The sequence below is a fragment of the Myotis daubentonii genome, chromosome 18 (assembly GCF_963259705.1).
Source record: "Myotis daubentonii chromosome 18, mMyoDau2.1, whole genome shotgun sequence".
Classification (NCBI taxonomy): Eukaryota; Metazoa; Chordata; class Mammalia; order Chiroptera; family Vespertilionidae; genus Myotis; species Myotis daubentonii.
In genome coordinates, this window is record NC_081857.1 from 9,797,342 (window position 1) to 9,855,792 (window position 58,451).

At 49.1% G+C, this 58,451-nt stretch overlaps 2 protein-coding genes and 1 long non-coding RNA gene across 7 annotated transcripts; all 3 read right to left on the reverse strand.

The window, feature by feature from the left end:
• Positions 1 to 2,977: 2,977 nt before the first annotated feature.
• On the reverse strand, positions 2,978 to 9,392 carry RAB29 (RAB29, member RAS oncogene family). 3 transcript variants are annotated; one of them, XM_059675704.1, is made up of 6 exons: positions 9,373 to 9,392; positions 8,811 to 9,052; positions 6,201 to 6,272; positions 5,337 to 5,518; positions 4,188 to 4,309; positions 2,978 to 3,407 (listed from the first exon to the last, which is right to left on the reverse strand). In XM_059675704.1, exons 2-6 carry the CDS (start codon positions 8,932 to 8,934, stop codon positions 3,296 to 3,298), a joined length of 612 nt encoding a protein of 203 aa, XP_059531687.1. In that variant the 5' UTR covers positions 8,935 to 9,052; positions 9,373 to 9,392; the 3' UTR covers positions 2,978 to 3,295. The 3 variants fall into 3 exon arrangements, with proteins under 3 accessions (XP_059531687.1, XP_059531686.1, XP_059531685.1); XM_059675703.1 differs by lacking the exon at positions 9,373 to 9,392 and adding an exon at positions 9,347 to 9,366; XM_059675702.1 differs by lacking the exon at positions 9,373 to 9,392 and adding an exon at positions 9,186 to 9,315.
• An 11,441-nt stretch (positions 9,393 to 20,833) lies between these two features.
• SLC41A1 (solute carrier family 41 member 1) lies at positions 20,834 to 45,812 on the reverse strand. 3 transcript variants are annotated; one of them, XM_059674338.1, is made up of 11 exons: positions 45,475 to 45,812; positions 41,968 to 42,997; positions 33,481 to 33,588; positions 32,312 to 32,383; positions 31,586 to 31,730; positions 31,283 to 31,429; positions 30,312 to 30,459; positions 28,936 to 29,015; positions 27,708 to 27,842; positions 27,267 to 27,415; positions 20,834 to 23,391 (listed from the first exon to the last, which is right to left on the reverse strand). In XM_059674338.1, the coding sequence occupies exons 2-11, from the start codon at positions 42,340 to 42,342 to the stop codon at positions 23,206 to 23,208; spliced, it is 1,545 nt and encodes a 514-aa protein (XP_059530321.1). In that variant the 5' UTR covers positions 42,343 to 42,997; positions 45,475 to 45,812; the 3' UTR covers positions 20,834 to 23,205. The 3 variants fall into 3 exon arrangements, with proteins under 3 accessions (XP_059530321.1, XP_059530319.1, XP_059530322.1); XM_059674336.1 differs by lacking the exon at positions 45,475 to 45,812 and adding an exon at positions 44,646 to 45,065; XM_059674339.1 differs by lacking the exon at positions 45,475 to 45,812 and adding an exon at positions 44,369 to 44,500.
• Positions 23,399 to 26,018, reverse strand: LOC132220786 (uncharacterized). The gene is made up of 3 exons (XR_009449864.1): positions 24,409 to 26,018; positions 24,068 to 24,147; positions 23,399 to 23,837 (listed from the first exon to the last, which is right to left on the reverse strand). It is a non-coding gene; the product is annotated as an uncharacterized LOC132220786 (long non-coding RNA).
• Positions 45,813 to 58,451: the final 12,639 nt, after the last annotated feature.

The window sequence follows — 58,451 nt, forward strand, 5'->3', positions numbered from 1 at the left end:
GAGAAATTAGTTGTATTTCAATTTCTTCTTTAATTAGTTTCAGGCCTATAATTTTCACCAATTAGGAGAGAAAATCCATAAGGGCTGGCAGGCCAGCTTCTAGCAATGCTTGAAAGGTAGGTAGATTTTGAGTCAGCAAATGGAAAAAGAAAGGATATTCTATTTTTTAAAATGGTCACATTTCTGAGCAGCATTTGGGATGTTACATCAAGTACTGAATTGGTATTAGGCGACTGGTACCAATAAATTAACAGATAAACAGGAAAACATTTACCTTTGTTTTTAAAGAAGGTATTTAAAAAATAAAGTCTCTACTTCCACAATACTCTTGATTAATCAGCATAGACTAACTTTTTGTTTTGTTTTGTTAATCCTTCCTGGAGGATTATCGGAGGATATTTTTCCATTGATTTTTAGAGAGAGTGGAAGGGAGAGGGAGAGACAGAGAGAAACATCGATGTGAGAGACACATTGGTTGCCTCCCGCACATGTACATGCCCTTGACCAGAATTGAACCTGGGCCAAATCTCAAGGCCAATGCACTATCCATTGAACCAAACCAGTTAGGGTGAGATAGACTAACATTTTAACAAACTCACATTAAAGGCCAATAACTATCATGAATACAAGACTTATTTCCCACTTATTTGATATTGCTGGGGTTGAAACCAGTGCCTACAAATCAATGTTCTCCTCAAATAAAAAGAATTTGTTAACCCACTATTACCTTCAGAATCATTGTAATAAAAACCCTACCTGAAAAGGGTGATAGAAAAGAGATCTTCAAGGTCTCCAAACTTTGTGCAGAAGTTATAATTGGTATTAAAAACAAACAGACTGAGTTCTGTCAGTCTGTTCCATGCCTCTGGATCTATTTTGTTGGTCAGTTTATTTTGTTCATTCGATTCCACATATAAGTTACATCTGACCAGTCAGACTTGGGAACCACTGACTTAGGATGCATTTAGACAAGTATCTCTCAAAGAACTGTGGGCCTCTGGGCTCACTAAGAATATTCATAATTCTGGGTAGGTTATAAATCACTATCCTGTGAGAATTTAACAAATTATACTGCTTAGAAGTGATTTGATACTAAAAACTCTCCCTGATTTAGCACTTAAATTAGCTAATGATTTCCTGTCTATCTACTCCCACTCCCAGGCAAAGGTCTGTACATAATATTTAGTTCCTGTGGCTGTTAAGTGCTAGCCACTCAGATTGCTCATAAGCAAGTTGCTCACAGGGTTTTGTTCTATTAACCTCTCCCTCTTCTTTCATTCAGATTCCCAGAGCTTCGAGGAACAGACAACTGGGCACCACATGAAGCATTATGCATCAAGACATCAACCCAGAAACCCACAGAAACTACAAACCCCTCCCTTACCCTACTGGTAGGGAGACAATTAGACCAAACCCTAATGTGAGAAGTAATTTCTTTTCAGAAAGAAATGTTGGCATCACACAAGATAGATAATTTGAAAGCTTGACCTTTTTTTTTTAGAGGAAGGAGGAGAGAGAGAAAAGCGTCTATATGGGAGAGACATATCACATCAATTGGTTGCCTCCTGCTTCTGCCCTGAGCAGGGACTGAACTCACAACCTAGGCATGTGCTCTGACCTGGAATTGAACCTGCAACCTTTCCATGCAGGAGATGATGTTCTAACCAACTGAGCCACACTGGTCAGGGCAAGTTTGATTGTTCTTGAAGCCAAGACAAGAGAAAGCTAATTATGACTTTAGAAGCTTCAAAAATAGTGACTTTTGGGTCACTCCCAGTAGCCCCAAACCCAAAGATATCAAGCCCCACTCTTACTGTATCTCTGAATCAGATCTTTAAATTAAAAGTCCAAGACAGAAAGTATCTGAAAGTCATGACCTTTGATTTCATTTTCTTCTCAATCTGAAGTCCTATCAGATTGATACCTCAACATACATCAGATGGAAAAATAAGCTCAAAAGCAGCTGAGAATTGTGATCCTTAAAATACAGACACTGATTTCTTGTGTTTTTCATTTAACAGCATTTATTGAACAAACTATGTAGCTTTTTCCCTCTTGAATTGCTTTTTATTTTTTTAAATTTATTGTTTAAGGTATTACAAATAGAAGTACATATGTCTCCTCGCACCCCCCATTGACCTCACCCTGGCCTCCCCTACCCCCCAGTACTTGCCCTCACCCCCTGCCCCCCAATGTCTTGCATCTATTGGTTGTGCTTATATGCATGCATACAAGTCCTTTGGTTGATCTCTTACCCTCCCTCCCCCTGCCCTGAACCCTCCCCTACCTTCCTCCTGTAGTTTGACAGTCTGTTCGATGCTTCTTTGCCTCTATTTTTGTTCAACAGTTTCTAAAGCTCTTTATATTCCATAAATGAGATCATGTGGTATTTATCTTTCACTGACTGGCTTATTTCACTTAGCATAATGCTCTCCAGTTCTACCTATGCTGTTGCAAATGGTAAGAATTCCTTCTTTTTTTACAGCAGCGTAGTATTCCATTGTGTAGATGTACCACAGTTTTCTAATCCATTCTTCTGCTGATGGGCATTTAGGCTGTTTCCAGATCTTAGCTATGGTAAATTGTGCTGCTATGAACATAGGGGTGCATATATCCTTTCTGATTGGTGTTTCTATTTTCTTGGGGTATATTCCTAGAAGTGGTACTGGGTCAAATGGCAGTTCCACTTTTAGTTTTCTGAGGAAACGCCATGCTGTTTTCCACAGGGGCTGCACCAGTCTGCATTCCCACCAGCAGGAGGAGGGTTCCTTTTTCTCCACATCCTCTCCAGCACTTGTCGTTTGTTGATTTGTTGATGATAGCCATTCTGACAGATGTGGGATGGCTTTGATTTGCATCTGTCGGATGACTAGTCCTTTGAGCATGTTTTCATATGTCCAGACACTGATTTCTAATCCTACCCACAAAATCCCAGATCACAAATTGAGTGATGAGATTTTTCTTATACAAAAGGCACTAACTGTACAGATGACGTATTGTAGAATTGTACACATGATACCTATATAATTTTGATAACCAGTGTCACCCCAATAAATTCAATATAAAGGGGAAGAGTAGGAAGGTACTAACTGGACCACAGGAGTCAGCAGCAAGTGGGAACTAAATTTCAGGAGATGCAGAAATGCACATGGGTCCCAGGTGTCTTTTCTTAGTGATGATGGCCCTCCTTACTGGACAGTCAGCAGGAGACAGTTCAAATGTACTTAATAAAACTGCTGGGTGGGCCACCAAAGGGGAGGAATTAGAGCCCGGAGGGAAATCAGGCGTAACACGACTAGCAGCAGCCCCAAGTATAGGAAGGCTTGGCTTGTAGGTTGATGTAGTCCCCTTGGGTGGACAAAGACATATCTTCTTTGGAATTGCTCATCATCTTTTCAACGAGGACTCTAAAAAACAAATAAAAAATAAGCCTGAAAAGCTGAACGGAGGGAAGGGAGAAACAGCAGACATTGTCTTAATGCCAGATGGCGTTCAATAAAGCCACCAGGTTTGTCCCCAGTAATCTCAGGAGAGAGGACAGCATCTCTGACTTCAGAAGCTGGCATTCAACTGGCCCAGTCTGTTCTTATTTGCTCAGAAACAAGAAAAAAGGTACAATGGGCTGCAGTGGAAGATGAGTACATCTATTAAATCTATTTACTTTCATCAGAAATCTGTGCAGAGTGGATAGATTAAATAAACAAGAGCTACATGTTTCTTGTTGGCCATCCACCCGGTATTTGTAGTTGATACCATAACATAGTAAATTTAATGTGGTTAATTTGTCTGAAAAGGAAGAGCTTATCCTTTGTTTGGAACACAGAAGCAAGCTGAATCCTGATCTGTGTTATTTCAGTGTCTAGTTGATTTGTACTTGAGGTTTCTGGAACAAAACTTCGTTTCTAAGTACCTGCCAGAATCCCACTGTGAGGTTTAGTGATCAAAAGATGGAGTAAGATCTCCAGTTTGGTATTTCAGAAGATGAACCCAGAATTACTTTTGCTGTCAAGAAACAGAATTCTGTTCAAGAAACATTTATTAAGACTTGCTGTTTGTCAGGCACTGTTCGAGGTTCTGAGAGTATAAATATAAATCAAGAATATGCTCTTGATTTTAAAAAAAAGAAAAGAAGGTATAATGGGCTGCAGTAGAAGATAGGTACATCTGTGTGCCCATAAGCTACTCACCTCATGGCCTCATTAACATTTTTGTTCTCCTTGACGGATGTTTCTGTCCAACCCGTGAAACCGTTCTCCTTACTGAAACGGTCAACCTGGTCTCGGCTCACTGCCCAAGGGGACAGATCACACTGGCAAAGAGAATAAATAAAAGGCAACACCATAAACTTCCTGGGATTAGGGACACAGCTCAAATACCTGTGGATTTAAAACCTTTCCCCCAATGGCGAAGAACAGCAGCATCTAAAATCTACATTCAACGTTCTTCCCCGAGAAAGTCTCAATATCCCTTGAAAGGAGGTAGAGATGATTTTGCCAAATTGAGAAGGGAAAGTGGATCACAAGAATGGAAGAGCATTTTATTTTATTTTATTTTTTAAAATATATTTTATTGATTACTTTTTTATAGAGAGGAAGGGAGAGATAGAGGGATAGAGAGTTAGAAACACTGCTGAGAGAGAAACATCAATCAGTTGCCTCCTGCACACTCCCTACTGGGGATGTGCCCGCAACCAAGGTACATGCCCTTGACCAGAATCAAACCTGGGACCCTTCAGTCCACAGGCCAATGCTCTATCCACTGAGCCAAACCAGCCAGGGCATATTTTATTAAAAAAAATTTTTTTTTATTGATTTCAAAGTTGAAGGGAGGGGGAGAGAGAGACAGAAACATCAATGATGAGAATCATTGATTGGCTGCCTCCTGCATGCCCCCACTGGGGACCGAGCCCACATTCCCGGCATGTACCCTTGACAGGAATCGAACCCGGGACCCTTCAGTCTATAGGCCGATGCTCTATCCACTGAGCCAAACCAGCTGGGGCTGGAAGAACATTTTATTTTATTTTTTATTTTTATTTTTTTTTAAAATATATATTTTATTCATTCTCTACAGAGAGGAAGGGAGAGAGACAGAGAGTTAGAAACATCGATGAGAGAGAAACATCGATCAGCTGCCTCCCGCACATCTCCCACTGGGGATGCGCCCGCAACCCGGGTACATGCCCTTGACCGGAATCGAACCCGGGACCCCCCAGTCCACAGGCCGACGCTCCATCCACTGAGCCAAACCGGCCTCGGCTGGAAGAACATTTTAGATAGCTTGCCCTCTCACCACCGATTGAGGCCAGGAACCATTTTCCTAGATTGACCATGTACCTTATTGGCCAAGAGCAGGCAGGGCACAGGCTCTCCATTGGGCAGTGTGAGCTTGCTGTCCAGGTCCTGTTTCCATCTCTGGCTGTTGCTGAAGGTAGTGGCATTGGTAACATCAAACATAATAACACAGGCAGAGGCATCTCGATAGTACAGTCGTGTCATAGATGTGAAGCGCTCCTGCCCTGGGAGGAGAGGAGAGGCCTCTAGAAGGTGATCCTGAGAACCAGTCCCAGAACCCCCTCTTACATCCTATCCTTTCTGCCTTCGTTGTGGGAGAGAAGGCAGTAGGCATGGTGGTTGAGTCCAGATTCTGTACCCAGATCGCCCAAGTCCAAATCCCTGCTCTGTCATTGACTATCTATGTGACTTTGGACAAGTCAAGCTTTCAAGGCTAAGTATTTCCCATCTGAAAAGTGGGGACAGAAGCAGAGCAGTAGCTTTATCATAGGGTCATTGCCAGGATTCATGAGTCAGAGAATAAAAAAATGTTTAGAAAAGTGCTTGACACATAACAAGGGTTAGCTATCATTATTGTCTCTGTTTTTTCGAGCATCTTGTTTCTCACCAAGATCAGCTGGAACGAGCACCCTCCCCCTGCTGTGGGAGCATCCACCTGTGGCCTGGACCATCCACCGCCTTGCCAGCCCCTCCCCACAGAGGCTGCTTGACATTTACAGGGCAGGACATCGGCAGAAACATCTACCAAAGTCCTGTGTCTATTCAGCGCGTGCATCCTCCGCGCAGCTCCATCGTCCCAGCTTCGGGAACACACTCCTGGTTTTCCTGTCCCCCCCTTTTTCTCTGGGAGCTGGCTGGTTACCCCAAAACTTCTCCCTCTGTTCCTATTCAGTCTTCTCAGCCTACCTGCAATGTCCCACAGCTGCAGCCTCACCATCTCGGAGTCAGACCACTGGAGAACCTTCAGAGCGAAATCCACTGAAAATATACGTGTAATGGAGTTGAATAAAATGTACCTTTAAACAATCCACAGAAAACCTCAGATCAAATCTGCAGTTTCAACACTAGGGAGACACAACTCCTATTTATTTACTTACTTATTCATTCATGTAATTTTTAAGCCCTCAGTGAGCTGAGATGAGCCCACACTCAGGTATTACGTATGGAACAGCTCATGCATACTCTTAGAAGGGAGTCTTTAGCTTTTACTCTCTTGTCAAACCAATTCATTTGATACTATTTGTCTCCAAGGCTGGAACTAGGAGGGTGGGAGTAATTATGAAAACAATTACTAATCTCAGGTTAAACAGCTTCTGGGAGACTTAGGGAGTTTTCTCAGAGAAGGGATGATAGGGGGCAAAGGGGAAATGAAGTAAGTGTGGTGGCTTTTGCCTCTTTCACATTCAATTTCACTCTTGGCTCCTCATCCAATCGTATTATGATACAAACACACTCTGGGGAATTCTACATCTTCCATAAGGCTGTAGGAATTATCTTGGGCAGGAATGGGAAAGAGTGACAAGGTCCCAGAGGATTCCTAGAAAGAAGACAATGCGTAGCTCCGACAGTGTGGTGCAGTGGTTGAGCATCCACCCATGAACCAGAAGGTCAGGTTTAGATTCCCCGTCAAGGCACATGCCTGGGTTGCTAGCTTGATCCCCAGTAGGGGGCGTGCAGAAGGCAGCCCATCAATGATTCTCTCTCATTGCAACCATATTCTTTCTAGTAATCTTCTGGGACCTTGTCACTCTAACCCATTCCTGCCCAAGATAATTTCTAATTCTGTCTCATCATTGATGTTTCTATCCCTCTCCTCCTCTCTCTGAAATCAATAAAAACATATTTAAATGCTTGTTAACGTTTTAAAATTCCATAATGAATACCAGCACACATTTTCAAAATTTACATTGGTGTAAATTTTTTTTCCTTTAAAAAATGTGTTTTTTTTCTTCCACCCCAACCTCCCCATCTCGGAACCCTCTCCAGCCCAAGATCCAGGTCCCCAAACCACTTGAGAGAAAATTCACATCCTTCAATCCCTTCCCAGGCGTGTCTCAAGGAGGCGCTGGGTGGGGTGTGAGTAGGGAAGGGGCAGGGTTTCCCCAGGTTCCCTTCGCACCCCCCTCCCCCAGATGTGCAGCGGGAGGGGAGCGTGGGTGGGTGGGATAGGGCGTGTTGGGGAGGGGATGAGGGCGCCCAGCGGGAGAAGCAGCAGGAAGGGTGTGTGCCAAAAACGTGTGTAGTTTTTTTTTAAATGGAGATAAATGTTTGTTCCTCTCCACTTCACCAGCTCTGCCCAGCTAAGCACCTTCTATTTAACAAAAAGGCATTTCTACTCCTGAAAAACCAGTCCAAAGATCACACCTAGAAAGAAATGAATTAACTCTTAAGGTGTTCTCTTCCTTCCTCCATAACCCAGGTTGAGAGTAAAAGGGGTGGGAAAATAGGCCAAGGAGTGGTATATTTTAGATCCTTGAAGAATTCCTAAGTTGCCTTTCTTTTTAAATATATTTTATTGATTTTTTACAGAGAGGAAGGGAGAGGGGTAGAGAGTTAGAAACATCAATGATCAGCTGCCTCCTGCACACCCCCTACTGGGGATGTGCCCACAATCAAGGTACATGCCCTTGACCGGAATCGAACCTGGGACCTTTCAGTCCACAGGCCGACACTCTATCCACTGAGCCAAACCAGTTAGGGCTAGGTTGCCTTTCTTTAAGCAATCAATGGATAACAAACACATAGCTCATCTGCCCTGATAAGTGTCTGACTGCGTGGCCTCCGGACTCTCCCCCCCGCAGGCATCCCGCAAACAAAGCTAGGCTGGGGTCAATGCCTTTCTGCTCCTGCAATAGCTGCCTGGACCGCCCGTGAGAGGCAGGACCCCTCACAGGCCCCGCGCGGGGTCTCAGCTGCCTCTGCTGGGCTCGGAGACCTGCCCCTGACCGCTTGGCCGGCTGCCCGCAGGAAGAGACCTGAGCACAGAGTTCTCTCGCGGACGCAGCAATTGCTCATTTTCTCCCCTCCCCTCCCCACGTCTCATCTTCACACCTTCGCCCCATTTCTTTCCAGGCAGTCGGCTCAGGTGAGAAAACCTGGCGGGGGGGGGGGGGGGGGGCGACCCCAAACAGGCATGCTAATCAAACACCCAGCCCTTATTCCCTCTAACAGTGGTTCTCAACCTTCTGGCCCTTTACAGTTCCTCATGTTGTGACCCAACCATCAAATTATTTTCGTTGCTACTTCATCACTGTAATGTGGCTACTGTTATGAATCGTCATGTAAATATCTGATATGCAGGATGGTCTTAGGAGACCCCTGTGAAAGGGTCGTGCGACCGCCAAAGGGGTCGCGACCCACAGGTTGAGAACCGCTGCAGGATCCCAGACACCTACTTCCTGACCCGAGGAAGGACCCAACGACACGAGATCCCCAGCTCCCACCCCGCTGGAGGCCCCAGCGGGAGCCCGCGGTCCCGGCCCCGGGTCGGCCCGCCCCGCCCCCTGGACGGCTCACCTCCCACCGTGGACTTGTAGTGTTTGCTGAAGCTGTCCTGGGAGTACCTCTGCACCAGCGACGTCTTGCCCACCGCGGCGTCCCCCACCACCAGCACTTTGAACAGGTGATCGCGGCTGCCCATGGCGAGCGCGGTGGACGTTTCAGGGAGCCGGGAAGCCGGGGAACCGCTGGTTTTAACCTCTGTGGCTCCCGGCCACCTTCGAACTGAGGTTCGGCATTCCGCCCACCGCCTGTTGGGGCTGCACTGACGAGAAAGCAAAAAGGGAAACTACACTTAACCTTTGCGCGCTTCCTCCGCGCGCGGCCGCAGCTTGGGTGGAGCGCGGGGCGCCGGGCGCCGGGCGCGACCTCCGAGCCCCCGGCTGATCGCACCTTCTCCCCGTGCCCGCCCCGCTGCCGAGAAACGGAATGAAGCTGGGCGGTGCCGCACCCGCCCGGACTTCCCCCGAGCGGCTCCAGCGAGCGACTAAACCGGGCCAGCTCACTTCCCGGGTTGGACCAGCAGATGGGCGCCCTCCCTCCACTGAACAAACCAAACTCTGCGGAAGGAGCGGCTCACTCCTCTGCTCCCCGGACTCGGCAGGCGCGGTTCCTCGGGTCTACTCCGCACGCGTCACGTGCTGGTTGTTTGGAGAACTACATTTCCCAGCTTCTCTCGCGGTGAAAATAGTAGTGGAGTGCGGAGACACGCCCGCGAGGCCTCCTGGGAAGTGTAGTTTACGCAGTATTGGTTTTTTAAAAACTTAACAAGTTCCAAGGCTTGCGAACTCCTCCAACTTTCGGAATGCTATTTTAAAAATCATTCTGGAATAGAAAAGATTCTTAAGAGGGATTTGTTCGGCGTGATCTCATCTGCCTGAATCAGTCCTCAGGTTCCTCATTATCTTGAAAGGTTTTATGCAGCAAAGATTAAAAAGTATTCCATAGAGTTCATAAAATTTTCCACTAATAAAAGCTCAAGTGAAATCCATTTCCTGTTCTTTCACTTAGGTAGACAAACCCAGAATCTTGTGAACATGATAAAAGCCAATTCCTACATTTCCCTCTGGATCCCAATATCATATCATTCAAGTTCAGGGACACTTGATCAAGAGACTGACCCTTACAAAAACCCATGCTGTTAGTGTAAGTTATTAACATTTAATTAGTCAGAACAGTAAAGATAGATAGAAACCAAGAGGCAGTTCGTCATTCTCACTTCCACAATCCCTAGTCTAGCTACACTACTTGTATAACTTTTGAGCTGGAAGCTAATTGGAGTACACTGTGAATCTTCCTTTTGTTGCCTCTGTTGCTCAGGGATAATAATTTTTTTTTTTTTTTTTTTTTTTAGGGATAATAATTAAACTAAAGTTTTGCAAACAATTTTAGTTTTTCAACCTGTAACTTTTTTGGTAAGAGTTAAGGGGATAATGAGTTTCATGACAAGCAAAATAAGCCCCTTTCCTGTGCTTTTCTCAGGAATGTTAGAGAAAACAGCAGGGCCATGGGAAAACAGGCCTGCCAGGGAGGCCACCACTTACTTTCTACGAAGAAGGAACATCAGTGTAGTTCACAACTTATTTAGCCCCAAATGTTTGTTACCTAGGTAGGGGAGGTCGGGCTGGGCTACTCATATTCCAGGATATCTCAGACCTCTTAATGGTCTTTTCTCAATTCTCATTGGCTTTTCCATAGTTAACCAATTTCTTTTCTTAAATGTTTTTATTTGAATATGTTTTTTAAAAGTATGTTTTTATTGAAACGTAGTTGAGAGGAAGGAAGAGGGAGAGAGACAGAAACATCAATGATGAGAGAGAATCATTGACCAGCTGCCTCTTGCACACCTCCTTGGGATAAAGCTTGAAACCTGGGCATGTGCCTTGACCTGAATCGAACCATGACCTCCTGGTTCATGATTGATGCTCAACCACTGAGCCACACTGGCTGGGTGCCCACTCTCTTAAATTTGTTTCTCACATGGCTTCGTGACACTATTCTTTCTCGTTTACCCTCTATTTTTCTGATCATCGTTTTTTCCTTCATGGTTTCTTCTCATCCCATTGTTGTAATGTACCCTGCGAATCACAGAAGGACGCCTCAAGAAGTCGAATTAAAGAGTCACATTTATTGCAATTCGGGACTATGAGGGGCCATTCCCCAAATCTCATAGCAACAAGATGGTCGCAGCTCCAAGGTTATATAGGCAAAAAATCACAAAGGTATTGATTACATCCCAGGGTTTGAAATGAGGAACCTGGTTCGCAAAAAAGCAGTTTACAGAAGCAGAATTAAGCATGTTATCTAAATTACAGTTTTGGGTCTAGAGCCCTTGGGTAACCTGAGTTAAACTTAGGCATGTTATCTAAATTACAGTTTTGGGTCTAGAGCCCTCTGACCTTGGGATAACTGTGCTGTCCTTCCCAGGTAACGGAAAATGTGCTTTCTAAGACCAGTATGACCACAACCCATGGGATATTCACATTACAATCAATAAGGCATTTAATCGAATGGGATGATTTATACAATTCAGAAAATCAAGGTAACTTTTCTATTGTTAAGCCAAACAACAGGATTAGAATTAAACTACAGTTTCTACCTGAGATGGTTGCTACCATACTTCACCATCACCCCCTAAATATGTATTCCTTAGGCTCAATTCTATGTCCCTGAGCTGATTGTCCTTTAAACTCTTATTTAGTAATTTGCAGTTGGCCTCAAACATCTCTCGGAGTCTTGACTTTATATCTTTATTGCCAATTAATGATGTTCAACTGCCATAAAGGTACATCCACTTAGAAGTCCTCCCTCTCACTACATCACCACAAAAACAGCTCCTTTTCTCAGCTTCCCTATTTCTGTTCTCATTATTTCTTTCCTCTACTCAGACTTCAGACCTCAAACATTTTTTAAAAATTATTTTATTGTAGGAGACACAACATAAGATCTACATTCTTAACAAAATTTAAAGTGTGCAATATAAATACAGAAAGATACAAATTTTAAAATGTGCAATATGAGTATAATGTTGTACAACAGTTCTCCAGACTTGATTCATCTTGCTTAACTGAAGCTTATGCCTCTTTTATTTTTATTTTTTTAAATATATTTTATTGATTGTTTACAGAGAGGAAGGGAGAGAGATAGAGAGTCAGAAACATCGATGAGAGAAACATTGACCAGGTGCCTCCTGCACATCTCCTACTGGAGATGTGCCCACAACCCAGGTATATGCCCTTGACCGGAATCGAACCTGGGACCCCTCAGTCCGCAGACCGACGCTCTATCCACTGAGCCAAACTGGTTTCGGCAGCTTATGCCTCTTGATGAGGAACTCTATTTCTCCCTCCCCAGCTCTTAACAACCACTGTTCCACTCTTTGATTCTATAAATTTGACTATTTTATTATTTTATTTGTTTCAAATGTGGACGAAAGGGGCCACATGCTAACCTGACAAGCTCAGGGAAGGCCTGCATGGCAGTCTTGCAAACTGAAAGACCTAAAGTAACCACAAAAAATGGTCTGAAATTAAATTTTAACTAAAAGCAGTTATGGTGGGTAGTCACCTCCTAGGCTGATATCTTCATTGACAAGGTCAGCCTTTACTTTCACTGAGCCTATCTGTCTTTTTGCATCTATAATAATATACCCTTGAAATATCTGGGTAACTTGTAACTTCCCTTCTTCCAAACCCTTTGGGGCATAACCTAATGTGCCTGGGTACCAGGACAGATACCACAAATTCCTTCATTGTTATTGTTATCATGTTAATTGTTGACTGTTATGTGTCTATCATTTTACTCTTCATCCAATCCCAGAGGTTTCCCCACTTTGCTTTGTCCAGCCTCTCTAATCTATCACCAATGGATTTTATGTAACCCACCTACGTCCCCTTCTTTTTTAAAAAAAGAAATATTTTTTTTATTGCTTTCAGAGAGGAAGAGAGCAGAAGAGAGATAGAAACATCAATAATGAGAGAATCATGGATTGGCTGCCTCCTGCACGCCCCACACTGGGGATCCAGCCCGCAGCATGGGCATGTGCCCTAACCGGGAATCGAATCGTGACCTCCTAGTTCATAGGTCGACATTCAAACACTGAACCACGTCGGCCAGGCAACGTCCCCTCCTTTGATTGCAATGTATAAAAATAGATGAAAAACCACCACTCGCTGGAGCATTATCCCAACCTGCTTGAGATTCTGCTACCCGGCAATTGTCCACTGTTTGGCTCAGATAAACTCACAATTCTTTACAGGTTTGAATGTTTTTACGTTAACACAAATGATTAGAGAAAGTTTATTTAGGAAGTTACAGAGGTAGTAAAAGTGAGCCATAGAAGAAATGGGCTAAGGAAACAAGTTACAGAGGCACAGAAGGGCCTTTCGAGCTTAGGAGTGAGGCAAAGGTGACTCACCTGGGAGAGATCAAAGGGGGCAGGGAAATGTAACCAGACAATCAATGGGTCCGGGCTGCCTGTCACTACTGAGCCAATTCAGCAGAGACAGAGTTGAATCATATGGGAGCCTTTATTCCAATATTGCCGGCAGCACGGGAGAGCAGCCGGCATCCACAGAAATCTGCTCTGCAGCCCCCCGTAAGCCAGCTGCTTATATAGAGTAGGACAAAGATTACGTGGGGAAGTAGTAGGCCGAGGTGGGACTCGGTTGTTTGGGCAACAAGGTTGTTCATCTTTCCATGATAATAGGCAGTTCTTAAATGAGAATGGTTCCAAGGTTGAGTGAGTCCCAGGTCCAAGGTTGACTCCCAGGTCCTGGGGGCATACAACTCCCAGCCAGGTCAGAATGTCCTTTCTTTAACCAACACAAGGCATCATGGTTAACTGAGCATGATTAATATTTCCCGTAACCATAGCTAGCCCCCATATTCTATTTTTGCCCCTAACAGAAAGGCACCCCACCGCTACGGAGAGAGAGGGTAGCCCTCGAGGGTAGGATTAATTTTTTTTAAATCCTCGCCCGAGGATATTTTTCCCATTGATTTTTAGAGTGAGTGGGAGATGAGGGCTGAGTGGGGGAGGGAGAGGGAGAGAGAGAGAGAAAGAGAGAGAGAGAGAGAGAGAGAGAGAGAGAGAGAGAGAGAGAGAGAGACATCGATGTGAGAGAGACACATCGATTGGTTGCCTCCCTAACATGCCCCGACCGGGGCTGAGGGTTGAACCCACAACCCATATACGTGCTGTTTGTGATGCTACAGTATGAATTCAATACATAATTTCTGAAGGAGTGACCCAGCACCAGCAGTCTTCGAAGGACTTGGGAGCTTGACTTCAAATAGAAGAGAAAGAGCATCTACAATCTGCAGAGGGTCCACCCCTGTCTGCTAACTGAGCAGAAAATGCTTTGTAGCGTGAAACGAGACTGAAGTGACACAGGAAGTGGCCTGGCAGCCTGAAGAAGGATGAAGCCAGACAAGGTGGAGACCATGGGGCTCCAGCTGTCTCTCGGCCCCAAACTCCAGGCTCATTTAAATAATCTCAACTTTCTGGTGATTGTTTCGGGCTCAGGAGGCCGTTTGGTGAGAAGCTTCTGACCCAGCTAAGCATTCAGCTGGAAGGCTCAGCCGCGAGGTGCCCTAGGAAACGCTCCAGAGACAGAGAGAGGCTGGCAGGCTCGTGCCCAAGAGTCAGGGACTAGCTCTGAGCCTGGGACCATATGCAGCCACAGTTCTGGCTGGGGAACATCCACCCATGGTGTAAGGACCCCAAAATCATTTGGTCGGCCCTGCCAAGGCAGTGGGGGTGAATTAATTAAATGTTTGACCAAGTATAGCCGGCTAATTGTTCAGTTGATCATTCTGTATGGCCCTCGAATGATGTTATAAATATCCAAATGGTCCTTGGCCGAAAAAAGGTTCCCCACCCCTGATAGGGAAAGCACCAAACTAGTTTTTACTGCTTTTGTTACCACATTTGTCTCCTTCCATGGAGAATCTCCTTCCCACCCTAAATAAGGACCAGCGAAACAAGATAGGAAAAGGGTGGAAGCTAGAGGGGAAATTTTGGTTTAAAAAACTGAGTGTAACTTGGCTGGCACGGCTCAGTGGTTAAGCGTTGACCTATGAACCAGGAGGTCACGGTTTGATTCCTGGTCAGGGCACATACCCAGGAGGGAGGGATGAGTGGTGGAGGAGAGAGAGAGAATGAGAGAGAGAGAGAGAGAGATTGATGTGAGAGAGACCCAGTGTGAGGCATGCAGGAGGCAGCCCATCAGTGATTCTCTCTCATCATTAATGTTTCTTTCTCTCTCCCTTCCTCTCTGAAATCAATACAAATATTTTAAAAAACAAAAATAAAAACCAGTGTGTGGTCCCACGGTCCATGTGGCACTGGGAAAGCCGCATCTGTAAAGTGAAGGTGTCCCCTTTGAACACAGATGAGTCTGTTCTCATTTCCTATGTCTTTTCAACTTTGTAAGAGGCAAGGAAGGCAAAGATGCATCTAAAGGCCATCTTAGTTACAACTTGGAAATACCATCGTTTACCAAACCTTCTCAGAGTTAAACTCTTAATACACATGTAACGAGAGGTTCCCAGGCAGGAGACTAGACGGACTGAATGTAGAAACATATCTAAAGAAGGAAAGAAACTACTGGCCATACTTTTGGACTCTGTTTGGCAAAGACCAGAGTCTTATGGGGAATCATGGAGACTCACGCAGCCGACTAACAAGGCCTGATGCCATTCTATTTTCAAGTTATAAAACGGATTTCTTTGTCAGGATCCCAAACTCTCCGGGTACCTTTTGCTCATCTGCCTTCCTGATCAGCTTCCTTCCAGGCAGTGCATGTGCTGCTCAGGACGCGTGTGTGTGGGGCCCATTCACCATCTGGTCTTCCTCGCAGGTCTCTGTGAGTTCATGGGTCCAGGTCAGCTCCCTGAGATGATTTCGGGGTGGGGTTCAGTTTCTGAGCTCTGAGGATGAGGCCAGGCTCAGGGTCACAGTGCACTCACCCAGAGGAGACCTGTCTGTGAAGCCGGCTGGTCTTTCTCTGCACAGCTTTGTCCACCTTCAACTGCACCCTTGTCAGCAATGAGTAAAACCCAAGGCAGGTCCAGGTCTAGTCAGTTCTTCATTCACTAGCTCCTTCATATCATCTCAAACTGTATATTCTGAGTATTTCTCTTCTCATTTTGCTACCACCACCAATTCAATCAACATTATATAATAATAATCACCTCTACATATAAAAGCCTAAGCGACTGTCAGACTGTTCCACTGGTAGCTATGGTGCACACTGACCACCAGGGGGCAGATGCTCAATGCATAGGCATGGAAACATGGAACAGACTGATGAATCTCAGAGGGAAGAGAGGAGGGGGGAAGGATGGGAAGAGATTAACCAAAGATCTTATATGCATACTAGAGGACCAGTGCATGGATTCATGCACCGTTGGGGTCCCTCTGCCTGGCCTGTGGGGATCGGGCTGAAACTGGCTCTCCGACAGCCCCTGGGGGGGTCCCAGATTGCCAGAGGGCGCGGGCCAGGTCTAGGGACTCCACTGGTGCACGAATCTGTGCACTGGGCCAATAATAATAATAATAATAATAATAATAATAATAATAATAATAGCTTCTATTTATTGAAACTCCTGCAAGCCCAACAGCCCCACTGAGAAGGCATTATTGACCCATTCTGTAGATGGGACAATTGGGGATCAGAAGAGGCTAATTACGGCCTCCAGCTGAGGGAGCTGGGATTCAGATCTATGTCTGTCCACCTCTAAAGCTTGTGCTAAATTGTTATTTGAAAAATTAAGCTGCATGAAGAGACTTGGGAGACTTCCGAGAACAAGAGTATAGCATCCTCAGTGTGTTTTCTGTGTTTCCACATTCCGAAAGAGGACAACAGGATTTTTATTTATTGACTAAAAAAAACCGAAGAAAACAATCTGCCTTGATTGGAGAAGGCAGCCTGGCAGTGTGTCTGGTTGGAGTAGAATTCTAGCAAGGCCCTGGGGGGTCCCAGAGGTTTCAGCTTTGACTCTGACACAGAAAAAACTAACCTAGATGCTAAGCAAAGAAAGAGAGAACATAGAATTGTGTGGGTGGGGGGGTGGTGGGTGGGGGCGTAGGGGTGGGGAATGTGACACACAGTCTGTCCTCCATAGCGTGGCAGTTATAAGGGAGAAGGATCAGTGGCTGCACCCCCTGGCTTGGGAGTGGTTCCCCCACGTACCTCAGGCAATGGTAACATCTTCCCCTACCTTCCTGAACCTGTATGGGAGGATGATTTGTTGTTGTTTTTTTGCCTGGCAATGGGGAGATCTTAGTTAATGTTCCATATTTGACCCTTCTGACAGGTCATTTATTCTCTGAAAGCTTTAGTTTCTCTTTCCATGGATTTCTAACGCCTAAATACCAAATACTTCGTTTCTGAGCAATTGAGGTACTCAACAACTTAGGTATGTGCGTGAAAGTCACACAGGTGACAGTCTGTGGTAGTCAAGGACCGATAAACATGTGGATGTCCCAGGCAGGCCAGAGTTTGGAGCTCCTTTAAAGCAATGCTCTCTATCTACTTGTTCAACATTTCTTTGATAGGAACAAAGAGAAAATAATTTCTATAGTGATCAAAACAAGGAATTTGTTCTAGTATGTTCAAAATAAGGAATTTATACCACACACTGAATGACATGACATTTAAACTTATTTTAGAATTATTTTTCATTTAGCTTAAAAAATCAACAATAGCTAGGTAGTATTAGTTATCCACACTGAACTAAACATGAATATAGCCAGAAAGTCTTTCAAATGGCGTTTACAAATTCTTTTCTGGCTGGCCAAACTGTCCTTACTTTTTTGGAATTTCTGTTTCCTAGTTTTAGGTGTTTTTTTTTAAATTATTTTTTTATTTTCCAAGGCAGACATTTTCCTGGGAGCTTATTTAATTAATGTAGTAGAATACAGTTTCGTGCAGTGAACAGTACTGTACTGTGCTTTATTCAGCTTCTGAATTTTAGCTGAAGAAGACAGCAAACTTGAGGAGACTGTCAGCTGGCTGATCTCAGGGGTGGCTGCGTTGCCTGTAATTATGTTGCAAAAATATCCTCAGAGATCAGCGGGCATGGGGGAGGCATGTTTTTAAATGTCCCCTGGAAGATACTATGTCAGTAGACAATGAACATGTTGCCGTAATTCAAGGTGTCTCATGAACAAAACCAAGAGGCACCATGTTTCTGATCATTTCAGGAGTGTTTTTGTGTTCCCAGGGCAACTTGGTCAGCTGGTTCATTGGGCTTGAGGCATGGAGGGAAGGCCCCAGGCTGAGAGAAACCTGGGTGTGAATACAGGTCCTGGGGCAAGACATTTAACTCCTCTGAGCCTCAGTATCTCCCTGATAAAATGGCAATAATATCTGCTTTGCAATTATTAGAGATACTTTTGAAGTTATAAGTGAGGCTATTGTTTAAAAGTATACTGTACAGTATACCGTAATATACTGTATTAAAACATTATATAAATAAAAATATTATATGAATAATAACCAACATGCAATTGTCCTCTTTCCATTAACCCTTAATAGCCTTGTTCATATTGCTGCTTTGAAGAGTTAGGGCTGGAGCTCAGGCTGGTTATAAAATGCCGATTTCTTAAATGTCATCAAAAATAAGGAGAGGGAGTAACTATGTAAAGTAATGGATGTGTTCATTAACTCGACGGGGGAATCCTTTCACAATGTCTATCAAATCATCACCTTATACACTTTAATTATGTTGTAATTTTATTTGTCAATTATACCTCAATAAAGCTGGGGGGAAAAGGCTGACTACTGAGATGGCTAACGCTCAGCATTCAGTATATACTATACTAGAAGCCCAGTGCACAAAATCGCGTGGACCCCACCCACCTGCCCACGCACGGCCCCACCACACGGGCAAAACCCTGCCCACCCGCGTGCACAGCCCCGCCCACTCGGTCCGGTCTTTGGTCTTATGGTGTTAGGGCCACATGCCTTTTATAATATAGACTAGGGGCCCGGTGCACGAAATTCGTGCACTGGGTGTGTGTGTGTGTGTGTGTGTGTGTGTGTGGGCGGGGGGAGTGTCCCTCAGCCCAGCCTGCCCCCTCTCACATACGGGAGCCCTCAGGCGTTGACCCCCATCACCCTCCAATCGCAGGATCGGCCCCTTGCCCAGGCCTGACGCCTCTGGCCTAGGCGTCCGGCCCGGGCAGCGGGGACCCGCAGTGGCAGCGGGTGGCGCTGCGATCGTGCGGGCTCCGCCCCTGCCCCTGCAGGAAGCCTCTGACTGAGGCGTCCGGCCCGGGCAGCGGGGACCGGCAGCTGCAGCAGTCCCGCGATTGTGGGCTTCGCTTTAGGCCCAGGCAAGGGACCCCTAGCTCCTGGGACTGCCAGCTTCGACCGTGCCCAGCTCCCATCGCTGGCTCCACCCCTACTTCCTGCTATCACTGGCCAGGGCAGAAAAGGCGCCTGATTCTCCGATCATGGCTGGGGTGCAGGGCAAAGGCGGCCCTGGGGCCGCCTTTGCCCTGCCCCCCAGCTCTTAGCTCCCCCTGGGTTTCCAATCACTGTCAGTGGCAGGGGGCTTCTTCCTGCTTTCCCTTTCGCCTCCCTGCATTGTGCCTACATATGCAAATTAACCGCCATCTTGTTGGCAGTTAACTGCCAATCTTAGTTGGCAGTTAATTTGCATATAGCCCTGATTAGCCAATGAAAAGGGTAGCTCGTACGCCAATTACCATGTTTCTCTTTTATTAGTGTTGATAATACTGCCACCTCCTGTGGGGACGTGTCCTGGGTCCAGCGGTTCCAGCATAATCTTTGTAGTCAGACAGCCTGAGTGGGGCTCCCCTGTGACTCTGCTTTGTCACAAACATGTGTATCTGCCTCAGAAGATGTGGTGTTGTCGCCTCTGTCCTCCAGACTCCAGTGACACGGAACTGCTTGTAGTTTCCAAAAAAACCAGGCTCACTCCCTGCTTATTGTTCCCTACAGGTGGCTCTTTCTTTACCCACTTTCCCAACTCCTGGTTCTCCAGGCTTCCTCCAGGAGTTCCCTGACCCTCCAGACCTGGCCGAGTGTCCTTTCCACCTGCCTGCTCCTGTAGCCGCCTTCGATCGCCACCTATGGTCACGGGCTGACATTGCCTGGTGACTAGTCCTTGGCCTCCCTCCCCCTTGACCACTGACTAGCATTTCTGGGTTTACTAAGCGCTGGGCATTCTTAGTATTTTATGTATATTATCTCATTGACGTCTCCTAATAATCCGAGGAAATAGGTTTTCGTACAGATGGGGACACTAAAGTTCAGAGAGGGCAAATAACTTGCCTGAGCTCACACAAACGCAAACTCAAGAGCTGGGGTTTGAACCAAGGCCTGACTCCAAACCCTTTGCAGTCCACTGTGCATTTCCTAAGGGCTTACAGTGAAGGCATATGGTGAATATTCAACAGGTAACAGCTATTATTATTTTGACCCAACCAAATGGTACCTCTGCAGGAAGGAATCTTCACCTCTTGGCACAATACTGCAACCAAGGCCACCGCACACCTGTGTTCTCCACCCCACAGGCACCACCTTGAATAGACCACGTGTGTTTTCAATAAATGACTGATGTGTTTTCTATCACATATCTCTGTATTTCAGAGTTGTTTCTTTTTCTGTTAATCCTCACCCGAAGATATTTTTCCATCACTTTTTAGAGAGAGTGGAAGAGAGCGAAGGGAGGGGGAGAGGGAGGAGGAGAAACATCCGTGTGAGAGACCTCGATCCGTTGCCTCCCGCCTGCGCCCCAACCAGGGCTGGGGATGGAATCTGCAACCCACGTACAAGCCCTTGACCAGGAATCAAAGCCAGGACCCTTCGGTGTGTGGGCCCATGCTCTAACCCCTGAGCAACACCAGCCAGGGTGAGATGCTTCATTTCCTGTCACACTTTGGCCCCTTTCCACGTCTGAGGGAGGTGGGACAACAGAGGGGCCCGAAACAATAGCTGAAGCTGATTTTATTTGTCTTTTCTCTTGAAGCTGCTTTTTGACGAGACACACAGGAACCAACCACCTAAATAAACGTCCTCTTTATTTACCAAATATAATTTATCAGTTATGTTGACATCTGTCAAATCAGTTATAGTAACTATAAATAATTCTCTTAAGACACAGTTCTGTAACTTTTTAAGGATACAAGAGTAAACCAATGTCGCTCCTTGCAGCCAGGCCGAAAGTACATGCGGTTTGTGCCATCAGGGAACATCAATGAATCTCCCATGAAAGCCAACTCCATTTTCGTGCCGTCTCACCCCACAGTCCTCCCTCCGCTCACACACTCTCAGGACTGGGGGCGCGCCTACCTCCCTGCCTTTTCAGCAAAGAAGCTCCAGAGCCTTCCAGGGCAGCCTGGCCGAGATGAGGAAGGGGTGAGCGACAGGGCGGGGGTGACTGGGGAGCACAGGGCACAGCTTCAGGGGCAGAGGAGCTGGTTTTGGTGCCTGTACAAGAAGAGTGTGTACAAATGTGCTTGGAGACGGGGGACAAGACGCAAGGCCTGAGGAGCAGAGACAAGCCCAGGCTGGTGTTAATGAACTCTGCTGGACACAATTCCAACTAGACAACCTCTACGATTCCTTCCGATTCTAAGGTTCTAGCTCCACTAGGTGGCCTGGGTGGGAACGGAGGGAGAGAGAAGACAGAGTCTGGAGGTATAGGGCAAGTTCCTGGATAAGGCATGGTGTTGGTAAGAGACAAGGTCATTCCTTCGCCTTTCCCTGGAGGTGGGTCCTTCAGGTGACAGAGGAGGGTTTCTGGGAAGGCTGTGGATAGAGAGGCTGGAAAAAAACCTGCATCCAAAACGCCCAGACTTTGTACATGTGTGTGGACAGATTTCCGATCTGTTCAGAGTAACATGTCGGTAAGATAGGGACTCCAGTGTTCTCCCAACCTTGTGCTAGGCAGAGAAAAGTAGAGGCAGCTAGTTGATGTCTAGTCTACTCGTTCTGAATCCTTTTTTTGGGTGGCTGGTGAAGAGAGGTAGAGGGTAGGGAAGCTGAGGAAGGGACATTTAGAGAAATGGACACTGGTTGAGCCACGGGGCTGGGAGCTGTAGCTGGGGTCAGCATTTTACACAGGTGGCATCTAGGAGGGAGATCCAGAGGCAGAACCTGGCGTGGTGATACACATGCAGACACAGCGCGGAAACGAAAGGAGCACATGGCCTTTATCTGGGGAATGAGGTGAGGTTGGAGCTGTATTTCCCTTCCCACAGGCTGGTCAGTGCCTGGCACAGTACCTAGCACGCAGTAGGCACGCAATCAATACTGCTCAATGGATGTTTCAGACCATGCCTGCGGCAGCACTCCTCGAGGGAGGCCGTGTACTTGTTGAACGAGTAAATGAATGAATGGTGAACGTGGGCAGAATTCAAGCAATAGGACAGCTGATTGCCACGGGGTGACAGAATGAGGGATTTTGCGAAGTGACAGCCTTAAGGTGGGCACGTGACCATGTGTCTTCAGGAGAAACAGCAGCAGCGAGACATCCCTGTGGCCCTCCACCTCCCAACCCTTCTCCACATACCCATCCCTGCCCCTAATCTTGGAACCCAATCTGGCCAACTCTGGGGGAAGGTAGTGCTTAGAGACAATTAGAGATGAAGGTTGAACAGAGATAAAGAATTGGTCCTCTGGGCCCAGAGAGGATACAGATCTTGGCAAACCTATGGGTGAATATGAGTCAACAAGGAAACCAGGCCACTGCTCATTTCTTCCTGAATGTGACAATCGATTGCAAAAAGATCACTGGCAGGGGCTGGTGGTGCTTACCAGCCGTTGGGCCAGGGGCAAGAGCACAGTCTGAATAGTCAGGCCACCTTAGTCTCTCAGAGAGAGAAGGGCCCAGTCCAGAGGGCGGAGAGCAGGGCTAGGATTATATGGAGCCAAGAGCAGTTGTCTCCTGCCTTGAAGTTGGTCCATTTCTAGAAAAAGTGTATACGCGTGTGTGAGGGGGAAGGGGGGAGGGGGATATATTTATCCCTCTGTTCAACCAAAAAAGAAAAAAAACAGAAAAAAACCTCCAGAGCCAACTCACAAAGGGTTTCTCATTAGGGCCAAAGCTAAGTTTGCCAAAACATGATCCCAGATCCCAGACGAAAACCCTGCCCCAGTCCAGCTCACCTGGAGGCACCCACCAGGAAATTGCACTTGGTGACTGTCTCAAAAATCTACTTGTACTGCTTGCCTCAGTCCCTCTGTCCTGCCTGAATTTTTGCTGTACAAACTTGGCTCAATGTATAAAAATTCCCATTGAAAATAATGAGAATTCGGTATCAAAGTGAAGTCCTAGAAAGAGGTGGGAGTGTGGAGTACGGTGGGGGGAGGGGAACAAAAGACAAAATCCATAAAGAAAGTGCAGAGGGTGGGGAGAAGGTTGAGTGACCAGGCTAGTCCCCGACGTCCGTGTCTCGGTCCCCAATGAGCCAGAGGACATGGAAGCTGAGTGCTAGGAGCCCAGTGCCCAGCAGGTCCCCCAGAGCTGTCAAGTACGGGATGGAGAAGTTGTCGGGGTCCAGGCCTCGGCCCCACATCCAGTGCACCATCCAGTCAGCGATGTACAGGAGAATCAGCACCTGGGGAGACAGAAGGGTTCGGTCTAGGGCCCTCCCTCTCTCCAGGGGGAGCCAAAGGCCCCTGGATCGGACCCATCCATTGCATCACAAGGCCTGGCTCTCCACAGTCCTGGTGCTGGGGCAGTTCACCTCTCCACAGGGTGACCTCTCTGTTCTCACCCCGCAGTTACCACCTTGAATAGACGACAGGCATAATGTGAGCCCTTGAGAGAGGAAGATGCTCTACTCTCCGGGGTCAGCATTACGTCCCGCTCCCTGACGGAAACCCTACGTGCCACAGGAATCCAGCCCTCTCGCCTCTAATTCTAGGTCACCCTATTCTCGGGTCACTCCAATTCCGCCATGCTGGCGTCTCCAGGAGCTTGGCAGGGGGCAGGGGCAGGAGTTGGCTTTTCAGAACGGGATTTCTCCCCGGAGCCGAGTGGAATAAGAACAGTGCTTGAGCCCTAACCGGTTTGGCTCAGGGGACAGAGCGTCGGCCTGCAGACTGAAGGGTCCCAGGTTCGATTCCGGTCAAGGGCATGTACCTTGGTTGCGGGCACATCCCCAGTAGGGGGTGTGCAGGAGGCAGCTGATCGATGTTTCTCTCTCATCGATGTTTCTCTCTATCCATCTCCCTTCCTCTCTGTAAAAAAATCGATAAAATGTATTAAAAAAAAAGAACAGTGCTGGAGACAGCTGTCCGCACAGTCGCCTGCGTCACAGCTGACGGTCCCGGGCTGGCTTCCGCCTGACTCTCCCATTCTGCTGTTGTGGCTCAAAGAGCGCAAGTGTGGTTTTTTAAAAAATTTTTTTTTTAATATATATTTTATTGATTTTTTTTTTTTTTTATAGAGAGGAAGGGAGAAGGAGAGGGATAGAGAGCTAGAAACATCAATGAGAGAGAAACATTGATTCAGCTGATTCCTGCACAGCCCCCACTGGGGATGTGCCCACAACCAAGGCACATGCCCCTGACCGGAATCGAACCTGGGACCCTCCAGTCCGCAGGCCGATGCTCTATCCACTGAGCCAAACCAGTCAGGGCGCAAGTGTGTTTTAATGTTAGTCTTAGCAAAGCAGAATCACGAACAAGTCTGCTAAACAGAAAGCAGACAGTGCACAGCAATTCGAAAGACACTTTGGATTACCTGCTGCTCCGATGTCTCTCTGTGCCCTTGCGTTCCCGCCATTACTACAGACAGCTAAGAAGGATCTGGATTAGAACCCTGCTAGTGGGCCCAGGACCAGCAGCAGCAGCTGGGAGCTTGTTAGAATGCAGTCTCAGCCCCCCCCCCCCCCCCCCCCGCCCCTCAATCTCTTGCATCAGAATCTGCATTTAAACAAGATTCACACGCAGGTTTAAGTGGGAAATGCATTTAGATGCGATGGGCAGGCCCACATCTTCTATTTGCTCTGCACCCTCCCTGACAGGTGGGCTCCCTAAATCACTGCACCTGGCTGAGAATGAAATGGGTTCTAACGGGAAGGCTCCAGCACAGTCATTGGGGAGGTTTTACCCTTGACGGTACTTTGCGAATGCTGTGGTATGTAAATTCCGCCCTAAGGGGAGCAGATGCAGAAAGCAGACACTCTCGCAGGAGAAAGAAACTAGAGTTGATACCTATTTTTAGGCAAACTTGGTTGTTCTCCTGTCTTCTCTCCAGGGGGCCGGTGCTTACAGTTTAGCACCCTTTTCATCCCCCCTCCCCTGCACAGCTGCCCGGTACTCCTGTGGCCCTGGCCCTGACCCTGGGTGAGGGCCAGCCCCTCCCCGCCATAACTTCACACCCTTTTCAGCAGAGCCCCAAATGAAGAGCATGGCAGGAGGACTTCGCGCTCTGGAATGGAATGGCAGCAGCTGTCCCTACATTCCAGCCCCGGGCAGGCCCTGGGACACATGGCTGAGGAGGCAGCAAAGGATCAGGAAGAACCTTTCTGGGGATCAGTGCCAGGCCGTGCCCCTCCATAGGCCTGGAGAAGAGGGCAGAGATGGATAGTGAGTTAAGGCTTATCCTTCCCAATGCAGGCCAAGGGCTAACCTCCAGCCTCACACAACTCCTCTTTCCCACCAAGTGCACTTGCAAGGGAACGTGGTGGCCTGGGTGACTGCTTCGGGGAAACTGCATGTGGTGGGTTCTCAGCCCGGCCCTTGTCAAGATGTCCCAACCCACAGCCTTTCTCAAGGTGGGGGTAAGGGGTGCAGGGATAAGCGATGGCCAATAGGGACTGGTTAAATGAACTTAGGGAGCATCTCTAGAACAGAATAGAATGCAGCTGTGAAATATCAGGGTGCTCTTCTCTTTACATGTTGATGTGGAATGATCTCTGTGATAGACACATAGTTATGTGAAAAAGGCAGGGCTACCTGTGTGTAAAAGAAAGAGGAAAGTAAGAAAAATAGGTATGTTTGCTTATATGCATTTGAAACAGCTTGGAGGGCATATAAGAAATGGATACACGGCCCTGACCGGTCTGGCTCACTGGATAGAGCGTTGGCCTGCTCTATCCCAGGTTCGATTCTAGTCAAGGGCATGTACCTTGGTTGCGGGCATATCCCCAGTGGGGGGTGTGCAGGAAGCAGCTGATCAATGTTTCTCTCTCATCGATGTTTCTAACTCTCTATCCCTCTCCCTTCCTCTCTGTAAAAAAATCAATAAAATATATTTTTTTTAAAAAAAGAAAAGAAAACGCCCTAACCGGTTTGGCTCAGTGGATAGAGCGTCGGCCTGCAGACTGAAAGGTCCCAGGTTCGATTCTGGCCAAGGGCATGTACCTTGGTTGCAGGCACATCCCCAGTAGGGAGTGTGCAGGAGGCAGCTGATCGATGTTTCTCTCTCATCGATGTTTCTAACTCTCTATCCCTCTCTCTTCCCCTCTGTAAAAATCAATAAAATATATTTAAAAAAAAAAAGAAAAGAAATGGATACACGGATGGCCCGGGAGGAAGAGAACTGGATGGCTGGGGGTGGGGGTGGGGGCAGCGCAGACCTTTCACTGAGGTTTCACTATGAACCTTTGAAATGTTTGAACTGTAATGTGACTGTTGTTACCTATTCACAAACGAATCTCTACAAGTTTAAAATGTAATAATTAGGGTGAGTGTGGCTATAAAGAGGCAGCATGAGGGAGCCTGTGCTGATGGACCAGTTCTGTGTCTTGATGTACTGGTGGTTACATGAAGCTACACATGTGATAACACTGCACAAAATTAAACACACACACGTGCATGTAAAACAGGTGCAACCTGAATAAGCTCTGTGGATTGTATCAGCTTTGATTTCCTGCTTTTGACATCGTGCTATCCTTATGTAAGAGGGTACCGCTGGGGGAGACTGGTGGACAGTACATGGGATTGCTCTGTACATTTTTTTCCCACTGCCCTGTGAATATATAATTATTTCTAAATAAAATGTTGAAAAACGTAGTAACACAACAAGGGAGAATGTCAGAGAATGGCAAGGCTGGACAGGATCCTACGGATTACCTAGCACACTGGTTTCAACGGTTTCTCAAGCCAGGAAACCCTTTATTTATACGAAATCTCCCGAGGAAGCCCGGTATGCAAAGCAGAGCCACGGGGAGCTCTGTGGCCAGAGCGCACCTGCTCAGCGCCCTACCACCACCTGCTGAAAACCACCACCTCTGGCTCATTCCTCTCAACGTACAAACACATCCATCACTGGGCTCAGAGATCATTCTACCACTGGGCTAAAGTCACACAGCGTGTTCGTGACTGCGCTGGAACTACAGCCTGTGCGTCCGAGCCCCTGTCCAGTGTTTATCTGCCATCCAGTCCCGGAGAAAGAGGCGCAGAGTGTCTGATGGGCCAAGCCGGGGCCTCCCCTCCCACCCCTGCAGGGCGGCCCGGCCCCTGGACCCCTGCCAGCCGGTACCTGGAGCAGTGCGGCTGTCATGTAGAAGACGATGAAGATGAGGGTGAGTGTGGTATGCCCTCCCTGCATACAGCTGATGGTGTAGAGGAAGACCAGGTGTCCTGGAACCACGAGAAGGAAGAGGACCCGGGCCGAGCGAGAATTCACATCTGGGAGCGAGGAAGAGAAGGGGTGAGGAGGAAACCTGGCCCCAGAAGGTCTTTCAACACCAGGAGGTACCACGCTACACTCCAGGGCAGCAGGCAGCGGACTGCCTCTACCTCTCCATCCCCTGGTCCCAGCCCCCAGGGGTTCTCAGGAAAGGAGAGCCTTCCTGCCTGGCCTGTGCCCACTATGACAGCTGGCATCTGCGCCCAGCTGTTTCCTAAGTGAAGCTCACTGACTGCTGACCCTTCCCTCCAGGGCTGGAGAAGACCCAGGCGGTGGGGACGCTGCTGTTACCAGGACTGAAGAAGGTGGTACAAGGACTGGGGCAGCGGCGAGGGGCCTGCTCAGAGTTCTCCCCGGGCATTCCGTTCATGTGGAGGAAGGTGGAGATGCGGCTGGCCTGCACGGCCACCAGATTGCCCCCGACACCTGCAGAGACAAAAGGGTCTTAGACATGGGGGGGCGGGAGGAGTCCCCAGGAGGAGAGTGAGACATGGAGAAGAAAGACGAAGACAACCCCCTACCCCCATGCCAGGAGTCTTCCAATCCTCCCCTCCCCCCGCTCTGGAGATGTGGCGGACTCATGCGCCCCTGGTGCGGCTGCGTGTGCAGGAAGGGACACAGGCAGATCTGTCGACTCAGGGAGCCTGACTTCTCCAGCAGCGGGGTGTGTGTACCTGCTGTCGCACACAGCCCGGGGGATGAGGCCCTGCTTGCCTCGGGCCCTCGCCAAAGCTCTGAGCAGACCCAGGGACCCAATGGTTCTGGTAACCCATGTCAAGGATCAGGTCTGAGCTCTGCGCTCTGGAATCTGGCGCCCAGGAACTATGCTTACTCTCCTTGGCATCCCATCCCCACCCATTCCCTGCTCCCCTTGCCTTGCTCTGAGCCCTGAGAGGTTGACTCTACAGACTGTACCACCCAACCTCCGGGATGGTGCTTCTAACCCAGCCGTGGGCAAACTACGGGATCCGGCCCGTTTAAAATGAATAAAACTAAAAAAAAAAAAAGACCGTACCCTTTTATGTAATGATGTTTACTTTGAATTTATATTAGTTCACACAAACACTCCATCCATGCTTTTGTTCCGGCCCTCCGGTCCAGTTTAAGAACCCATTGTGGCCCTCCAGTCAAAAAGTTTGCCCACCCCTGTTCTAATCAGATTTGTTCAACAGGAGGCACGAGTAGGTGATCAGAAAGGGTGGGAGGAGAGACAGGGGCCAGGTATTTCTTTCCTGTTCCCTCTCTGCTTTGTGGCTGTGGCTTACCCCTGCTGGGGGCAGAGGAGGGCTCTTTCTGGGCTTCTGTCACACTATTTCCTCCCCCTGCCCCTTGAGAACTAGGGCTTCCTGTTGCTGCTCATCTCTGGATGCCTCAGCATCTCTTGTTGGTCCTTCCCGGCTCTCCCTTCTTGAGCTAACTGAGCTGGGTTCTCTTGCCTGCTAGAACCCTGACTGAAGCAAAGCCCCCCAAATCCTCTTCTGCCCCGTCCTTTCCCCTGGCTGCTGAGGCCAAACCTCACCGTTAATCACAGGTGTGAAGACAGCCATCCCTGCAAAGTTGGGGTCTGATACAGTCTTGTCCAAGATGAGGCCTCCCACGCTACAAAGACACAAAGACAAAATGACACAAAGGCCATTACGGGGTTCTGTTCCAGCCCCTGGCACGAGAGGGGCAGGCCCATCTGGCCGTGGGCAGGAAGGGAAGCAAGGTGGCTCTCAGGAGTCCCTGCTCTCCCAGTCCTTGCTTCTTTTGCCAGAACCAGCTGCTGCTCATAACATTCGGCTGTCACAGTGCTCCCTGAGCAAGCTGATGGCACCCACCTCCCAAGCTGGCTGGAGGCACCATCCATAGGGCAACCTGCTTGTGAGATCCTCTGCTGTCCTGCCTGTTCAGTATTTATTTCCCTTTTCTCAGGGGATGGTCTCTCTCAAACTCAGTAGCTGTGGTTCACATGACATTACTCCAATGAGGACTAGGCTCCAAACTCATCCAATCAAAGCATCGCATCCCCAAGGCCACAGTGATTGGTTCAGGAATAATCATGTGACTGAAGGAGAGCCAATGAAATTTTATTTTATTATTATCTCTAGAGGCCCAGTGCATGGATTTGTGCACCAGTGGGGTCCCTCAGCCTGGCCCGTGCCCTCTCGCAATCCGGGACCCCTTGATGTAGTAGTGCGCAAAGTGACAGGCGGCCGGGGAGGAGCCTGAGCCCAGGCACCGTGCCACTCCTGCTCATCCTGGCCCCGCTGCGCCTGCCGCTGCCGCTCGGTAGCTTTGTGCGGAGGCGGGAGAGGCTCACACCACCGCAGCTGCGCTGGCCAGCCGTGAGCCTGGCGTCTGGCGCCTGTCGGTCAGCTGAGTGGCACTCCACAGTGGGAGCATGCTGACCACCAGGAGGCAGCTCCTGCGTTGAGCATCTGTCCCCTGGTGGTCAGTGCGCATCGTAGCGACCAGTTGTTCGGTCGCTTAGGCTTTTAAATATATAGATTATTATTTTTTCTCAATGAAACTTTATAATGGGACTTTGTGAAATTGTTGAGAGAAAGAATCTCTCTTACCACTGAATTAGTACAAGTAGAAAAGTATAAACCGGAACTGCAGGCCAGCACAGGGAAAAGCAGAGCCAAGAGATGGAGAATACTGGAGCCCTAATGATATAATTTCTGCTCCTGAATCCAGCTGTGCCTTTTTAGTTCCCTGAGCCAAATGCATTCTGATTTTCAATGAAACCCTCTTCAGATGGTTTCTGTCATCTATAATAGAAGGACAAGTGACTGACACACTATTGAAGGCATTTCTGGGGTCAGTGCCATGCTCCCTCTCTTCAGGCTTAAAAGGGAGTCTGTGGCAGGGTGGAGAGGGTGGGGGTACGCACCCACGGCCTGAACCTACCTGCTGATGGCCATGGCAATGATGACAGGCTCCCAGCCCGAGTACAGCACCTCCCTTGTGGCTGGGCTCCGCCGGGCCAGCACCACCCAGACAGGTAGCAGGGCCACGAAGAAGGCACACACCAGGGGGTAGATGTATTTCCAGTTTTCTGAGAAGCAGAGATCAGATGGAGGTGAGCACCGTGGCTCCCTCTTCCCAGCCTCCCCCTGGCTGATCCTGCAAATATCCCAACAGATCAACAGCCGCCCCACACTAAATGCCTGGAAATACATAACCTCATTTGATTCTCACTGTAAGCCCAGGAGATAGGTGGGGCCAGGCTTTTCCATTTTGTAGATGAGAAAACCAAGGCTGAAAGCTTCCCCAGCACTGGACTCATAAGGGGCAGAGACCAGATTCTAGGTTTCTTGCTTTGATCCCCAGAAATCACTCTCTCCCCTCCCCTTCTCCATTTTGCAAGCAGATTCCAGCCTTCCGTTCCCTTCCTTTACCCTGTACACCAGGGGTCCTCAAACTACGGCCCGTGGGCCACGTGCAAATACAAATATTGTATTTGTTCCCGTTTTGTTTTTTTACTTCAAAATAAGATATGTGCAGTGTGCATAGGAATTTGTTCACAGTTTTTTTTAAAACTATAGTCCGGCCCTCCAACGGTCTGAGGGACAGTGAACCAGCCCCCTGTTTAAAAAGTTTGAGGACCCCTGCTGTACACCTTACCCCTCCAAGGGAAGCAATAATCCAGCAGGAATATACATATTTGTCTGATACTTTCTATCCTGCCCCTGCTACCTGCATGAACTTGAGATAAGCACTTAACTTCAATTCTCTAAGGTGGGGAGTTATTACAACTGTATTCCAATCAAATAAAGAACGCAGAAGAAATGCTTACACATTTGCATATACACTAACCATCTCTCCCAACCCCACCCAGGAGTCCACCCGGCTCACACCCACGGTAGCCTCATCCTCACCCAGCTCCAGGTAGAGTCCCCAGCTGATGCCTGAAAGCAGTGCCAAGGTAATGAGGTCACCCAGGCTGGCAGCAATGGGAGTGGCCACGTTGTCTGGGTTGATTCCAATCTTTCGAGAGCCAATGATGACCCCAATCATGATCATACCTGGGGAGGAAGGAGAGGAGCCAGGAAGGGTAAGAAGAGGTAGAGGGGTAGCGACACAAAGAGAGACTGGAGGTGCCAGGCCCAGGTGACACCTCTGGGGCAGCTCTCCCTACTCCCTTCCCCTCGCAGCCTCCTCCCCTTCCCTTCCCTCCTCACCTAGTACCAGGGAGGCAATGAAGGCTGTGGCCACACTGCTGGCACACAGCAGAAAGGCATGCGGGATGCTGAAGTGGCCGTCAGGGATCCAGCCAAAGACGACAGCTGCAATGGACGCCAGGAAGCCCACCACTGTGGCCTGCACCTGAGGAGGGGGAGTGGTAAGTGGAGAGCACTGGGAGCAGAGAGCTTCTTAGCTGAGACCTTGTCCTGGCTCTCTGCAGCCCAGGAGGTAGGTGGGGCGGGCCCGTCCAGTCCTCCCAAGCGGGAATGATGTCTTTGTTTGTTTAGTTTCACACCAGACACTAGTACTGTGCAGTGCACCCCGCAGGAGTCCAGGACATGTTACTGGTGGAATGAGTGTTCCTCTGGGGACTGGGGCGAGGTTCAAGGCGCCTAGGACTTCATTCAGCCCAGAGACAAGGCTTGGGCCTCAAGGGGACATGAGACAAGGGCGGTCAAGGACATTTCAGCACTCCGGTGTTCGGAGTCTGATCTGTGGGGACATGAGCCCCTGCAGCAGTGGGAGCCCAGAACTGACACTGAGATACCGAGTTTCTTGGCTGCTTTCCTGGGAAACCTGGTTCCCTCCTAAAGCTGCTTTCGGAGAAGCCAGCTCCGCAGGACGCCGGAACTTCACTCGGGGCCCAGCTGAGGCTGCCCAAGCTTTCCAACCCTGACCAAGGAGGACGCCCAGCCCAGTCTCTCTGGTTCCTGCCGTCTTACCTGAATGAGGGCCATGTTCCCAGTGATCATCCGCCAGAGCTCCTTGGGTGTGTCCATGTGCCCGATGTTGGCCTGGGAGAGGGAGGACAGGGGGCTGGAACTCCAGGCTGGAAAAGGCCTGCAGCTCAGAACATTAGCATCCAACTGGCTCAGGAAGCAGTGCATGCGCCCTAAGACTCTGGGACTAGAACACGACCCCATGGAGAGTGAAGCAGGAACGGGGGGCTAGAGTGAGAGGGAAGGGGCTCCTTGAGCTCCTGTGGCGGGTGGTGGCAGGAAGGGGGCTCCTAAGGCAGTCTCCTCCTCTCAGGAGAGCTGCCCCCGACACCTGCCCACCCCAGACTGCACCCTCTGCCCTGCTCATCAGGACAGCCCATTCCTGCATGGGTGAGAATGGCCCGATGGATCCCCAGCTCTGAAGCCCGCTTGCTGTCCTAAGGAAGGAAAGGTTAGGTGCTGGTGCAGGACTGTGGCCGCAAGTGTGTTCGGGAAGGAGTGAGGAGGCACAGGAGGCCAGAGCAGGGCAAGCTGGGGCAGAGCAGGCTGGCTACCACTGCTCTCTGCTGCCTTCTCCAGACTGGGAGCCATGCAGGGACATCTCTGCCACCTGGTTCCCCTGCCTCCTGAGTTTTATTGCCCCCTACCTCCTACCCGCTGGTCCTGTATCTGGTCCAGCCTTTGAACTGTCAGGGCTGATCTAAGGGGTTTGGGAGGTGGGGGTGATGAGCACCCCTCCCCGGCTATTCCTCCAAAGCCCAGGGGGAAAGGGAATGGGATGGGAGAGGCGGGGCAGGCCTGGCTCTGCTCCGGCCCAGCTGCAGAGTAGGGCTGGAGATCAGAGGCGGCCCCCATCTGTGCAGGTGGAGGGACCAGCATGATGCTTGCCTGTCAAAGCTGCATAAACAGTCACGAGGCGGGTTGCAAAACAGGAGGGGGAGGGGGCAAGCGTCCAGGGACGGCTGAGACATCCAGAAACCGAGCCTGGGAACCACTCGAGCAGGGAGCCCCTGCCAGGAGCAGGACACCCAGCCCGGGATCTCCCTACACCTGCCCACCCCAGCCCCACACCCCAGGCCGGGGCGGCTGAGGAGGCCAGTAGCGATCTCCCGGCCTGGCTCCGTGCTGCCCAGAGTCCTGCCTGCCCCAGTCCTCCGGGCCAGGACACTCACTGCGGTGGACAGCCTCGATGCCAGGGTCATTTCCAGGTTCCCCTTCAGCCCCAGCAGTGCAGGCACCAGGATGAAGACCTCTGTCACCTTCTGGAAGACTTCCCAGTGCTACAAGGTGAAAACAGATCTCAGGAATTTCAGTGCCCCAAGGGGCCGGCTTCGAGGCTGAACAGATAGTCAGGAATCAGGAGGGCTTGAGGAGGAAGTGGGATCAGCAGGGAGTGAGCACATCAGCCACTTTTCCTCCCAGAACCCTGGAGCCAAACCAAGCCCATGGTGCTCAAACAACACAGTCACCCCCATTCCCCCCTCCCCGCCCCCCCCCCCCCCCCAGAACAGGGGCGACGTAGATGTAGAGGCTTCTCTGGTCAGGAGACCCTAGCCTGGCTCTACTTCCACTGCCTTCTATTCGGCCAGGGGGAAGAGAACGGTGAAGAGCCACACAGCTGAGCCACCCCAGGTGGCTGACACCCCAAGTTCCTTTGAGGTTCCCCCTCAAATTGCAATCCCCAACCCCTCTGCCTTTAGTCCGTTTTCTCTGCGGCCTCAGCCTTGGGTAGTGTTGTCTCAGCTGTTGAGAGCTGGGCTCCACGGGGCTGAGGAGATTAGGGTTTGTTTGGTTTCTATCTCTAAGGGCTTTGGGCCTCAGCCATCACAATTTTCCTTCTGAACAGGGTCTGAATCAAGACCGTGGCCCCCAAACCTCAAAATGCTGGTCTGTGAGAGGCGTTTTATTTTGCCTCTGCACTCTCTCACCCTACAAACTTCTCCCAACCTCTCAGTGAGGGGACGCAAGTGCTGGGAGGCAGGAAGAGACGGGTTCTAGCCCGACACTGTGAGGCCTGGCTCGCCCCCAGGTCCTCCAGCAAACATCTATCACGCAGACTGTGCGAGGCCGAGCGCTCTACATGCATTTTCCATTCCACCCTATCAACAACCTAGTGAGGTAGGGGCTATTTTTAACCCCATTTGGTAAATGAGGAAACAGGTTCAGAGGGCACTGCACCCATTAGTGCTCAGGGGGAAAAGTGGGAGCCAGGACTGGCTATCTGAAAGCTACTTTAGTGGCAACTGAAACGGAAGACTTGTGAAAAAGGCTGGGATTTCGGCTCCCTCCCTGGCCTTGGCAGCAACGTGGGTTCCTTTATTTGTTTTGAGAATGGAAAGACTTCAACTTTGGGGAGGGAGGAGGGGGCAGGTGACTAGGCAGAAGTACAGAGGCTGAGGCAACGTGCTGTAATGTCCTGGACTGACAGCCTTAGATCTCCCACAAGACACCCCAGGGAGGGGCCTCACGCTGTCTCTCCAACATCCTCCCCACATTGACCAAGGGGGACCTTAGGCAAGTTACAAGGACCTCAAGTTACTGACTATAAAATGTACAATTCAGGGACCAGGTCAAAGGGTCTCTAAAGGCAATTCCAGCACCAACACTCTAGAGTTAAGGACGAGCAAGGTTGCAAATCGGACCGACAACGATTAGGATGGCTACTATTAAAAAATACCCCAGCCCTAGCCAGTTTGGCTCAGTGGATAGAGCATTGGCCTGTGAACTGAAAGGTCCCAGGTTCGATTCCGGTCAAGGGCACATGCCTGGGTTGTGGGCTCGATCCCCAGTGGGGGGCTTGCAGGAGGCAGCCAATCGATGATTCTCTCTCATCATTGATGTTTCTATCGCTCTCTCCCTCTTCCTTCCTCTTTGAAATCAATAAAAATATATTAAACAAACCAACATAAAACACTAAAACCTCAAGTGTTAGCAAGGATGTGGAGAAATTAGAACCCTTATGACTGTTAGTGGAAATGTAAAATGATGCAATCACTATGGAATGTAGTATGGCGATTCCTCTAACAATTAGAATAGAATCTATCACATGATCCAGCCATCTCACTGCTGGGAATATATCCCTAAGAGTTGAAAGCAGAGTCTCAAACAGACCTCTGTACACCCATGCTCATAGCAGCATTAGTCACAATAGCCAAAAAGTGGAAACAGCCCATTGGTAGATAAATAGATAAATAAAATGTGGTATATACATACAATGGGATATTATCTGGCCTTAAAAAGGAGGTGTATCATGTCACCTGCGACGACACTGATGAACCTTAAGGACATTGTACTAAGTAAAATAAGCCAGACGCAAAAAGACAAACACTTCTGTATGTATCTAAAGAAGTCAAAGTCATAGAAATAGAAAGTAGGATGGCGGTACCAGTGGGTAGGAGCAGGGAGAAAAGGGGAGCTGGTGGTTCGTGGGCACAGAGTTTTCATTTTGCAAGATGACAATGTTCTGGAGATGGATGGTGGTGATGGTAGCATAACAATGTGAATGTACTTAATACTACTGACCTGTGCATTCAAAAGTGGTTAAAATGATAAACTTTATGCTATGTGGGTTTTTTTTTGCCACAATTAACAAAAAAATGATCAAGGATATCAGAGAGGGCTGGTCCAGGACTAGAGACCAGGTGAGGCTGGACACTGGGGGTCCTATAAGGCAAGGACCTCTCCAAGAGAGAGAGGGGAGGGATTAAAACATATATATGTTTATATATATATGTGTTGTATATATATACTTTTAAAAATATATTTATATTGATTTCAGAGAGGAATGGAAAGGGAGAGATAGAAACATCAATGATGAGATCATTGATCGGCTGCTTCCTGCACACCCCCTACTGGTGATCCAGCCTGCAACCTGGCATGTGCCCTTGACCGAAATCGAACCTGGGACCCTTTAGGCCACAGGCCAATGCTCTATCCACTGAGCCAAATCGGCTAGGGCTAAAACATGTATTTTAATTGATTTCAGAGAAAGGGAGAGGGAGAGAGAGACAGAAACATCAATGATGAGAGAGAATCATTGATTGGCTGCCTCCTGCATGCCCCATACTGGGGATCAAGCCCACAACCCAGGCATGTGCCTCGACAGGGAATCGAATTGCAGCCTCTCGGTTCATAGACTGACACTCAACCACTGAGCCATGCTGGCTGGGTGCGCGCGCGCGCGTGTGTGTGTGTGTGTGTGTGTGTGTGTGTGTGCGCGCGCGCACGTGCTCTCATCTCATTAGGGCTTATCTATCTTTACCTGGGCTCTCGGCCTGGCCCCTCACAGGTGGAGGGCCTAGGACTCTCTTTAGGGAAGTCCTCTCAGAAACCCTCTTCCCTGCACCCCCTCTCCCCCAGAAACAGTTGCTGAGCTTCCAGGCACCCACAAGAAGAGCCTCCCCCTCCAAATGCTGGAAGGGTTCGAATCCCCTCTCACCCCAGGGCCTGAGAGAGAGGCAGCCACAGTGAGCCATGTGGGCCCGGGAGGAGCTCGGGGCTGTCACTTTTGGATGCTGTGCATAACCCTGGGGTTCCAGGTCCCTGCAGGACCGGCCTTGCTCTGCTCACCTCCTCTTTCCTCACCTAAACTGGACAACAGTTCAGAGAGGGAAGAATTCCCCTCTACTCAGGAGGGTGGCCTACTGTGGGCTTTTAAAGGCCTCTGTAAGCACAGCTTCAACAACCCCGCCCCCCCCCCCCCCTCCCGCCCCAGCTCTGTTCTCCAAGAGGTGTATGTAATGCATATGCACTGGCCAGGTGAAAGAGGAAAGAGCCCGGAAAGAAATGCTCTGAGTGTTTGCAAGTAATAGTTTCTGAACCATTTCCAAGGAATATTGCTTGTCTTTATAATCATTTAAGAAAAATAATATATGAGGCTCAGCTAAGCCCCCCTGGCAGCCACTATCAGCATTCCCCAAATGCCCCCCCTCTCTCTATCTCTCTCCTTTTAATTACACAAGGACCGAGAAGATGTACGGTTTTAATAGTGCGAAGAGGAGACACAGGCAGGCGGGGAGAAAAGCAGCCACAGTAACAGCCCCTATGCAAGTCCCCTAATCCGCACAGCATACAGCAACCTCAGGCACCCTGAGCCCAGCCCGGTGAAGCCAAGTTGGCCCTTGGGTCAGAGCAGCCAAGTCCTACACACCTGCTTTCTTTACCCACAAAGCCCTCTCAAAGACGCAGCTCAGGGCACACACACACAGAGCTCTGGGAAGAGATGGTGATGTGGGGCAGCCTGGAAGCAGTCGGGAGCCCATAGTACTGTATGTGGCAGGGCAGACAGGGCCTAATTCAGGCCCATCCTGTTCATCTTGGCTGGGAGTGCCTGCCCGCGAAGTCAAACCCGTCAGCCCTGTCAGCCCAGCCTTCAGCCAAACCTTCACCCACGCCTTCCTGCTCTGCTGGGGGTGGAGGAAGGATGCGTTCCAGGAAGCAGGGCCCCTCACTGCGGGGGGGGGGGGGTGGGGGGGGGGGGGAGGGGGGGGGGGGGGGCGGGGGGGGATCTACACATTTCACTGCTTCTCAGAAAATGCAACTCCTTTTCCAGTTCTTTCCTATGGAGGTGGGGCTCACGGGTCCCTGATATTCTGGGGGTGAGGGATGAGACTGCCTGTCCCACACTCAGAACTAATCCTGATTCAGAGCAAATCACCTCAGTGGCCCTGCCAGTCCCTCTCCTCTGTCCTTCCACCCCTCCCCCTCCCCCCTGCCTGCCTTAGAGTGTTCTGTCCTGAGCCTCCTCCCCCCTGGAGGGTAGCAATGGGGAAGAAAGTCACAGCCAGGAAGAATAGGAGTGAGAACATTAAGACTAAAATTGGTAGAGATAAGCTCTAAGCACCCGGCTGAGGAGACCCTGGGAAGTAGGGCTGGAGTTGACCTTGCAGATCAGATTGGAGTAAGCCCAGTATTCCACCTGTCTGAGCCACCTACACACACAACTCTGCAGGTGTCCTCTAGCTGTCCAAGAAGGGCCTCAGGGGCAACGCCAGGATAGAGAGCTGGACACTGTGAGAAAGGGGTGGTCAAGTGAGATGGAACCGAGTGTCATGCCCAGGAGTGCCCACCACCATGGGAGCAGGCCGGGCAGGAGAGAATGCCTTTCCCAATCCACTCGTCCAAGCCCATGCTTGCCATCCACTCTCATCTTTGTAGATGCTCCCACGTACGCAGCAGGTATAGAAGCCAGAGAAGGCGGTGCTTGGGGGAGGGGGGTCTCCTTTCCTTGGGGTCCTCAGCGAGCGAGCAGTACGTTACAATAAGGACCTCTTAACAAAGCTGGGGATTCCAGTGAAGGTGCGCACACCACCTCCTGCCACCCCCACTCCTCAAAAGGCTAACAGAACAAGGGAGTGAGGTGCCCTGCAGCAGCCAGGCCCAAGCTGGGGGGTGGGGGCCCAAGGCCTGTGCAGCAGGGAGGCTCCCATGTCCAATCCACTTCAGTTCCAACACTGGGCCCAGTCCTGTTTCCCTCCCAAGTGCTGCAGGAACATTCAGCCACCGTGGGAAGTGGGAGCAAATAGCAGTCCATTTACCCTTTTCCTGCTTTTAGGCCAGTGTGCCAGCCCCTATCTCACAGCAGAGCTGGCTGTACACAGTGAGTAGAGAGGAGGGCAGATAAGAGGAGACAGAAATGGGCTTTCGAGGAAGAGACTGGGCCTTCCCCAGCAGTGGGGAAAGGTGGGGGGCCCTGGGCCCAGGAAACATCTGCACCAACATGGGCTCTGAGACACTGGGGGACACTTTACAGCCACCTCCTCCCCACGGCCCCCGTCTTTAGGAACCCCCAGATGAGGCCCCACTGAAGGCTCTCTTAGCTTGTGAAAGGGAAATGCAGGTGTGAATCCTTAGACATCACCTGCTCTTCCAGAATCTGCGATGGTCAGTTGCCCCCCTCTCGCTCCCCCTGGATACGGATTAAGAATCTCCCTGTGGTCTCATGTCCTGTTCTTTTTGCACCCACTCTCTCCCATGCTCTCTTCAGCTCTCTGCAGGGCCTGCTCCAGCCCAGCTGTGGTAGGGAGGCTGGGGGAAGGCAACGAGGACAATCCAGCCATTGTCATCCATACCAACTGGGCCTAATTCTGCAGCGAGCTGAGGTGCCACGCCAAGGACAAATTCGGCCCTCTGTGGGTGTGCTGGGCAGGCTCCAGAGGTTCCCTACCTAGATCTCTCAATGTCCCAGGCTTGTGGGGGTCGGGTGGGGGTGAGGCAAGATGTCAGAAGCCTTTTCCAGCTCTGCAACTCTCATAGTATGTGGGAAGGGAAGGCAGGGGGCCCTCTAAGAACTTTTGTCCTTGCTTGTTTTAGAATATAACTCCAATTGTTCCAGATTTCAGTCCACCCTGTTTTTCAGGGGAAGACAAAGAGAGCAGACTCCTCCCAGACTCTTTTTAAAAATATATATATTTTATTGATTTTTTACAGAGAGGAAGGGAGAGGGATAGAGAGTTAGAAACATTGATGAGCGAGAAATATCGATCAGCTGCCTCCTACACACCTCCTACTGGGGATGTGCCCGAAACCAAGCTACATGCCCTTGACCGGAATCAAACCTGGGACCCTTCAGTCTGCAGGCCAATGCTCTATCCACTGAGTCAAACCGATTAGGGCTCCTTCCAGACTCTTAAATCAACTGGTGAATCATGGCCATGGTGAAGGCCATAGAGGTTAATGGTCAGGCTCGGAGTCAGATGACCAAGGGCAAGTTGCCTAACTGCTCTAAGCCATACATCCCTATCTACAAAATGGAGATGGTTAGCATTTTGAGGAGCCCAGCAAATGCTCCCCATACCAATATCTAGAAAATAAAGACAACCCTCTCCAGTTCACCATTGGACCCCAGTTCTATACCCTTTTGTAGATACCAAATCAGAACTCAAAAACTCTAAAAACTGAGAACCAAGGACACAGGAAAGGGATGGAAAAGGTGGAGAAACTGCTACCCAACTCTCACCGCACTAGGAGGAGGGGCAGCCCCTGGGGCGGAATCCAAAGCTGACCTTCCCAGCACCAAGCTGGCTTCCTCACCCGCATGAGGAACAATTCTCAAGGTAACAGGTTAGGGGTGAGGAGGCAGTACAAGGCACTTTGGCATGACATAAATAACATCCTCGTTAGCCCCTGAAGGTGCAGGGTTCTCCTGAAGGGCTCAAGTCAAAGAAGGAACCACCTAGAACCAACTACCCTCAGTTTCCTGGGACAAGAGCATGGGGAGACCCATCAGCAGGACTCTGCATCACCACAGGCATCATTTGTAGGGTTGGCTTGGCACAGGAGAGGGATGCTGAGCTCCATATCCTCCTGAGATTTCATGGTCACAGACACTGATGGGTCCTAAAGAGCAGCCCTAGCTGGTTTTGCTCAGTGGATAGAGCATCGGCCTGCGGACTGAAGGGTCCTGGGTTTGATTTCAGTCACGCCCAGGTTGTGGGCTCGATCCCTAGTAGGGCGTGTGCAGGAGGCAGCCGATGGATGATTCTCTCTCATCATTGATGTTTCTATCTCTCTCTCCCTCTCCTTTCCTCTCTGAAATAAATAAAAACATATTAAAAAACAAAACAAAAACAAAGGCCAGATCTCCTTCAGCCGCAGTATTTGGTATTTCTCTGAATACGTAGGACAAAGCCCAGTACTCAGCAGCAATATTTGCTAGTGATTGACTTAGTTAAATGTGGCATCGTCAGAAAGCTCTGTGTGCCTTATTGTCCTTCAAAACTTTTATCTAGAAAGAAGACATGACTTATCTCTTGGACCTGGAGGTTTTGGGTAAGTCCTAACCCACAATACACTAATATAGCATATCCCTGGCTCTTCCAGGATCTACCAATTCTTATCCATAATTCTACCCAGTAGCCTCAAAAAGAGCATTCTTTAGGGGGTGGGGAGGCAATGGGGCGATAAGGACACATATGTAATACCTTAATCAATAAAGGAAAAAGAAAGAGCGTTCTTTGTCCAAGGCAGGTTCATGAAGACAGATAAGGAGCAAAGACAGTTTTGCCCAAGCCTGGTTACATTTTACCCCCATTTATGTCACAGAATTAGCACTTCTATGACTTACCATGCCACCCCCCTCCAACCATGCAGCAGACAGCATGTGCCCAACCCCATGCCCCAAGATCCTGCCAAGTTTACAGGCAGATAAGCAACACAAAGTGCCTTTAAGAACCTTCCCTTTTCATTTGAGACCCTCTTGGCAGCCAGGCAAATTCCTGCCCAGCAGGGGGATGGAAAGGAGACTTGAAACTGAGCTTTCTACTACGGGTATCCTTGAAACCTCAAGGGAAGGGAAAAGGAACCGTAAAGTAGAGACCCATGGAAATGTCTCCTGCTGAGCCGGGCTTAGCAGGAATGCCCAGGAGGAACGGCAACAGCCCCATTCCATCCTCCTCTTCCAAGCCCCAGCTCTGGAACCAGTTCTGCTTCCGTTAAGCAACACTGCCCTGACCACTTCCCTGGGGCTACCGGGCTTTCTCGAGGCGTCTGTAGTAACTAGACCAAGAAGAAACTGAGGCTTTGATCCAAAAGGAAACCGTATTCTAGGAAGCAGCAACTGCTTCCGACTGGAGGTGGAGAGAAAGCGCCAAGAGGCCGTTTCTCAGAAGGACAGGTGGCCCCGGGACTCACGATCAAGAGCTGCCCTCCCCCGGTCCTACCTGTACGATGTCCAGCACCATGCCCGCAGCCACAGTCCCGAAGCCTGCCAGGAGGAAGGGAAAGAGCACTTGCAGCCCAATGGAAAAGGAGGTCTCCTTGAGCGGGGAGGGTGGTGCGGGGCCGCGGTCTGTGCTGACGTCGTCACTTTCATTGCTCTGGCTCCCGTTCTCCAGCAGGGCGTCCTCCTCCCGCACCCCCTTGGCGTTGGCCCGAGACTCAATCACCACCACCTCTACCCCAGCCTCATCAGGCCCCAGGAACTCGGAGGTCCCGGCCAAGGGCTCTCGCCCGGGGCCATCGGAAGAGCAGGGTGAAGCGGCAGGGCCAGTCCCGTTCAGCTGGTGGATGTCCTTCAGCTCCAACTTAGAGGACATGACGGGAAGGGAAAACAGGAAGGGGAAACTTCTCTCCTTTTTCTTTTTCGCTTTCTCTCTCCCTCTCTAACTCAGGAAAGAACTTAGTCTTGGGGTGCACCCAGGCTCGGGTGCCGCAGGACCTCTTCCCACGGCTCTCCGCTCCTACCAGGTGCTGCAAAAGCTGATCGACCAACAGGCAGCCCCATCAAGCACTGAAGCCGCAGGCTGGAGGGAACCAGAAACTCCTCACCAGCCCCCGCAGCCAGCCACTAGGGGTGCAGACGCCTGACTCCTGTTGTCCAGCGCTGGGCTGGGGGGAAATGAATCAGGCCTCTTATCTTCTTTGGTTCTCAGCAGCAGGTTGCTCCGAGCGGGGACGTCCAGAGTGGAAGAGCCCAGCCAAATGTGGGGTAACCTCTGGGGCGGCCCTTCTTTCATGAAAAGTGGTTTGAGTTCAGTTCTTTCCGAAGGCAGCGTGGGTCTGGGGCTGCGGCTTCTTCCCGCGCCTCTGGCTGGTGTCCTTAAGCTTCCCACAGCTTCTCAGGTCCTGCTGGTCCCGGGGCAGTGCCTGTCGTCTTTCTCCTTTCTTCCAGAGATTTCCTTCCTTCCCGGGAAGACCTGGAACCTCCCAGAATCCCCGGTCCTTCAAGTCACGAGAAACTGCGTGGAATACCTTAAGTGGGAGGAAGACAAGAAGAAGAGAATGTTATGATCCAGCAAAGGGCAGCTCGTACTGGGAGGCACAAACGCAGGCATAAGACCAAGAGTTTGTTCTGGCCATTAAAATGACCCATTCCTGCATGGCAACATCTGGAGGCCCAGCAGGCACCATCCCGCCACCCTCCCAATCAGCAACGCACCGCTCCACAGGGCTCACCCACAGTGGTGAGCAGCCTGGGACGGGGAAGACGCTGTGCAGGAGACCTTGCATTGTCTTCTCAGTAATGGGGGGGCGGGCAGGGATGTCCTGGGGGACACCCCTTCTTGGATGCTCGCGAAGAACCTGGGGTTATTTAGATGTGGTCTTCCAGGGGAGTCAGTTGCACATTCAGGCACAGACTCTGCCACACAGACACCCCACTGTAGAACATGATTGTTTACAATCACAAGACAGCCACCCAGGGCCATTAAACAGGGAAAATCTGATCACTGAGCGAAGGTCCCCAGACTCCCAAGCGCCCGAGCCCCTGAGAAAAAAAAAATAGGAGGACTCCCTGGGCAATGAGGCAAGCCTGCCAGCCCGAGGCCAAGAGCCAGAGGCCTCCCCACTCCTGCCCTTGAGAGTCAACAGTGTTACAAAAAGCTCAGACGCTGACTTGGAGCCAGGCCTCTTGTCTCTGCTTCTCTCCCCCTGCTCTGGGCCCTGTGAGCTTGTCAGATAGGAACACGGGAGTTATCGCAGTTTGAAGAGAAAGAGGGTAAAACTACTGGTTGTTATGCACACATTTCAATTCTCTTGGTTCGTCCTGTTCCCCAGGGTTGCTGAGAGTTGGACATAGTGGAATTCTTAAAAAACAAAAGCACCAACTAAAAAACAACAACAAAACCAAGCAAAACAAGAAAGAAAGCAGCATAAACCAAAATGTACTTGCTCCCGAGTGTATGTCTTTTTGGCTGTAATGAACCCACTTTTTTTTTTTTTTTTTTTGCCTAAAGGAGTCCCCAGGCCTTGATCCCACCCTATTCCATTTCACCAGAATAGCTTTTAGAAAGTGAAAATATACTTTTAAAGAGAATTTCCCGAGGTTAAGAAGAATAGGTCCTTAAGTATTCCAAACACACAATTAGTCAACTCCGGCTTGGGAAAGGGTGGGTCAATTCCAGCAACTGGTCCATGAGTATTGTTTTCTCTCTGTCAACTCAAGCCGCCAGGACTCCCTTTTCCAGGCTCCTTTAACCGAGGCTGTGGTCCTTTCAAAGACCCTCACCGGAGAGGAAACCTCTGAGCACGAGGGAGTCCACTGCTCCTGCGGCAGGAAACTTTCTGAGTCTGCTAAGACTTGGCCCTCCTCCCTCGCCCCGTCTTCCACGCAGGCCACCTAACCTGAAAGGAGCCGGGCAGGAAGAGAAGCCAGTCCCTAACTCCACTCCTTCCAGTAGAGAGACTCCGGACAGGCCTTAGGCCCTGGGATGAAAGAAGCAAAAACGGAAGCAGGATGCCCTGAGAAGGGGACACAAAAGCCCCGTTTTACTATCCCCAAACCCACGGAGGGGGAGAAGCAAACGGCTGTCCTCCCTCGCCTCTCCCCGATTCGGACTCAGCAAATGCGCTGCGAGCCAGGACTCCCGCCCTCCGCCCCCCACCCCGCAAGGGGACTGACCTGCTCCTCGCTTAGGAGGAAGGGGGGCGCCTGGCGAGCGGCAGCAAGGGCCCGTGGTCTCGGGGAGGGCAGGGTGCCCCCTCTTCTCATCACTCCTCTTCCTCGGCCGTCCTCCTCGGCCCCCGGCGTGCCCCCCCACACTCCCAGCCAAGGCGAGCGTCCAGCCGCGACCCCCGGCTCGCTACATCTCGCCTCTGCGCTACAGCGAGGCCGCTGCTCCGCTTCCACGAGGGGAGGTGGCCGGTGGGGCAGGATATACCTCCTCGGGCTCGGGCGGGGGGCAGCCGTACGGGGGACTGTGGGGCCGAGCTCGCTCGCCCCCAATCGCTTTTGGCCCGCGGACTCGGGCCCGACTGGTTGGCTGCTAGTGGCAAACGTGATCTGGGGCACCCTGGGTGGCCCCCCCCGACTCCATCAAAAATAGATTCTGGACGGACAGCAGCAGCCACCAATCAGGGACGGAGGAGGGGCGGGCCCCGCCTCTCCCGGCCCCTCTCTTTCGCTGCGCAACGGGAGGCGGGGCGTCGCGGAACCCGGGGCGCGGGTGACGGGAACCCGGAGCGGGCGGTCCCCGCCGCGCGGCGCTCGCGCGGGTCCCTGCGCCCCTCGGCCACAGCCCCGGGTGCCCGCTGCCCGGCGATCGCCGCGCTGTGCCACCTCCCTCGGGCCGGCCCACCGTTCCCCGGGCCTCCCTCGCCCCCGAAAGGCGTGCGCCCAGGGCGCGCCTGTTCTGGCTACCCGAGCGCTTCCTTGGGGCTTCGGCCTGCGGGGAGACGGGGAAACTCCCGCGGAGCTCCCGCGCTCCGTCCTCGGGGAGGACCGTCCCTACCTCGTTCTTGGTCACGGCTCCTCTCCGGCTGCCTGGTCGCCGCGAGCTTCCGCCAGATCCCGCCTTCTTCTAAGCCGATGGCTCAGCCCGGACGGAACCGGCCTTAATAAAGTCCCGGCCTTGAAAGGGGTGGGGATGGGCGGGCGGGAGGGAAAAGAGGTCAGGCTCTCGGCTGGGGTCACACGCGCACCACCTGAGGTCGGGGCGGAGCGGAGCCCGGCTTCCTCTGGTCCCGGTGGCAGCGTGGGGAGAGGTGTCTCCATCCCGGGCCAAACGAAATCCAACTTTCCCTGACGCACCTCGTGGGATCAAAGAGGGGTGTTCCCCTCCAGCCTGGGGCCGCTTCCTCCCCGGGGCAGCTCCGCCTCTCCGACGCAGATGCAGGACTAGTGCTCTGGGGTGTTTTTGTGCAGGGGGTGTGGCCTCCCCCCCCCCCCCCCCCGGCGAAAAGGAACTGCCACCCTCGGGTTTTCCCCTCTGGTCAGTGGAACCTGTGACCAGTGGTTCCTTCCTGTCCTTTTCCTCCCGGAAAGTGGCTCAGGGGCCACGGGAGCGTGACTTCAGACCTCTGGATGGGGCTTAGAGTAGAGGTGTGCGGGGCGGGAGGGGGCGGAGGAGAACGCAGGGCTGGGTATGACGCTTTTGGCATCCCTTTCAGAAAGAGAGGGAGAGAGAGCGAGAGAGAACACAGCCGCCAGGTAATTCCTTTGGGCAAGGATAGCAACACCTACAACCTCCCACTCCAGTATTGGCCATCATTCCAGTTTAGCTGCTAGGACGTTTGCACCAATGGCCTGCGGTCTTCACGGGACCTAGTCTTAGAGCCGCACTTTTGGCTTCAAACACTGGGTCTCTCAGCCTGGAGACAGAAGTGGGAAACATTGGGTTTTGCCCCAAAGGATCTGTTTTTGAATAGGGGGTGTAGGGTTGGTGGGGAATTAGGGCTGATGTACCTGGAGACTTTTCGGTGAGGTGTTAGCGACGATTCCTGCCCTTCTCCCTTCAACAGTCCTCATGCCCTCTTGTAATGGTGCCACAGCTCAGCCACCTCTATGTAATCTTGATTTCCCTCATATTCCTTTCCCACCTTCCATCCCACCTCCCCTCACTGAAAACAGTTCCCATCTCCTGGGTTTTCTTTTTTTTTTTTTAAGAATTTTAAAATTTATTTTGGTTAATCCTCACCATTGATATTTAGAGAGAGTAGAAGGGGGCGGGGAGAGAGAAAGAAACATCAACGTGAGAGAGACACATCAATTGGTTGCTTACGTGCCCTTGACCGGAAATCAACCTGAGACTCATCAGTCCTTGGGCTGATGCACTATCCACTGAATCAAACCGGCTAGGGTTCTTTTTTAAAAGAATTAATTGAAGTATACCAGACATGGGTAAGTGCACAAAGCCTTCGTGTACAGGTCAAGAGGTTATGACACAGTGAACATACACATATAACCGCCTCCCAGATCAGAATTAGATCTAACTGGCACCCTGGAAGCCCTCCTTATATCCCCTTCCAGTCACTCCCCACCCTCCTTCCCAAAGGTAATCCCCATTTAACACCATAGATTACTTTTGTGTGCTTTTGAACTTTATATAAATGAAACTGTTTATTTTGTGCCTGGCTTCTCCCACTATTATGTTTGTAAAATTAATGCATAACATTGTGGTAGCATTAGCTAATTCATTTTCATTGCTGTATATTTTGTCATTAAGTGAATATACCACAGTTTATTCATCTGTTATTCTACTGATGGACATTTGGGATGTCCCCAGTTTGGGTTCTTATGAATAACTAGAGGCCCGGTGCACGAATTCGTGCACGGGTGGGGTCCCTCTGGGTGGCCTGTGGAGATAGGGCCCCAGCTGGCACCCTCAGCCTCGAAGCCCCACAGCCCCGCCTAGCACCTCGCCTTGGCCTGGCTCCGCCCCCCTCACCTGCTCCACCATCCCACCACAGTCCGTCTGGTCCCACTCTCATTGGGGCCCATCAGGGTCAGCAGCACCTCCACTGCCACCTGCTGCCAGCACCACATCGCTGACTCCCACCATAATCTGTGCTGCCCCCTGGTGGTCAGTGCATGTCATAGCAAGCGGTCGAACTCCCAGTCTCCCAGTTGGTCTCCCGGTCGAAAGACCACCTGAGGGGACGATTTGCATATTCGGCTTTTATTATATAGGGTGCCGCTATAACAATTTTGTTTGTGTCCTTTGGTATATGTATGCTTATATTTCTGTTATGATACATACCTAGGAACAGACTTATTGGGTGATAGAACAGGCATATGTTTAAGTGTTAGTAAATCTACCAAATAATTTCCCAAAGTGCTCATGTTAATTTACACTCCTGACAGTACTATCTTAGAGTTCCAGTTGCTCCACGTCCTCATCAACACTTTGTATTGTCAAGCTAAAAAGATAAGAAAATTATAGCCATTACGGTGGTGTGTAGTGGTATCTCATTGTGGTCTAAATTGCATTTATCTGATAACCAATGATGTTAAACATCTTTTCATATATTTATTTGCCACTTGGATATCTGTTCAAGTATTTTATCCATTTTGGGGGTCAGTTTTCTCAGGTTTTCTGTCTTACTGCTTTGAAGGAGTTCTTCATATATTTAAAATATGAGTCCTTTGTTGGTTATAGGTATTGCAAATATTTCTAAGAGTGTATAAACACAGAGGACCGCCGTTTTGGGGTCTTCTGAAGCCTCAGGGCCACTGGGACAAGACTATACTTTATGTCTATTGTTATCACTAGCGTATTACCAGCTTCTGACACTTAGTAGTCCTCAATAAAGGCACGGAATGAATGACATGGATGAGACTCATCTAGGTAGTTTGCCATGTGTTGTGCTAATCCCTAGGGTCAAACACCCAGAAGGGGGAGGGAGCAGATTTCCTTCCAGCCCAGGCAGCTGTGACCTTGAGAAGGGGAAGACACCCAGCTCTTCCCTCCCGAAAAAGCAGAAATAGCAGATAGCAAGCCAGCCAGGTGTTTCAGAAGGAGAGACTCAGTTGGGGTGGGGGGGGGGGGTTGTGGTGTCAAGGAGACAGTGAGGGTGAGCATCATAGTGGACCTTCGTGTGACAATAACTTCAAAGTTCATGTAGGCCCTCCTCCTACCTTCTCTTAAGGCTTGTTAGCCGAAGAGCTCTTTTCCCCTTAGAAATACCTCCCCGCGCCCCTCTCCAGAGGAGGTGACGTTAGTTGTAGCATTTGGTTCCTACCTCCCCATTGGGAAATATTATTATTATTATTATTATTTTTTTAACCATATCTGGTTTTAACTTCCACGTGGTCAGTAATGTCCATCCTGAAGCTGGAGGACTATTAGTCACTGCCAGCCCCTTCTTTTCCAAGAAGCCTTTTCCCAGGCCTGTTGCATTCTACAGTGTTTTTCTGTCACTGTCTTCTCTTCCTCCTTCAGCTATAGCTGGTACCATGCCAGGTCAGAAGTCTCTGGCTGACCCCCATCACAATAGGAGAGAGATTTCTCCCTTGCAACACGCCAAGAAACTCACAGAATCCCTCTCCAGGTCCTCCAGAAGACAGCCAGGCTCGTGGTAGCTCCACACTTTTCTATCTAGGATGAGCCAGGGGTAGCAGTGTAGATGAGGTGCCATGAAACGGCTTTTGTGTACAAGCACAATGTTTTCCATTAGAATGTGAGATTATTGGTGGAGGTGGGAGATTTGGGGCAGGGGAGGTGCTGATCACTGCCAGGGGCCTGTGGAGAGGCCTGTGAGGGAAGCACCTCGTGGGGCAGACTTCTTCATCTTGGCTTGGCACTCTTCCTAACATACAGTTCGTTTAGCCTCCATCCTGAGGTCCTCCAGGCCCCATGGCCTTCCTTCAGGGACAGCTGCTGTCCGCCAATGGCTTCCCTGTGGACAAACTGGATACTCATCCCGAAACATTATAAATTTCTAGAGCCCTGTAAATCCTGGCTCTCTTAGCCAGCATGGTAGAGTCATAAGACTAGCCTGCAATGGCTGGAAACTTTTCTGCCTTTTGTTCCTGCTAGGGACGGGGACCCCCTCCCATTTTTCCCCTGGCTCTAGCCCCTCCCCTGCTATCTCCCTCTCAGAGGTCAACTTTCCTGCTACCCAGTGCTGAGGTGACATCCTCTTCCAGCTTCATTCAGTTCTAGGAGGATGTAGTGACGGGGGTGGAATGGGAAAGTGTGGCCATCTGTGCTTAGAGCTAGCTGCTAGCATCATCCCCTTTGCTTCTGTCTAATGGAACTCCCCTTTCCCAAAGGCCCCCAGATTCTCTCCCTGGGATTCCTCTAGGCCAGGGGTAGGGAACCTTTTTTTCTGCCAAGCACCATTTGGATATTTATAACATCATTTTTGGGCCATACAAAAATATCAACTTAAAAATTAACCTGCTTTAAATGGTCAAACATTTAGTTAACTCACCCCTAAGGCCTGGGCAGGGCCAGACCAAATGATTGCTCTGGTCTTATACCGCCTGCCCGCAGGCACGTTCCCCACCCCTGCTCTAAGCAGAATGGTCCCAGGTATTGTGGAGCTCCAGTTCTGAAATTACTGGATATGGCTAGGAAGGCTTAGCAACAAGCCAAATAGTCTGGTGAACTGTAACTGGAGGTAGAGAAGTACGTTTTGAGAGGCAGAATGGAAGGTGCCACAGCTTTGCAATCACATGGGTTTGAATCACCAATACAGTGGGGCCTTGACTTACAAGAGTCCCGACTAAGGAGTTTTTTGAGATACCAGCTGTCTCTCTGCCGATTTTTTGCATTGAATTGATAGAGTAATTTGAGTTAACGAGCTCCTTAATGAGCTCGGTCTCAGAACAAATTAAACTCGTAAGTCAAGGCCCCACTGTATAAGGTGTGTGACCTTGGACAAGCTCCTTATGTCTCTGAGCAACAGATGCTGTGAGGATTAGTGGTGAAATAGCATTTGTAACATTTCCTGCACTTAGTAGGAGTATTATGATTTCACCAAAAAGGAAGAGCCACAAATAGCAACTAATGGAAGGGGCAGCTCAGGCTCTCTGGGACTCACACCGAAGTCTAGATTTCACGGAGTGTCAGGGCACTTGTAACGGCAAAGGGTTGAAGATGGGCAGTCTCCACACCTCACCATGGATTCCTGGATTCCGGTGGGGAGCTGGTCTCAGGAGCAGCCTCCCTGCCGTGGGTTATCAGCCAAAAATGAGTAAGCTTATCTTTCCGGAGTCAGGCTGCAAGAAAATTGTGTTTTGCAACCAAATTATCTAGTTTCAGACTGTCCTGTGTTTACTGACCTTTGATGATGCCCTAGCTCCGGGTTTCCTAAACAGGCTTGGTCATAGGAATCACCTGTGTGTACTTGTTTGAGAATATAGATTTTCAGGCCTCTCTCCTGGAAATTCTGTTTCCATAGATCTGGGGCTGGGCCGGCAAACCCACGGTTTTAATTAGTGCCCCACACGACTCCGGGATCCCAACCTGGTGGTTCTCAACCATGGCTGGTACTGGAACCTCCAGGGGCGCTTTAGGCAATGGATCCCTTTGCCATAGGAGGAAGCACGGAGCTGTGTCTGGGAAGGCACCGGAACTCTTCAATGACATAGGGATGCTTCGGCCGAATCTTTCTGTGTGGATTTACATATTAACTCGTTTCATCCCAATCTGTACCCTATGAAGTAGGCTGTTGTAATATAACAGGTCAGAGTTAAGTCATTTAGGTTAGTCATCAGAGAATGCAAGTCACAATCGCAACGGGGTGCCACTTCTCACTCACTGGGTTGGCTTTAAAACAGCAAAATGGCTATAAAACAGCAAAATGGCAGGCACAGAAGGGAGAATGTGGCATTTTCAGGGAACAGCAGCCGACTCAACAGGTGGCTGGATGCATGTAGAGAAGTGAAAGGCGAATTGGTAGTTTTTGACATAATACGTTACACATCTTGAGAGGTATTGTACATGCGCTTATTGTTTTATGTGTTAGTTTTGTTTTCCCAATTAGATTACAAGATCCTTGAGCACAGAGATTTCATATTTTTAAATTTATATTAATTTTTAAAATATCTTGTATTTCTGTGATATTTGTTGACACATACTAACTTTTAAGAATATTTTTTTTAGTAGTGTAGTTTCAGGTTTACAATAAAATCGAGAGGATGGCCCAGCCGGTGTGGTGCAGTGGTTGAGCATTGTCCTAGGATCCAGGAGGTTACCAGTTCAATTCTGGTCAGGGCACATGACCAGGTTTCAGGCTCGATCCCCATCGAGGGGTGTGCAGGAGGCAGCTGATCGATGTTGATGTTTCTCTGTCATCGATGTTTCAATCTCTCCCTCTCCCTTCCTCTCTCTCTAGAAAATCAATAAAAACACATATTTTTAAAAAATTGAGAGGATAATACAGAAAGGATAATACAGAGATTTCCCATATTTATCCTGCCCCATACATGCATAGCCTCCCCATTGTCAATATTACTCAGACGAGTGGTACATTTTTCACCAAGGGTGAACCAATATTGACATATTGTAATCACCCAACGTCCATAATTTACCTTAGCACTCACTTTTGATAGTGTGCATTCTATGGGTTTGGACAAATGTATAATGATATACATATTTATCATTATAACATCATAGAGTATTTTCACTGCCCTAAAAATCCTTTGTGCTCCTCCTATTCATAACCTTTCTCCCCCACCGTCACTGATCTTTTTATTGTCTCCATAGTTTTGCCTTTTCTGGACTGTCATACAGTTAGAATCATACAGTATGTAGCCTTTTCAGATTGCCTTCCTTCACTTAGCAATCTACACTTAAGGCTCCTTCGTGTCTTTTCATGGCCTTGATAGCTCCTTTCTTTTTAGTGCTGAATAATATTCATTGCCTGGATGTACCACACTTTATTCACCAACTGAATGATATCTTCGTTGCTTCCAAGTTTTGGCAATTATGAATAAGGTCGCTATTCATGTGTAAATGTAACCTTACAACGCCTTTGGGTAAATATCAAGGGGCTCTAGAGTGTGCTTAGTTCTTAGTACCCAAAGTGGCCGTGCCATTCTGCATTTCAACCAGCAACGTGTAAGGGTTCCTGTGGCTCCACATCCTTGCTATATTTTGGTGTTTTCAGTGTTTCAGATTTTGGCCATTGTAATAAGTGTGTAAGAGTATCACATTATTGCTTTAATTTGCATTTGCCTGATGACATATGATGTGGAACATCTTTTCATATGCTTATTTGTTATCTGTATATGTTTGGTGAGGTGTCTGTTAAGGTCTTTGGCCCATTTTAAGATTGGATTATTTTCTTGTTGAGTTTTAAGAGTTTTTGTATGTTTTGAATAACAGTCCCTTATCAGATGTACCTTTAAAAAAATATTTTTATTGATTTCAGAGAGGAAGGGAGAGGGAGAGACAGAAACATCAATGATGAGAGAGAATCATTGATTGGCTGCTTCCTGCACATCCCCTACTGGGAATCGAGCCCACAACCTGGGCACATGCCCTGGCCAGGAATCAAACCATGACCTCCTGGTTTATAGGTCGATGCTCAACCACTGAGCGACTTGGGCTGGGCCAGATGTATCTTTTTAACATTGTTACAAATTTAGTTCCTCTTCCTTGATCAGACCCTTAGGTATTGAGTGTGATTCACTCTCATAGTGTCAATTTATGGTGCTATGTTGATGGCTCCCAAATATCTGTGTCTTAGACTTTTTTTTTTTTCTGACTCCAGACTTAAATGTCTCAGCACTTCCAATTTGTTATATTCAAAATGGAGGTCATCATCTCCTAGCTATCTGCTCCTTCTTTTGTCTTTCCCATCTCAGTAAATGGAGTCAACCTTCCATTTGCTCAAGTCAGCCACCTGGGAGTCATTTTTGACTTCTTCTTCTACTTCTCCACCAGGCCACTATACTATACATCAATCACCAATTACAATTGCCATCAATTGCCATCCATTGACTCTGCCTCCTAAATAACTTTTTTTGATTTTATTGCAGTAAAGTTCACATAACATGAAAGTAAACATTTAAAAGCATACAATCTATTGGCATTTAGTATATTCACAATGTTGTGCAACCATCACCTCTATTTAGTTGTAAGACACTGTCATCACCCCCAAAGGAAATCTCCTACCCATTAGGCTGTCATTCCCCATCCCTCCCTTTCCCTAGCTCCTGGCAACCACCAGTCTGCTTTCTGTCTCTATGGATTGTCCTGTTCTAAACATTTCATAGAATGGAACCATGCAATATGTGACCTTTTGTGTCTGGCTTCTTTCACTCAGCGTACTGTTTTCAAGGCTCATCCACGGTGAAGCATGGATCAGGGCTTCACTAGTTTTTAGGGCTGAATAATGGCCTATAGTATGTATACACCACATTTTGCTTATCCATTCATCTGCTCATGGACATTTGCCTTGTTTCCACTTTTTGTCAACTGTGAATAATGTTGCTATGAGCATTTCTATACAAACTTTACCTGTTTTCAATTCTTTTGAGAATATACTGTGAATTGCCAGGTGATATAATTCTACGTTCAGCTTTTTGAGGGGAAAACCTATTTTTGCTGCAACTGCACTATTTTACATCCCAACACTTGTCATTGTCCTTTTAAAAAAAAATCATGGCCAACCTAGTGGATGTTATTTTATAGTTTTGATTTGTATTTCCCCCGTGACCAACCTTTCTCCAGTCCACTGACTTGATTTTTCAACTGTTACATTGCAACAGCCTACTTTGTAGGGTAATTATTAGAATTAAATGAGTTTATTGTGTGAGTTATAGATATAATTTAGAACAGTGCCTGGCATATAGTAATCACTGTATGAGTGTTAGAAAGAGGGAAGAATGAGACAGAAAGATGGAAAAAAGAAGGAAAAAACAACCTCTTCACTATTCTCTTTCCCATTGTCCTTAAGACCAAGTCCTGACTTACAAGGCCCAAATAGGTCTCCTTCTAGTTTCCTGAAGATATCACACTCTCATTTGCCTCATTGTCTCTGCACATTCTATTTCCTTCATCTGGCAGCTTCCCTCCCCCAACTCTTTGCTTTATTCAATCTTAAAAAAATTATTTATTTATTTTAAAAATGTGTATATAATATATTGGTGCCAAGAGAACAATAGATAGTATCATGTCAAGACACTCTACAGGGAAGTTGCCACACAGAACGTGTAATAAAGAAGTGATAGGAGCCCGGCCCGCGGCTCAGTGGTTGAGTGTTGATCTATGAACCAGGAGGTTGAGGTTCGATTCCCAGTCAGGGCACATGACCGGGTTGTGGGCTTGATCCCCAGTGTGGAGCATGCAGGAGGCAGCCAATCAATAATTCTCTCATCATTGATGTTTCTATCTCTCTCCCCCTCTCCCTTCCTCTCTGAAAGCATTAAAAAAATATTTTTTAAAAAATGTGATTGGATGTGGTAAAACAGACACAATGAATCCTAAACAATCTGCATAACAAAAATCATATTTGGGAAATCTATTAGAGTAGCAATTCATATGTACTAGTGTTTCTACATAGAATAGGACTTAAGACTCAGTTTTGAATTATGTAACTGGCAGCTAATTTTGGCATAACTTTGTAAGACGAAAGAATTTAGGTTCTTTTAAAGGAAAAGTTAGATACAGAGAAAATATTCAACTTCTATATTTTAATAATCATAGTAACAATAATAATAGTCATTTATTAAAAACCTTCTTTGTATCAGGCATTACATAAAATGTTAACCCTTCTTATCATCTACTCAAGTTATTATACTCTCCATTTGGTAAATGAAATATCTGCTGGGATTGGTATTTTACTCAATTCTGTGTAAACTCAAAGTTTGTGTTCTTTCCACTATATTTTTTGTTGTAATTTTTATCTGCCTTGTACTTGGCAGGTATTATTTTTAAATTTTATTTTAAAATTTATTTTTCAATTACAGTTGACCTTCAATATTGTATTAGTTTCAGGTGTACATCTCTGAGGCCTTCCTGACTTCCTGGACCAGGCGCCATTTATAATAATAAAAGCGTAATATGCTAATTAGACCAACAGCTGAATGACCTTCTGGATGTCCTCTGGATGACCTTCCTGGTGACCTTCTGGACGAAGCCGGGGCTGTGAGGGCCGAGCCCCTTGCACGAATTTCATGCTTCAGACCTCTAGTGGGGTATATAAGATAAGATCTTCTCTCTTAGACCTGGGCAAGAGAATCCCCTGCCCTGGGCTTCATGCTTTAGAAAGTACCATATATCACAAAAAACGAAACCTATTAAAAACTCAGGGGTGTTTCTGTCATTGGGATTCAGCACTCAGTGCTGGCTCAGAACAACTGGTCACCCTAAACACATACTCCTGAGACTACCGCAGAGAAACACTTCTCCATATATACCTTGCCCTATGCTTTCAGAAGAAAAAAAAATTACATCTAAACACTCTGAAGTTTTGTGGATTGAGTCAGTGGGAACTTGGAGACAGACCTGGTTTTGGAGTGTAGGGAGGAACTGAGTTGTCAGAGTGCTTAGCTAAGAGAAAAGAAAATGGACTTGTCAAATCCTTCCTCCCAGACACCACGACCGCAATAGATTCCTGCATGATGCGTATTTCCCAGGAGTGCTGGGCATCCCATTTCTTGCTCTTCTTTGAGTTCCCATTTCTGGAGATACTCAAGAATTAGTATAGTATTTGCACAATGTACATGGTAGCTGAGGGACATTTGTAGTGTTAAATGATTTATATTATTCTTATCTTTTTATATTTGTGGGTCTAGATATAACATACATGAAATATGATACTTATCCTCTTTATTCACAACTACATGGACACTGAACAGTAAAATTGTGAATAGTTTTATGAAATATTTATTAAATTTCAATTTTCAAAAAAATTGATGAAGTGTTCAGCTCTTCAGTAGGGACTCTGTCTCTATTATCTACTCCGGAAGAAAATAATACTGTATCTAGAATGGCCAAGTTTCTAGCAACCCAGGTTCAAAATTAACTTTACTCCAGCCAAACTTTACTCCTTTCCTTTCTCATTTTCTTTGCTTATGAATATTTTGTCTTCCTTCCAACCTTAGGAAGTAAGTATAAGTGTGAGCTAAGTCCTTGATGTACCTGTGATTATCTCCTAGAGCTACCCAAGGTGGATTTGGGGAGCAGTAGATGAATGGGGGCAGGGGCACATGAAAGAACCAGGTTCCTGCCCCATCGTGCTCAGAATCTTAGGGCTCATGTTGTCCTGGCCCAACCAGCACTTTCAGCCACTCTCTTCAGAAAAGCCTTCAGGGGCCACAGGGCAGCAATGCCTGTGTGCTCCCAGGATTGGAGCAGTTCTCTCTCTAGGGCCTTCCTTCCCACCCCAGGAGCTCAGAAGACTACCCTTTCTGATGCTGGACGAGAGTGGTGAGACCAGATGGGGACAGGGTCCCCTGCTCATTCTTTTCCAAGTCATCCCATGGATTATTAGAGACCTGGCTGTCCCCAAACTCAGAGAAGGGAGAGGAGCTGAACCCAGAAGCTGGGGAGGGGGTGGCAGGAAATGGTGGCAGACAGAGGGAGAGGTGTGAATAGGGAGAGGTCAGCCAGGGGAACACAGACAGCTTGAGCGAAGAATTAAATCCAACAGCAGGACAGCTTTTGTCCTTGAGAACGCCCTGGACCCGAATGAATGAGCCACACACCACAGGTTCTTGGGGCAGACAGTGGAGCAATTGGAAAAAAATAAACAGGGCTTGGGGATTTCGGACCTGCATTTGAATTCTGGGGCTGCCTCTTAAGAACGGTGTGATCTTGGGCAGAGGACTTCTCAGTTTCCGTTTCGGTGCTATTAGCACCGCCAGTTGGATTTAGATAGACTCTGCCCCTAACACCTGCATGACCTTGGACAAATACTTAACCTCTGAGTCTCCGGTGCCTCCTCTGTGAAGGAGGAGTAATACCACATTAGAGTTGCTGTCAGGATTAAACAAGGTCGTGGAGGGGAAGTAGGCTCCATCAGTAGCTTAGGATCAGAGTCACGGTGAGTTTGGGGACAGGTGACATGGGTTAGAGGTGTAGCCCCCAGCCAGGTATGTAACCTCTCTGAGAACCAACTCCTTCTCCCTATGAGGGAGGGGGTAATGGTGCCTTCTTCCCGGGGCGTTTGTGGGGCTCCGATGAGATAAGGACTATGAAAGCTCTCTGTACAGTCCGGACAACTGGGAAGGATTATTTTTGTTCTTCAGCTCACCCACTAACAAAGGCTGAATAAGTACGGAATTGGCCAGAAAAAGGGAGGGTGAGGGAAGGAATGTGAATATCAGGGCAAGTAGCAGAGAAGCTCCAATAATCCCAGCCCTGTTCTTACCACTTTCCATTAAGCTTAAGCTGCAAGAAACAGCTGCATCCACAGGAGGGAGGTGAGGAATGGGGGCTGGAGGAGGATCAGGGGTTGTGAGGTGGGAAAAGGAGCCCACTGCTGTCAAACCCCAGGAATGTCCTTGCCTGGTAAGGAAAGGGGGGGTCTCTCAAGTCCCAGCTCCCTTTGTGTCTCGCTCTGCGACCCCAGCCCCTGTGATCTGCACAGCGCAGCTCCCAGCTTCGAGGCAAGAAATGCGCCGCCCCCCCCCCCCCCCGTCCCTCCCGCCCCCCCCCCCCCCCCCCCCGCCAAGGCCCCCACCTGGCAGCTACTGAGCAGATTCAAATGTGCTCAGGGTTGGATTCCAGAAGACAGCTCTGCCGTCCCCTAACGGGAGGCAGCTTGCACCTCCTCATGCCCCCACAAGCCAGCCTCCCCTGCCCCCTGCCCTCCACTCCCCCTGAAAAGTCGGAGCCAGGACCTGATGCCTGGGGCCAGGGCCCTGCTGGTCCCGGACTTCTCTGAGAGGCTGGACCATGAGTGCCCTTCCTGAGCAGCTCAGCCCATAGCATGTGCCAGGGAAATGTTTCCACACTCGCCTGCTTCCTGAGGTAGGGCAGCAGCAGCAGGTGGCAGGAAAGGGCAGGGGAGGGAGCAAAGCCTGGGCAGC

Coding starts and splice junctions, on each gene's coding strand:
- SLC41A1 (XM_059674338.1), bottom strand. CDS start 42,342: ATGTCCTCTAAGTTGGAGCTGAAGGACATCCACCAGCTGAACGGGACT. Junction 32,384..33,480: donor CATCGAGGCTGTCCACCGCA/GTGAGTGTCCTG, acceptor TCCCTCTCCCAG/GCCAACATCGGGCACATGGA. Junction 29,016..30,311: donor ATTGCCATGGCCATCAGCAG/GTAGGTTCAGGC, acceptor GTGTCTTTGTAG/CGTGGGAGGCCTCATCTTGG.
- RAB29 (XM_059675704.1), bottom strand. CDS start 8,934: ATGGGCAGCCGCGATCACCTGTTCAAAGTGCTGGTGGTGGGGGACGCC. Junction 5,519..6,200: donor GCAGCTGTGGGACATTGCAG/GTAGGCTGAGAA, acceptor CTCTCCTCCCAG/GGCAGGAGCGCTTCACATCT. Junction 3,408..4,187: donor AATGTTAATGAGGCCATGAG/GTGAGTAGCTTA, acceptor TTTGTTTTTTAG/AGTCCTCGTTGAAAAGATGA.